The sequence below is a fragment of the Tetrao urogallus genome, assembly GCF_951394365.1.
Source record: "Tetrao urogallus genome assembly, chromosome: 3".
Lineage (NCBI taxonomy): Eukaryota > Metazoa > Chordata > Aves > Galliformes > Phasianidae > Tetrao > Tetrao urogallus.
Genome location: NC_136815.1, coordinates 90,212,652 through 90,273,599, shown reverse-complemented (window position 1 = coordinate 90,273,599; position 60,948 = coordinate 90,212,652). Strand labels below are relative to the sequence as shown.

Below are 60,948 nucleotides of genomic sequence, written 5' to 3'. Positions count from 1 at the left end.
TAGAGAATCCTGAGTGCATTAATGGAAAGAAATGCTTTGATGTGTGTATTTACCTTATGCAGAAGTATACCAGTAGATTGTCTTCAGAACAGTCTTGCATTCCAAAGAATTGAACACAGCATGATTTCCCAAGATCACTAGTGTGTCCTAGATAATTATAGTCTGACTGGTGGCTGTGAGAATTGCAGTAGAATAAGCACGTTAATTGCCTTCTTAATTTGTCTCTTCAAATTCATCACTTTTAGTACTGTCTTTCCACAGTTACCTTATTTTTTACAGAAAGGGTCAGTTCTGGGAGCCTCAGATAACACTACTACTGCGCTGCATCTTGGCCTCAGTTCAGTAGCTTCAAAGCAGAGCAGCAACTATGTGAGATGTGCTCAACTAGCATGCTTGGGTGTTTTGGAGGATTGTGACTGCAAGTAACAGAGAATCACAGAATCGCTGTTGGAAAAGACCTCTAAAATAATCTAGTCCAACCACCAACCTGCCCACCAAACCATGTTCTTCAGTACTTCAAGAGGTTCTCCTGGGCCCACTGCCCAACCCTGTCTAGCCTTTCTGGAAAACACAGGCTCATTTCCCATGGGCTGCCTCCTCCTTCCAGTCTGTCCCATCACACGACTTGCCCAGTCACTTTAAGATTTTCACCTCTTCTAAATCTGGTTGCTTTTGCCTCATTTTCCTTATCCCCAAGTTTGAACAGCTGTCCCAGCCCTGGAGCCTTTATTAGATGTCAATCAGTCTGTCTTCTCAAATGAAATGTGCCTTCTATGACAGCAGCAGTGGAGTGAAGAGGTCAACAGCCCCCACTTGCTTCATAAGGGAGTGAAGTTAGTGGGCACAGAGGGTTTGGTTGTTGATTACACCAAATCTAATCTATGGACTGCAAAGCTTTATTACAGAGATCCAAACTAAAAAATCTGGCTCCAGGTCAACCCTGTTCTCTTCATTCAAAAGTCTAATACACAGGTTGTATGTTTTACTTTATTGGGCAGTCAAGACATACCTTCATTTTATACAGCAGAAACCAGAAGATATAAGAGGATTCACTTAACAAGTACCAAATTAAGCACCAAAATTACCAAATATAAAAACTAATTCATTAGCAAGTACCAAGAGATGTGGAACTGTTGGAGTGGGTCCAGGGGAGGCCACCAAGAGGGCTGGAGCATGTCTGTTATGAAAAAAAGGCTGAGGGAGCTAGGCTAGTGCAGCCTGAAGAAGGCTCTAGCCTTTGGCTGCTTAAAAGGAGCTTACAATCAGGAGGGAATGTGACTTTTTACATGGTCAGACAGTGACAGGACAAAGGGGAACAGTTTTAAGTTTAAAGGGGAGAATTAGATTAGATGTTAGGAAGAAATGACTTACTCAGAGGCACTGGAACACGCTGCCTGGAGAAGCTGTGAATGCCCCACTCCTGGAAGTGTTCCAGGCCAGGTTGGATGGATCCCTGGGCAGCCTGATAGAGTAGGTGGGCAACTCTGCCCACAGCAGGGGATCTTTAAGGTTCCTTCCAAACCAAGCCATTCTGTTACTCTATGATTCTATCAATTAAGAGGCTGAGCTTCTTTCTTCAACTTAAAAATACTCAAGATTTTTAAAAACATTTTGGAGCTTACGTTCACTGTCTTTTAATCTCTTTCATTTTCTTCCCTCTTCCTGACCCAAGAATAACAGATAGAATAACAGATAGAATAACACTGTGATTATTTTGATCCAGATTATTTTTGAAAAAACATTTCGGCATAGAAACAATAATTTTATTGGAAATAACAAAACTGCAGGAAGATTTAGCTCACACTGCTGCACAATGTATGTTTTGTTATTAGAAAGCTGCTCTCTGGCTAGAATTCCTACAACTACAGCTGCTTTAAAGCTGCTCAGCAGTTTGTCACAAGCAGCATTTTCATTCTTCTAATATACCAGCAGTGGTACACCATGTGTGCCAGACCTGCAGCTCTGAAAGAGGAAGTGGTGAACAGGAGGTACAAAACTAATCTTTCAGTAGCTGTGACATTCGTTTTTGTGCCACTGGCACTCACAGTTTCCAAGGGAGCAACTCCTTCCACCTCATTTCAGTTTCACCGTAGGCTCACTTGGAGTTTTGCCCTCGTTTGCCTCTAATTTGTTTACCTCCTGTAACTCATCCTCCAGCTCACAGTCTGAGATCGATTCAGCGTTATCGTCAACATAATCAGCTTCATATCTGCCCAGTAAGTATTTCTGTGGTGTAATGTCATCGTCAGGAATATTCTTTGTTTTCTTCTTTTTCATTTTCTTTTGAATCTTAGACAGCTGCTGCGCCTGGCTTTGTGTCCACGGAACACTTTCTGTAATTCTTGACAGCTTCAGTTTTTTGTATTCCTTTATCTGCTTATTCAGCAGTTCATGATCAATCCCAAAAAGATTAGACCGGATAGGCGAGTCTGAAGATTGAGTTGCAGAAGAGAATGATTCGCTGTGAAAAGGTTAAAAAAACAAACAAAAAAAGTTGTCATTTTTCCTCACCTGTGTATTAATTAAGGAGCAATACTAATTGGGACAACGTGAATAACGGATACATAAACAGGAAGAAGGGATATCACTGGACCATGTGTCTGGGGACTGCCTATATTTAAGCTTGTTAGCATTTCAACAGGCCTTAAGTGGGGAAGTAAATAAAGCAACTACATTCCAGACAAAACTGCCAACAGAATGAGCACCGGACCTGGGAGGAAGTTACACAACTCCTAGGTTTTCCAAGTGAAAAAACCTGTGCTCAGAAATATTAATTAAACCAGACTGAAGTATTTCATGGGAAATATATAGGAAAGACTATCACAACAGTGATTTTTCCCCCAAGAAATTTCTGATTTGCAACTAATGCACAGCTGTGTGAGACAAAGAGGCATAAAAAGTCATTCCCACTGACAGACTACACAAGTGGAGGCTTCTGGTTTTGAGAATGTCCAGCCCACAGGATCTAATTGTTCAACATTATACCTCAAGAGCTATAAAACAATGCTACAGTAATGTTTAGTTAATTCAGGGAAATCTGTCAGTAAACTCTACTCATGTACAACCATAACTATCCAAACTTCTACCAGTATAAATGCATTGTGTTTATATTGGTAAATGTAAGGCTTTTAGAGTCATGATGAGTCCATCAGCAAGAAAGAAATATTACTGCTATGAACACTTGCAAAAAAAAGAAAAAGTAATTATTGCAAACATACTGAGTCTTAAATTCCAAGTTCCAAAATTATTGCTCTCACAAATGGTACTCATAGCAGAATAAGTACTGGGTCCCAAGTCTTGTTAATATGTTGCTCTGATTATAGATGTCAAACACAGCTGATTGTAAAGACCATGTTCTGTTATTACCTTATGGGTTAGCTGCTTCCAGAAGCATACACACTACAGCATTACAAACTGCAATTCAGCCATTTTCCACAGCTTAACACAGGTCCACTTATATATAAAAATATAGACTTTCTGTTTCTATATTTGCAAACCTGCAGGGAGATACCTGTGCACGATAACCAGAGACAAAATAGCCTATAAAAACATCTGCTCTTAAATATGAAAGTAAATCAGACATATATAAGAAGAAATATCTTCCCTCCGCTTTAATAGATGGCTGTAACATTTGCAAAGAAAGCTTAAACCACAAACTGAAATGCTACATTTAACTTCTTGGATAATTATTTCTTTTTTTGTCCCAGGTTATCCTGCAGGTTTGGTTATAAAAGGGCTCTTAGTTGGTACGGGCTTCCACACGGTATCTTTTTTTCTACTTCTTATACCCTGCTGCTATGAGACAACTTCAGTTACAAATCTAACTAAAATACACTTTGTGTCATATCAAATAATCTCCAACTTAAACTGGCCAACAGAGGTGAAAACAGACATTTGTATCCTTTTGATTCAAAAAGCCCACCTGGAATTATTTTGAGACATTTCTTCTTCTTGAGGTCCAAAATCAGCAATAGCCAATAATTCCTCAACCTGTAAATATGTAAGACAATAGATGTTAAAGGCCTTGTAAACAATACATTTAGTTCATACCTTAACAACAGACAAATATCAAATAGCATGTATACATTTTTTTCTACATTCCCAAACTGCCCTTTCAATACTGTGAAACATAGAGTCTAATTCTGCACTGCTTGTGAGATGAGTTTAAGTCACATCCGATCTTGTGAATATTTTAGTTTACAGAAATGCCAGGAACTGCTACTCTTCTTGCCTAGAAAGCTTGTTCCAAATATTGGAACTGAGCCATGGATTGCTACTCCCACAATTACCTTTTTTTGCCTTATATATTCTGAACAGCTGGTCAGGAATTGCGTGGCAGATATAATTATTTTCATTTGGTCTTAGTGCACCTTTCAAAATCCTTTTTGATAACGTTCTTACACTAGGACTTTTTTGCTTTCTGTAAGATTTTGTCTGGTAAATGCAATTTCCTACTTCCCTTTAACATCTAACTAGTAAATGCTAAATAAAATCTAGCATATCTAGGGCTTACAAAATTTTCCCCATTAGGTACAGTTTATCTCATTTAATATTTTTATTTCTACGTTTATTTATCATAGAAACAGAGAATCATAGAATGGCTTGGGTTGGAAGGAACCTTACAGATGACCTGGTTCCAAACCCCCTGACTCAGAAAGAGTTAGCAGCCACCACATCAGGCTGCCCAGCGATCCATCCATCCAGCCTTGAGCAGCTCCAGGATGGGCCATTCACAACTCTTCTGGGCAACCACTTCTCACTACCCTCTGAGTAAAGAATTGCTTCCTAACATCCAATCTAAATCTCTCCTCTTTTAGTCTAAAAACGCTCCTTCTTGTGCTGTTGCTGTCAGACTGCATAAAAAGTTGGCCTCTCTCCTATTTATAAGCTGCCCTTGAGAACCGAGGGCCCCAACGCCATCGTCGCGCAGCTTCTTCTCCTCCAGGCTGAATAACCCCAGCTCCCTCAGCCTGTCTTCATAGGAGCGGTGCCCCAGCTCTCCGAGCATCTCCATGGCCTCCTCTGCATCTTCTCCAGCAGCTCCACATCTTTCTTTTGCTGAAGGCCCCAGACCTGGCTGCAATACTGCAGGTGAGGCCTCACAAGGGAAGAGCAGAGGGAAACAAACTCCTCTCCTCCCTGCCGGCCTCTGTGCAGCCCAGGATAGAGTTGGCCTTCCAGGTTTCAAGCTCTGGCTCAGATCAAGCTTTTCATCTACCAGGACCCCAAAGTCCTTCTCTGCAGGACCATTCTCAAAGCAGTTCCAGCGCATTCATCCAGGACTGCAACATCTTGCCCTTGGTGAACCCCACGAGGTTCACAAGGGCCCACTTTTCAAAGCTTGTCCTGGACCCTATGGATGGCATCCCTTCCTCCTGTCCTGTCAACTACACCAGCTTAGTGTCGTCTACATCCCATCTAAGTCATGGTTTTCTCTTTTTAATGGGAGATAATTAGGATGGCACTTCTGTCTTGCAATAGTTAAAAATCATTTTCAGCTATGTTATTTCAAGTCCTGTTATTTGAATCTGTGGATTGCTTAAATCTCGAGTTTCAAACTATGAAAAGATCCAGCAAAGTGCTTCCCAGGGCCACTCATTGACAGAAACTATGGAGGGAAGCTTTTTGCATATCTTGAGTGCTTAACTGTCTTGGTGGTTGTGCACTGAACTTTAAGATAAGGCGAGCCTAGGGTTTTTCATCTCCAAAAAAGTGGTTGTTTAAAGAAGTTTGAGAAACAGTGACTAACAGAGCAGGTTTCATCACAACCAAGGTATCGAGCTGCAGGGATGGACAGCTGTTGCTCCAGCTGATTATGTTAATACCACAGCAACTGTAATTGCAAAGCTCTTCCAGAATCACAAGCAGACTGTATACTGTGTCAGTTAGAAGAAGCGTAAGAACAAGTATGAAGAGCTCTCAGAGGTGTTTAGTTCACTTTTATTTTTCTGCTAATGTAGGTGACAAACATTTGCACTGGGGATCTGTACATTGGCATGGAACTTTTCACTATGGAGAGTTCTAGCCATCTAGACATCTACTGAATTTCTGGAAAGTATGATGCTGTTACGTCTCCCAGTTCTGCTCACATGAGCCCACAAATGACTAACAAATAGCAAATGATGGCCACAATAGCAGCACATCTAAGAATAAGGCAATTAAAGGCACAGAAATATGAACATGCCCTCTTCAGGTAATGCTCTCTAATGCACATCAACAGCTTGGGGATGCAATTTTGCATGAAAATTCACTCACTGGTGCCATCTTTCTGCTTTAGAAATCTCACTCTGTAGTCTTAACAACAGCAAATTCCCAGAAAACATCATTCTAAAAATATTTCCACATCGCGATAGAAAACCTGGAATATTAAAGATAAGTTAAAAAGTTGGGGGGAAGCATGCAGTGTGCACAGATGTGCAATTCCAGAGAAAAACTGTAATAATTCACAGCTGTGAAAACGTTAGGCTTCAGAAGAAAGAAATAAATAAAATCACTGATTAGATTCGCTAGCATTTCAAAAACACATCATATTCAAAGTGTGGAACACAGTTCCTCAGAACTCATTTCATACATAATCATGTATGCTAGGCAAATGGCTACCATATATTCGTTAAGAATGTAATGTCATATTTTGGGGCTGCTTACTTATTAGCCTCATTATTTCTCACAAGCATCTCTGAATATTTCACTTCAGAAATGTTAACAGTAGCCTCAAAAAAAAGTTAACAGGGAAATAGCTACAAAGGTTCTTTTACACTGCATAAAAACATTAATCTTACCAAAGATTATTTTCTAAAATGCTCTGGAAGATGAAGAGGTGGGGGTGTAGGTAAGGCTGATTTTTAATGGAGCAATTAATGTTTATCTACTGAACATCAGCCCTCTCAGTATTCATACACAGTGCGTATCATAGTACTTGATCACAGAGTCAAGGATTACAGTTACCTCTTTTACAGCTGCAGCTGCTTTGTCTTTTACAAATACTACTGGGGGCATATTTCCTAGGATTCGTTGACTCATCAGAAGATACCTGGCAAAAATGCAATATCAAGCAGTGTGAATACAAGTACAGCATCTTAAGGAAAGGTAAAATGCATTAATTCCATGAATACTACAAATTTAAGGATTTTGTTTGCAAAACTTGCAGTCTGACAAATAGCCATTCTAGTTAGTGCTAAGGCACTAACTTTCATCAGTGCAGAACCCCAAATCTGAATGTGTAACACACAAAAACTACTAGCTGCAGATCACACTGGATAGAAATAGCATTAGGTTTGCATCCATTATGCACAGGCTAGCCTCGGTCTTTCCCCTTCTGATTTTCACAGAGTGTGGAAGGAGTGCCGGAGCAGGAATTACAAAACCTAGGGAAACAGGGGAAAAGGAAACAGACCTACAGCATGTTTCAATGACACCTTCCCCACGGGGTGAAATTCTGACCCTCCAACAGACAAGTTGGACTGCAGAGGGTAAGCCAAGCAAAGAGGGAGACAGAAGTCTCCATGGTACCCTGCAAACTCACCAGACCCTGCAAAAAGTGAGTAATCATATCACAGTGTATGGCAGCATACTGACATTTGTCTTTTGTCATCAGCACTGTGAAGAATTTCTGTAAGATCAGTCACCACTTCAAGATGTCCAAAGTGTCTCTAGAGACCAGATTTGCCCAGTGAACCTCTAATGTGGTTATTTGTAACTGCCAATCCTTTTGTGCAGCATCATATTCTGGCCCACTGTCACACACAGCATGTCGAGGCCACCATCACTGGGTACAATGAAGTGATGCTTTAACCAAACTCTTCTTTTCTCCTGCTCAGCCAACTCCAAACCTTTGGAAGCACAGACATGTAAAGCTAGCTGTGCTTCAGTGGGAGAATTCACAGCTGGTCTGACACAGCTACCCATCCGAAACACTAGAGCATGCAAACAGGTCAGATTTAGACTGCCAGCAATATTGAGGAATGTTGCTAATCCACGGCAAAGAACGGATGAAGCAGTCTAACTGTCCATCAGGCAGCAGTACCGGATACGTGGAGCACTTTTCCGCAGCACCCCTTCAACATAATTATCACTGGCTGTAGTAGAAGCAGGATTCCAGTACACACGACATGCTGAAAAGTTGGATGCCAGGGACACCTGCAGAAAGACAAAGGTCTCTTTAAAATTTCACATCCATATATGCACATCCACACTTCACATACAGCCAACCTCTGATCTACAAATAAACATTCAGCGATCCAAACTAAATACCTACCTTTTCAAGGGAATCTTCTCTTCCATTCTTGCTCTTAAAAGCCAAAAATACAGTGTCTTTACAGAGCTATGGTTTAACAGCAATTAAGATCTACGTTCAATATCCAAAGGAGCTTTTTTATTTCTGCAAGTTACCGTCCAGCCTCCCCTTCAATTGAAATTACACAAAGGAGAAACCTGTCAGCTCCTGTGTGTTACTGGCAGGGTACATTTAGTCAGTGTGAGGGTTCTATCATCACAACTAGCCCAGAACAGCAATTTATTCCATGCTGTTTTGGAATACAGTTATTGAAAAGGTATGTTTCTGCTAAGAAGGACTCGTGATACAGCCTGGTCTGTTGTCATCAGAAGCTTGGCTTTGATACTGACAGAAAAAAGAATGGCCTCCATATCATTTGATGGAAACCTCTTGTGGGAACCTCTGGTGTTTGAACCTCCAGCTCACTGACATAATCTTCACTGCATTATGCATGCAATTTAAAAGGCTTGGTATGCCAAAGTCCTACAATTCTGTGATCCTGTGAGATGGGCTACAGTCCTCCTGAAGAACAAGCTTTGAAAAATTAATTCAAAACTGAAAGACCTGCATAACTACCATTCGTCACATCTAGCCACGGTGAGTTACCAAACGTTCTCACTGTGACAACACGCTCAGCAAACTTCTAATAACCAACCCGGCTCAACCAAATGAAGAAGTTGAGGAGGAAGGCAGCATGAACATCTCACTGCATGGCACAGTGCAGAGGTCATGTAGTCTAGAAACCAATTCCTGAAAGATACAATCAGCAGGAAAAGTCAACTCAGAGTTCACTGCCAGGAAAGAAAACTGCATGGCAGTCAAGTCTGCAGTCAATAAGTTAAGAGTGCTGCTCCTTCCTGGGACAGAATGGGCTGTCCATTCCCAAATCGAGTCTGAAACAAGCACACAAACAAACCGACCCAACACAAGCCATTCCTTGGTCATTATGTGAGTAATGTTACGGAGTGAATAAAAACTTGGGTGTTTCAAGCCTGAAGTATGTAAACTTCAACTTTGATACTGGGAAAAAACAAGTTCTGCTGGATAGCAGAAAGCCTTCAAAAGGGTTTACTTTGATAAGAGAAGTAACAGTACCAGATCGGAATTAGCTGAGGAGTAAATCAAGTCTCAGCCACATCTTAGAGCAGCACCAACAATAAACACTGCGCCATTTCAATAAAATTTGCACTATACTTAGAAAAAAGCTGTTTCTTTCCCTCCCTTTAGGGAAAAACAAGTTGTTTTGTCTACAGCAACGTCTCCTGAAAGCAGTGCAGCTTGCCTACAACAGCCAGTATTTTTGTGCACCATCAAGGTTAGGAAAGCGATCTCCAAAGCCCCACAGAGCAAAATACTGTAGGACAGTACACATACTGACAAAAGATCACTTCACTCACGTAATTCTAATCCCTTGTCTGAAGACATTCATTCCAAACCCTTGAATTAGGAATTATTACTAATTAATTATGACAGAACTAGCTACAATCAGGTACAAATTTCCACTCTTTCTGAAACCTTGTTTGCCAGTGCCATTTTCTTAATGCTTGTATTTATTTTCTTTTTTAACCTAAGCTCACGTTGCATCTAACCCTTCTGCCAGCACAATGAAGCTGGTAAGGGACAAAGTGGGGTATTAGCTCTTGCACAGCTGCACAAAGAAAAAAACTCTGGGAAAGACAAATTTACAGTGGTAAAATCAGGCTCCTCCTTCAAGAGCAATACAGATATTAAACGTCCAACCAACAGGAAAAAAAATAAAAAATCACACCAGCAACATCATTACTCAGCTGGCCTAAGTGGCGTTGGCGTTATAGTGGCAAAGATCTACCGAACCAGCTGCAACAGTGGCACAGTTCTCCTAGCACATGAGGAAAACCAAGGCTCATCTTGCTCTGCCGTGCCACACCAGCAGCAGTGCTGCAGAACTGATGCACGTTACAACACCCAAGGACCTCCTCTGGCAGACCTTTCACCAGCCTCAAATTCTAATCACAACACCACAGGAAAAGCTGAAGCTTTTTTACTTGCCTTGCAGATTTCCAGCTTGAGATCATAAACCTCTTTATTAATCTCACAGCTACTCATCATCTCTGCCACAGCTTTATGAATAAGACCATTCAAGACTTTGCAGCGTATGGTATCTCCTCTTCTAGTTTTTGCCTGGTCAGCTTTGTTGGTTGGCTCATATATCTTTAAAGAAAACAACAAAGCAGTTAGTACAAACTCACCTCAGGAAGTTATAGACAGTTTTGTATACTTTCTAGTTTCAGAATGTGAGAGTTGCAGCTACCAACCTTCTTATTTCTTAGGCGTTTCAGTAAAGAATAGTTCTGCTCATAGTTTTGATCTTTATTTACTACAAAACACCTCTCTTTTTTTATTATTTTGTACCAACTTATGTAACTCAAATCAGCTGTCTGAAATACGGTGAGTAACAAGTGAAGAGCATCGCTTGCTTGAAAAGCAAACAAAAAAGCTTGTTTTCTGTACAGGTCTCACATATTTATGTTTTGCAATGCAGTTTATCCACACAGAGAACTATGAGCACCACTAGAACTAGAAGTAAAACAAATTCCAGCACGTAAAGAAAACAAAGGCAACAAGCTCAGAGGACTGTCATGCTGTGACTGGTAACACAACCTCCAGATTGCTAATCTGAATTTGCCTCATTCTGACAAGAACTGAAAGCAGTTCCAATCACTGATTCTCACAGCGTGAACACTATGTTCAATAGAGGAAAACCGGGCAGGAGAAAATCTCTGGGATCGTAAAATCCAGTTCCTTGCAAACACTACGGACGCCTTTTCACAGCGATGCACAGCGGAGGACGTTATCCTTCCTCCCGGCACGGACGATCGCATCCCGTGAGCGTTTCCTTACCATTCCAGGTCCCAGCATAGGGCTGTCGTACCAGAACTTCTTCCTGCCGGACAAGAACAAGGCACTCGGCGTTACCTGCCAGCGGCTCGGAACCGACAGCTTCCCACCACTCCCGCACACGCCGACACCGCACCGCCGGCAGCGCTTCCCATCCGCGGGAGAAGCGGGGCGGGGAAGGGCGGAGGAAGAGCGTAAGGCCGCGCAGCTCGAAGACGCCCGGCACGGCAGCGCCGTGACCGCGGTCCCGCAGCGCGGCCCGCCCGAGCCGGGAGCGGCGCGCAGAGGAACCCGCCCGCCTCTGGCCGGCCGCCGCGGCACCTACTTCTTTCTGCGGAGCATCTTCGCTAGCGGTCTCCCGAAACCGTGCAGCGCACGGCAACACGCCACGGCCGCGCTCCCCGCCGCCCGAGCCCCCCACATGCTCCCGGACGGCCTCGGCCCGCCGCTCTCCCCGGCGCCCCCTGGCGGCGCGGCGGCCCCGGCCGGCGGAGCCTCCGACGGAAGCAGCGGTAAGGGCGGGGCGCGCCGAGCCGAGGGCGGCCCGCAGTAGGCGGGGTCTTCCGGTGGCCGGAAGCTCGCGGCACGGGGAAGCTGTGTGCCGCGCTCGGCGCCGCGGCGCCCGGAGGACGTGACAGCTGCGATGGCGCTGGCTTGAGACTCCGGGCTGTCTCAGTTCTCTGACCGGTGACGCAAATGACAAGACGCGGCAGCTTTTCCACGCAGAGGCAGCTTTTGTATTTAACTAAAGGCATTTAAACCACAAGGGAGGAGCATCAGTTAAAGTTGCGCTTCCACATCGTATCTGTGTCGCGTACCCCCGTGAATTGCAGGGAAAGTTTCTCAGCCTCGTTTCCTCGCTCTCGGTAACCGCCAGCGGCGTTAAGGTGAAATGCAAGTCGCTTCACAGCAGTACTTCATTAGGGATGGGAAGACCCGCGAGCCCTGCCTCTATGCTTTCCGTCATGTTTTCCTTCATCAGGTGGCGCGTCTTGACGGTGGCGCTTCCGATGTGAGGAGTTACGAGAACATCCTTCATCTGTAACAGAGGGTGATCCCTGGGGACGAAAAGAAGTGCTGAGGTGAGAGTCACTCGCACAGCAGGTTTCTTCGGCGCCTGAAGGACCAGGGAAACGCTTAAAATAGTGATTACAAACAGAAATGACGCTATGACCCAAGCATACTCAAAGCTTGAAAATGAAGCCTGCCTTGCAGCTTTTTATGCAACAAATTCTCCTAGTGAGTCAGCGTGGATTTTGCTTTGCTGCTGCAGAGGGATTGGGGACATCATCACTTCAGCAACGCTAGAAACAAAATCACACAGTTTCTACCAGCTTTATCCTAGTTTGCAGCACATGCACTCACTTCTATTTAACTTAAATATATATCCAACCTTGGCAAAGGTTCAGGATAGGTCACATCCAGAGCAGCTGCCTTAATAACTTTGTTTTGGAGGGCCTCCACCAAAGCATCCTGATCAACAACCAGACCTGGGTGACAGAAAAAAGAAAAAAAAACAACTCTTATTTTCATATTGCCACACAACATCATCTTTTATGACATGGCGATCAGGCAACTTGTAGGGCTAGTAATGTTCACAAAGCAGAAGCAGCAGCAGGGGGTGGTGAACCATGAAGAGGAAGCTTGGGTATGCACATGAGAGCTGGACAGTCAGGATTCAACTTTATTAGGGCTGAGTTTCCCAGAACTACTTATACAAAATGAGATTAATAACTGCCAGGGAACCGTAATGCAGTTTTATTTATCTTGCGCCTTACCTCTGCTAATATTAATGAGAATGGCTGTGGGTTTCATCAGCTGTAGCTCCCTCTTCCCAATCAGTTTGTGTGTCTGAGGTGTCAATTTCACAGCCAGCATCACAAAATCTGCCTGCTGGAGCAAGTCATCTATCTTCTTACAGTAGGTAGCTCCAACAGCACGTTCTTCTTCCTTGTTTCTTGGGGGGCAGGGAAATAGGGAAGGGGGAGAGAACTCTAGTCGTAACCAAGAGTTTGCAGAAAAACTTTAAATCAGAGTTAGAAAAATGACTTTTTTTTTTTCCTCCTTTGCTCTTTAGTGAGAAGCAGCTAGTTAATAATATGACTGAAACTAAATGAAGAGAAACGCTAAGCTCTGCTTCTCATAGTATCAGCCCTACTATGCAATAACATGCACTACTACACCCACGGCAAGAAAGTGAAAAGTGCATATAAATGCACTGAGTAAATAAAAAGATAAATGCATCTGTGTCACAGCTTTTGGATGTAACAGAGATTCTTTTCCAACCCAAATGCAAAACTGACATTTGACACAAATTCCCTTCCTTGTGAATAGTAACTCAAAAATTGCTGAGGAAACAGAGGAGACAGAGCAGAGGATGAATCCTCAGAAACAGATGACAACAGAAGCCTGCCTGCTCCGTGAATCAGTACTGTCTCACTGGAAGCATACACTGCAAGGTCTGCCAGCATGTTCATCCCATCAGGACAGTCTGGGCTGTGCACTGTGCTGCTCACATTGGCTTCCCACAGATGTGAAAGATGCACAGCACGTGGGATGGGTCCCTGAGAGCCAGGTGCACAGAACGATACGTGTGCTTCTGTCTGAGGACAGTCAGAGGGGCTGCCGAGACTGACTCTCCTTAGGAGCAGCTAGTTCTAAAAGGAGGAGGTGTTTCTGCCTGCACTGCTGCTGTGTGTAAGTCACGGCAGTAACATCACCTTAGACTGTTTTCTCCACTCCTCAATCTACTGTAAGGTCACCAACATTACAGGGAGGTTCACAGGGAGATCAGTGAGATTGATCAGTTCTGTTCCTTTCTGACTTGGTTTTCATACAAATCATGAAACCGATGACAATCCTGAAGCCAGCTCACATATTTTGCCACTTAAAGGGAGAGTTGTGAGAGAGCTGCAATGGCAAAGCAGACTTTCTTTGCAGCTGTGACCAGTTTTACCTCTGTTTCCTGTTGTGGTATAAAATTTTCATCTCAAAGGCTTTGGCTCTCTCAGCCACTTTGTAGCCAATGGCGCCCATTCCAACGATGCCTAGAGTAGCTCCAGAAACCTCAGCACCCAGCCAGTTGGCAGGGAAATATTCAGTGTCAGGAGATATTGCCATTTGATAGCCTTGGAAGGAAAAAAAGAAAAAGTCACATCAAGAATTAAACGATTCCTGGCATCTGGTTACTTTCTGTCATAGAACAACACAGAAGGAACAGTAAAAAGCTGTTATATTTCTGGACGAGATCTGAATAGTGATGCACTAGCAACCCAATTTCTTACACTGATTTCTTTCTTAGGATATAAGCATACCCAGACCCTCTTTGGAAGAGGAGACAAGGGCAAAGAAGCAACCTCAGCAGAGCTGCTCGTTGTCTTTTTCTGTCTGCAGTGCAAATGAATTATTGCCCCACTAAAATGCAACTCTGCAACACAGCTTCCTACTCGTGGGATTCACCAGCAGGACTAATGTGACAGTGCTACAGATGGCACCTGTGCTGTGTTTGCTGAATGGTGCATCTGATGTAAGACAGGATAGGTTGTAGCATCATCAAGACTTTCAGTAAGGCCAAAGTGTGTTTCCCTGCCTTCTTGCAGGTAGAACACAACTGGCAGATAACAGAAACACAGGAAAAGATGGACAGGATTTCTTAACAGTTGATGAAAAAAGTCTTAACAGTTTGTTCACAGCAACTCAAATTTATGCCAGCTAGGCAAAGACAGGCTTTAGGGCTCCTTGCCAACATCTCTTTATTAGAACTTGAAAAGCAAGACTGCACTGGACAAGCAGAATGAGTGAGTGGCTACAAGATGAAGAAGAACCCTCAAGACTTTAGGGCTATCTGGAAAAAGAAATGTACCTACCTTACTAATACATCTGGTGGGAAACTGAATGCACTACATGCAAGTTACTACTACCAGCATGACAGAGTTATCCTTTTCCTCATCCCTGTTTTTCTTCCAGTATTTCTGCTCCTAAGCCCTTTGCATCAGCACGTGCTTTCTAATTGTGTGAAGTGCCGGCTTCTCTCTGAAAAGTCAGAAAGCCTTTCAGTTATTACCTTCCACAAGTCTCCTGGAAGATGCCAGCATCAAAGCCATCCCCAAGTCTGCAGTGTCAGTGGAAACAATCGATGGAGTGTTAGACACTTTCACACCATAGCTGGAGAGGAGATTCAGATCCAGGTGATCTACTCCCGCTCCAGAGCTTGCAACTATCTTCAGGTTAGGCAGGCTCTGCAGCAGCTCCTCATTAATAACTGGTTTGTGATACCACATATAAATAGCTCTGATCTTTTTGCCAAGAAAGCTCTTGTTTTCAAGATATTCTTTCATGGTGATGAGACAGAAACGTTCCTTTAGAAATTCAGCATGGTCTTCGTATACACCATGCTTCCCTCCGATGCAGTCAATTAGCACACAGGGCAGCTCCTGACCCTCCATGTCCTGCAAAAGCAATGAGAAACCAAAATGACATCTCCCGCTGCAAGTTTTTTGAAAACAGGAATTGATCGGCTCAGTTGCATGCTCTTTTCTCACTTGAGGATCGATCTGGTCAAAGATGTTTGCTCTCGTGAGTGGAACACGCGAGTTCACCAACCCGTCTTCAGAAGGATGCGACTGCGATTCGCAAGCACAGTCCTGGCACCAGAGCTACAGAAAAGTTCAGCGTCACACGCCGCCAACAGCAGCTGGCAAGCCTGCTTTGCTGGCTAACAAGCAGCAGCAATGCCCGCCCCAGGACCGCCGCAAAGCTGTACCGCTCTCTCGCCCCGGCTGCTCGAAACAAGCACGCACCTTCCCCGCAACGCAACGCAACGCAACGCAACGCAACGCAACGCAACGCAACGCAACGTCCCGTCCCGTCCCCCACCGGATCCCCCGCCACCGCAGCACGGCTCGGCAGACCCAGGGCGGGCTGGGACACGCCAAAAGTCCTCTCAGAAGGCGCTTGCGGACGGCACCGGAGACGGGAGCGCGCCTGAGAGACAGCCCGCCTCCGCCCGGCGGGAGCGAGCCGCCCGGCTCTCGGTGCGGGCGCACGAGCTGACGGAGCCGGGCCCCCTGCGCCGCTCACCTGCGCGCCGCTCGCCGACACGGGCCGGCAGCACGGGCTGGGAGGGGAGGAAGCGAGGGGGGAGGAGGGGCGGGAGAAAGAGGAGAGGGGGGAGGAGCCGCTCCTGGAAAAGGTGCCGGCGGCCGCGGCTGCGTCTTGGCGTGGGGGGGACCGGGGCTTGTTTGCGTGGCTTCGTGGGAAAAGGGGTAACGTGGGTTAACGAGTCGTTTTAGCTGGGTACGTATGGTAAGGTGTGAGCCGATTCTGTGCACTGAGACCTTCAGAACAGATCGGATTTTGGGGCTTGATGATCCCTGAGGTCCCTTCTGTGATTCTGAGGCGGTTCCTCTTGCTGTGTAGATGGTGAGCGAAACACTCCAGGAAGGCTCTGACCTGTGCGGTAGGAGCAGCCGAGAGCCAGAAAACCCCGCCTGAGACCAGGGACCTCTTTTCCTTCCGAGCCGAGAAGGGACCAGCACTTGTGAACTACTGCACTGTCCTGAGCTCTGCAGCACTTTGCAGTTGCACAATTGCATATAGTTCTGTCTCCTCAACTTCTACCAAACACATTTTGGTATGCTGAACATTCAGGCCATCAAGTTCAACATGAGATCCTCCCTAAAATAACTAAGAAAAAATGAAGTGTAATAGACAGTTGTAATGCAAAGTGATACATAACCATAATTTTTTATGCTGTCGGTGACTTTTGGTTATCATTTATTGACGTGAGTTTCAAATTCTCAAGGTTAGGCTTTAAACCAAAAAGCCATGAGCTAGCTAGACGGAGTTAAAGCAGTAACTGGATTCCTGGTACGAGTTCGGTTTTTGACCTTTCTTTAAGAGAAAGCAATAAACATTTAGTGCTTACACGTTTCGTGTTTCACATCAACCTCTTGTGAGTTTGCTGATAAGACGTAATGGGTGATCTTTTAACTTATGCTTATGTAACAGTGCCTGAGATTAAAGGGTGGATGTGAAGTAGAAGATGAGACATTCTACAACTAATTTTCTACCGACTTTTAGTACTGAAGGTCAACAAATCCAGCAACAAACAAAACCCTTTCAAAGATCAATGCAATAGTTATCCCACCTGTGCGTCAAATCAATAAATTTGGATTAACAGAAGATACCTTTAGGCAAAGAATAGGCGATCAAATATTCAAAGCACTGTTCTTCTTGGTAAGAATCGAGGACACATACATCAATTATCAAGAAAATGAGCTTGGTTATGTGGCTACATGGGGAGAGAATGAGACAGATTCCAAGTTGCTTTGTGTCACTTCAGCAAATTTTCAAATTTGTTTAGGAGCTGGTATTAAACAGAGCAAAATATGTGACAGAAGGGGTCAGGAAGCCACTCACACTCTGAATGCCTGAAGAGCTGTTTGAACTGCCAGAATGTCACAAATAGCTTTGCATGGGCAGCGGGCAAACAGCAGCTTGAGATACGTGCACGTTGTTGCAGGTGAGTGCTGCACGAGTCCACTGCAATATTTTAGGTACCTTGCATTGGAAAAGGAAGTATTGCTACATGCTAATATTTTATTATTGCTGAGGGAGATCTATTATACTGCCATTGTGACAAAGCTCTCTGAAATTCGTAGTTTCTATGACTACAAAGAAAGAAGTATTGCACAACTTAACTCCTAGTTTCATTGTTACATGTTGCCATTGGTCTCTGTGTACGACTGCAGGACTGGCTGACGTCTGCAGTGTCGACAAGGTGCTTGCATAATGATTGTTTCTTAAGGTAAGGTTTTGAAGTATTGCATCAACCTAAGTGCACAACTTGTGCACAACGTAATCCATTTCCTAGCTGGGATGTTTAACCTGGTTTAAGCATGAAATTGGATGGAGGCATATGATCCTTCTGTGTTTAAAGTAGTGTTATATGTGAGCAGGATGCATAGGGAAAAATAAATACATTAAACACACACACACACACAACAACCAAACACAACCAGGAGGTCCGTATTCTCATGGTTTTGCTTTTCAGGCAAGGCCAACCTAAGGAAGCAACTACCTCTCACTCACAAATTATGCCACAAGAACATTTGATGCATTTGATGTGCATTTGATTGGAAGCCATCATGAAGCACCACCACTAACCTGCCTGCTTGCTTTAGGTAAGACCTGCATCTCATTAGACTGTTGTAGCAGCAGTCTGTGCTACGTCATACAGTGTGCCTGTCCAAACGTTCCAAACAGACCTGCACTAACAGAACAAATGTCACATTTTGCATTACAGTGTCTGCTGCAGTTTTTTATTCTTCTTTTAGAGATTTTAAAACTGAACGTATTATGTCTTCCAAGTACAATCTAAGTAGAATAAGAGGAGGGAAACAGCATGGAAAGATGACCTTAACTGTATGTAAGTTAATTTGATGCTATTCAATACGTATTTAGATCGAGGAAAGGTAGGAAGTGGAGGAATATTTCTTGTGTGATTTGAAGATAAGAGGCACTTGCTTCCTGAAGACACTGTTAGCAAGCTGTACTTCATGTCATGACTCCAGTTTGTAAGGCGATGTCAAGTAGTTAGGTGTTGTATTGGAATCAAACCCATCCTTCCAAGCTGACAGCTGCCCAGCACTCCGTCTGAAGCGCTGCACTGGCAAGGAGCACTTCTCTAGAAGATCAGCTCAGACTCCTAAATATCTGCAGCAGTGGAAGTAAAAGCAAGCAAATGACAAGTGCATTCTGTTCTTTTGGGTGCTCGTGAAATGATGTTCTGTTTGCTGCTTCTGTTTCAATCTGGAGAAGTTTGTATGTGCAAACTCTTTTCTCTAGTTTGTGGATATTAATCTAATACATGGTATTTTTTTTTCATCTGTTACTGTAGATACCAGTGGCTTTGTTTTCAGCTTTGCAATTTGTCACCTTAGCCTTTTATTATGAAAGGATAGACTTACATTTGTCAGGATAATGCTGGTGAGATCAAACACATAGTGGGTGCCTGTACCTCAGGGAACAGGAGGTCTTTTGTAGAAAGAACATGGGACAGTCCTAAAATTCTTGTCAGCAAAATTGCTGCTCCTTAAAAGCTACAGTAATTTGTTTCCCCGAGCCACTACAGTTGTTATACACAGGTTCCAAAACCTAGGTATGCTAACATTCACTGTTTGGTCTCCACTAAGCAAGCATCAATGACTGCCATTTTTTCTGCGTGGAGGAATTCAGTTCCTCACCTTTGCTTCACACACACTTCCATGTCAGACATCTTTTTGTCAGACTGCACCTCTGCTGCCATCTGTCATGTGGCAACAAAATATTATGGAATGTTGGCAGGAAGGTTCAGCCTCTACTCCCATCCCACCAACATCTGCCTCTGACATGGTGGGCCAACCTAATAAAATAGTAATAAAAACCTAATGAAATAGTGACAAGCTGCTCTAAGAAACAGGAGGTGGAAATGACTCTGTAAAGATTTATAAAGGTTTATGAGACTGCAGACAGAATCCAAGCTGTGCCTATGGGCAATTTTGCTATGAATGGTACTGATGAATAATCACACTGATCATAAAACCATACTACATGATAGCATTCATGGCAGTGCCACTTGGAGTTGTGCACTGGAAGTTTGTATTTTAAGACAACAGAGTGTACGTAAGTTTTAGTGAGGTGGATGAACATTCTTCTGTTCAGAGAGAGAGTTTTCCTGTGGAAATTGAAATAATTGATTGCATTAGAGATGCTGTTTCTAGTGTGGTAAAGCCATGGTTTCTTACTATGATAATTGCAGCCTTAAAAGCAGTTTGTCAAGTTGCTGTTTCTAATCTTTGTAGTACTGGTGCTCACTGTTGTACCTCGCTTCAAATACAGATATTCCTGCAGAAGGAAATCCTACTGACTTGGGCTTCAATGGTGTTTGCTTTTTCACAACCATTTTTCGTGTTCCTTCTGAGTTACAGAGCGGTGCTGAGTCTGACAAGCATTCTTCCAAATATTTTGTGCTAACATGAATATATTCAAGGTAGACTTTGAGTAAGTTTGGTATTCCAAACATGGCAGCACGTCCATCTTGGAGACTATTTTTCATTAGTGCTGTTGTTTGCAACTACAAACTGTCAGCTCAGATCTTCTGCTTTGAGTAAATGATACTGAGCATGTTTCTGAACACTGATTTTTGTCTCAGCATTTCAGGTCTCAGGTGCTACTTTAAAAGGAGACTTCCATATAGAAGGTCACTAATATTTCTAGCAGGCAGCTTGCACTGTTTGCTTTGATATCTAATATGAATGAGGGGAGCTATATAATCTAAGCAGATATGTTCTTTAGGACTCCTATACGTTTTTTAAAGTACTGATGTAAAATTGCTGTTTTCCCCTTTGTATTACCTCTTTCCTTTAGTCAGGCATGCTACTTCCAAAGTTTTCTAAGAATAATGCAGAATGCTGAGACATTTTCTCTTGTCTCATGACTATCTGGTAGCACCCTTAAAATGATTGGTAGATAGAAAGGTTCTGTCACCCAGGAAAGCTCACTTTTGAACATATTGTTAATAAAATATAACTACATAAAAATAACTCTAAAGTGATCTGTTACAACTTGTGAAGTCCTGTTTCTCTCACAGTAGGCAAATTAAAACATCATTTCTAGGGAGCCTTTCCAAAGCTGCAAATAAGTAGGCAATCAGAAGTTATTTCTCCCAGAGCCTTTTAAAGCCTGCGTGCATTTATCCATAGGTGAAAGTGAGGAGCAGTTTGTTCCTCCACAAGGGAATTAAAACTGTGAAGGCCTCATTACATGTGAGACTCGGCCAGAGCTCTCCCTGCCCATTCTGAACAGGTGTCTCTTAATGGGGAAAAAAAAAAGAAAAAAGAAAAAAAAAAAAAGAATAAAAGCATTTAGAGCTGATTGGGAAAAGAAGAAAGATATTTAGAGCTCCTTTTGCTCTTCAGCTAGGGAGCACTTCACTAGGCATGGGAAGACCAGTAAGAGCTGCTAGTATGTTTTCAACTGCTTCCTCTGTTATCATGCGGGTGGCCTTGTCTGTTTTAATGCCAAGGTGAGGTGTTATAATTACATTCTTCAGTTTTAGTAATGGATGATCTCTGGAAGGGGAAAAAAGAGAAAGTTAAAACATAACTGTCATTTATCCAAATGAAGAGTCTTGTTTAGGCTTTCACACTGTATTTAACTATAAAGACAATTTAATATAACTTTACAAATCCCACTGACGTCTGTGGACTTTAATCCCCTGTGTTCAGATAATTCTGGGTGTTAAAAGGATGTGTTAAGTATTTACACTGTGCTCTTTTGCCCAAGCTCAGAAACACATTTTTGCCACGAGCAGCAATTTGCACGACATCAGAACAGAGGATTGAGCAGTCCCAGCATATTAACGCTACACAATGCTCTGAGCTGTAGTTATGCAACTCAGAAAATGGGCAGCAATGTCCTGGGCTCCTAGGTCCCCAAACCCCAAAAGCCAGCCACTTCAGTTGTCTCCCCAAGGAACCATTCTGGCAAATGTGCCTGTAGCCTCTGGGCCCAGGAGGTGTGCAGTACTTCAGCTCTGTACTGGAGAAACAAGCCTGTGCAGAGGGAAAATTTGGGACAGTACAGCATGTCTAAGGAGGGCTGATTCAACCAGCTTTCACACATTCAGTATGTTGCACCTTTAGATAAAACAGGGAGTGAAGCACACGTGTATCTTCAGAGGGTGATTCTGTGGTCTAATACTCCCCCAATGCACAAGCTCCCCCGTGCTGTTTCCTGCTACCCCCGCTTCCCTTCAGCCTGTTATCACTTCCAACATCTGGGCCGCATCCCTTATTCACAGCAATTTCACACAGATGTGCAGCCCAGGAGCAGAAGGAGATGCATCTCCGTGACCCCTGCCTGCCAGCCTCATGCAGTGTTTCTGAGGAATAAGGAGAAATGAGATGGAGACCTGGGCAGCGGCTCCGGGTCGGTGACATCCAAAGCTGCAGCCCTGATAGCACCAGTGCGCAGAGCTCCCACCAGTGCCTCTTGGTCCACCACTGCACCTGGGTTGGAATAACAGTAACGCTGAGCACTATTTGCAGGTAAATGGTCTCAGACAGGAAAGAGGGTGGAAAGGGGGAGTGAGGAATTTTTGCCACGCCTGCTCGTTTTCAGCACGTGCACAGCTCCACAGAACGAGCTGGCCTGTATTTGGTACTCAGGCCAGCAAATACTACACATTTTCCAAATGCTACCTCGGCTGATGTTAACGAGAGTAGCTGAGGGTTTCATCAGTTCCATCTCTCTTCTCCCAATCAGCTTGTGTGTCTGAGGTGTCAGGCTCACCACCACCATCACAAAATCTGCCTGGCAGAGCAAATCATCCATCTTCTCACAGTAAGTGGCACCAACAGCTTGCTCTTCCTGCTCCTTCCTGATGGGGAAACAAAGGATCACGCAGCATTTCAGAGCATCGATCGTGCAAATATTGTCTACCACGATGCCACTGGTGTACAAACGCAGGTCTGCCATTAATGCAGCCAACAGGTGGCAGAGTAGCATGTGTTTAGTGCCTCTGGAAGGCAGCAAGCCCTGCCTGCCTCTCAGCGTCTGCAGTGCAGGTTCGCTAACTTACTTTAAAGTCTGCAAATGGACTGAAGCTAAGCACAGGTGTGGACTCAGCCCATTCTGCAGGATCTCTGTGGGAAAAGTGCACCTCACAGGATACAACAGTCACTCAAATTGGAGTATTCAGATTTGCCAGAATTCATCCCTGGGACCTCTGAGAATGCTCATCCCATTGATAGAATCCAGCAAACTTGTCATTTGCAATGAATGGAATCAGCAAGGCAGTTCTTTGGTAATTTAGGATGGTTCCTGGCCACTCCAGGACTTTCTAAGTGTGGGTTCTTGGGACTCTCTAAGTAATAAAGCATGTAGCTACACCAAAAGATAACAAATTAAAGTGAGATTTCTAGTTTGAACTTTTCATAGTAAAAAAGGATAGCTGCCATTTCTGTTTTCTTGCCTGGATTCTGGGAACTAAAGAAGCAAACATAGGAGAATATGTTTGAAATGTTTTGCTCTTGGTTGCAAGAGAATGACTTGGAATTATCTCTACACTAAAAATAAAGAAAGAAATCACACTAGGCAGATAAGCTCAGTGGCACTTTGGACCAAGTGTCTCTAACGCATGCATTTTGTTGGCTTTGTTCAGTGTCGAGGTCGACAGACAGTGATTGAGTAAGAAACAGGCTGGAATTACAGCCAGTTTAGCAACATGCAGAGCGCGTCTTGCTTCAGCACACAAGGCAGAAATGTAAATGGACTTTAAAACAACCCATTTTTTCCACTTCTGTTGTGATGTGCCTTGCTGTTTCACGATGGCACTCTTAGATATACATTGAAGACTAAGAAATACTAAACAGAGGGAGACAGTGAAGACCAGCAAATAAATACATAAGTAAATAAATAAAAATTGTGCTTTATTTTCTTTTCTCTGTGGTTTATGAAGGAAGTCTGAAGGACTTCTTTCTAAATCCTGCAGAAGGAGGGATTGGTCTAGTATTTTTTGAACATTTCTCTCTGTATTCCTGACATAATTACATAATTTCTTGGAAAGGAAATACTGACTATATGAAAGGCAGTTTCTGCTGCAATTCGGGTCTTTACCTCCGTGTTCTGTTGTGGTACAAAATCTTCATCTCGAACGCTCTGGCTCTCAGAGCAATCTTATACCCAATGCTGCCCATGCCAACGATCCCCAGAGTAGCTCCAGTAACTTCAACTCCAAGAAAATCAGCTTCACAATACTCCACACCCGGGGAAACGGCAACGTGATAGCCTGCAAAAATAAATATCCAGGATGATGAGTGAATGAGGTCCAGCACAGGTGAACGTGGCCAAAGAATCCACGCTCAAAGTGCGGCTGCAGTGCGTTTCACAAGTGCAAACACACAGCTCTAAACAGCAGCCTTTTCTGCAGTATCCTGGGCGATTTCCTAACACAACATATTTCCCTGCCATGAGTGACATTTCCCATTTGCTCTTACCATCCCATAAAAAGCATTTTAATAAATCTCCCTAAAAATCATTATAACAAATGAGACTCGTAAGAATACTGATCTCCTCTTCATCAGTACTCAAAACCATTACTGCCAGGGACACTGTAGAGGTTGGAAAAACCACATTTAGAATACCACTAGATGTTGGTGTTGCTATTTAGAATAAAGATAGGTTTCCTGTTCATCTCTGCCACTCTTCTTTGAAAAGGAAGCGTGACTTCTTTAAAAATCACTGCTCAATTGTTTAATTGCTTATCTGTTAAACCTGCCAAATTTGGGGTAGCCACACAAACAGAAAATAAACTTGTATGCACGGCGAGACAGAGATTATTAGCCGGCTAGCAAGGAGAGAGGCTTCCGATGTTTGTGTCTTCCAATATGGCCAGCTCTTGTTAAACACAAGCAGAATATTGTGAAAGTAACAAAAAATGCCTCAGGTCATGCCAGAGGACAGCTATCAGAAATGGCACCACAGGGTAATTTCTCCCCTTTGAGTTTCTATGACTCCTCTGGTACAGGTAGCAAATCAATGGCAAGGAAATAACAGACACTGGAGCAACCTGCTTCAATGATTGCTGATGCACCTTAAATTCCTCAGTTCCAGCTTCTAAGACCAAGCTCTGTCCATAAAACAGTGTTTTATTTGAATATAAGGTGTTGCTCAAGTATTTGCCACCCATGCTGGTGAACTGTGAAAAACAAACTCTTATGATTTTATTTATACCTGGTTGAAATAGGAGCATTTCTGTAAGGTGTAGCAATTTGGATATTGAATATATATAGAACATATCGAAGTACAAAATCTTCAATTTTCCAGCCCAACACAGTTAGCTATTCACATTTTGTTGCACTGTGGATATCTTCAGAAAAGTCAAACTAGTGGCCCATAAGTTGTATCATTTCCAGAAGATACTCAAAAAACGAATCAGAGATTACCTTCTACCAGTCTTCTAGCAGATGCCAGCAGCAAAGCCATCCCAGTATCTGCTGTGCTATTGGAAACAGCACGTGGAGCATTAGCCATTTTCACACCAAAGCCAGCTACAAGTTTCAGATCCAGATGATCCATCCCTACTCCTGAATTTGCAATCACTTTCAAGTTGGGTAGGCTCTGGAGGAGGTCTTTGTCAATGACTGGTTTGTGCCACCACAAATAGATCGCTTGGACCTTTTTTCTCATATTCTTTTTGTTTTCAAGAAATTCCTTCATAGTGATGAGGCAGAAGTGCTTCTTCAGAAACTCCACGTGGTCATGCAGTATCCCATGCATTCCTCCGATTTCATTCACCAGAAGCCCAGGCAGCTCTTCTCCCTCCATCATCTGCACAAAGAAGAAAGAGAGGCATCATCAAAAGAAATACAAATATTTTTTTCCAAATATTTTAAAGAATCATCACTTTCATGCTCTTGTTCATGACAACTATGACAAGAGAGCTAATGAACTGTATATTTAGGCAGGGGGGCAAACAATTTAGCACAAGAAAGCAGCTTTTTTAAGTACGTTATCATTTTATATGAAAACAAACTAAAAACAAGCAAGCAAACAAAAAAAGCAACCCCAAACCCAACAACAATGAGGCAAAACAAACATACAAAATAAAGAAACAACAAAAACAAACACCCTAGTCTTCATATAAGGAGGTATGAACAAGTTCTGTCCCTCACAGGCTGTAAGGTCACTGTCACCAGGCGTATAACATGCAGTAATTTCTCATTAATAACTGAGTTTCAGGCCATAAATGCTCTGGTGTATAAATCTTCTGTCCTGTCCCAAAATCACAATTTACTGTGTCTAAGAATTTTAGAAAAGCACTGGAACAAATCGAACTCCTGCAAATAAATTGCACGGGTTCACCATGAACTTTGTGATACAGGTTAATTTTTCTATTCTTTATCTTTCCAGCCTCCTGTCCTGAGATGACACTAGTGACTTTTTAACTGCAGTTGCTTAGATGTGTGTTTTTAAATAAGGACTCCAGCACTCAAGTTAAAAAAGCATTACATTATTTTTCTCCAGAATTCACTGACCACTTGTTTGTGGTTTCCAGGAAATCTGTGAATAGACAGCTGTTAAAAAAAAAAAAAAAAAAAAAAAAGACATTTAATAGTTACCTTTGGTTTTCAATGGGAATCTTGTAAAGAGCTGGGGGTGAGGAGAGAGCAGGGTGCTGTTGGAGGACTGAAAATACAGGAATTCCCTACAGCAGTGCAGACTGCTGTCTTGTTAGTAGTGTTTTCACTATTTGCTTGTGAATATCTGGCTCTTTGTCTACAGTTACTGTGCTAAATGTTCATTTTACCACCCCTTCAAGAAGCCCGACTGTATTCCAGAATAAGGGAAAGTCTTCACGATTTTATAAAGGTGACAAATATTGTACTGTTTGTTTTTCTTCTCCCCCCACCCCCTATTTTTAATGTTTGCTCAAAAAGCAAAACAAACAAACAAACAAAAAAAAAACCCAAAACCATAAGAAAAAGCCTTCTGAAGAGCCTGGAAATGTCAGTCCATTGTGACACGCCAGTCACAAAATAATTCCAAACAGGTTTTAGTTATACGAAGGATGGTATGTCTCTGGTTCTGTGCCAAGACGTCTAGCTCCTCTTGCTTGTTCCTCATGCTGTTTACATTGGTGTACAAATATTTCAAATGTGCTTCATTACACTCAGCACATCATGGAGAATGCTCAAAGGTCTCATTAGCATGCACTCTCTAAAATGTTGGTGTGCTGTCCCCTGTCTTACACCTGATCAGATTGGTTTTAGCCAGTTTTCCATTCAAACCTAGCCTAGAGCACTATTGATAAGCTCTGTCAACACGTGTGCAAAAATGTTTGAAGCCCTCTGAGAAAGGTGCATCCAACGAGGGTCTGTAGACCATCCTGCAATTGAAAAACACAAAACATGTGTTTCACGTTCTGCAGTAGCTGGACTAAGTAAAAGATATAAAATATAACGCTACATTCAAAAGCATTATTGATCTGATTAGAGTGTTAATCTAGCACAACTCTCAAATATGTATCAGTTTTTATTACTGCATTGTCAGTTTGATTTGTTTCAGGGTTGACAGTTGAGAATGGACAGCAGGTTTGCTACTGCTGCTTCTGTCATCAAGTGGGTGGCGTGAATCACACAGAATCACAGCATCACAGAATTGTAGGGGTTGGAAGGGACCTCCAGAGATCATGGAGTCCAACCCCCTGCCAAAGCAGGTTCCCTACAGCAGGTCGCACAGGTTGGCATCCAGGCACGTCTTGAACATCTCCAGAGAAGGAGAATCCACAGCCTCCCTGGGCAGCCTGTTCCAGTGCTCCGTCACCTCACCTAAAGAAGTTCTTGTGCACATTGCTGCGGAACTTCCTATGCTGCAGTTTCCAGCCGTTTCCCCTTGTCCTGTCTCCACTCACCACTGAAAAGAGTCCGGCCTCGCCATTCTACCCCCACACCTTAGATACTGATAGGCCTGGATCAGGTCCCCTCTCGGTCTCCTCTTCTCAAGGCTGAACAGACCCAGTGCACTCAGCCTTTCTCCACAGGGAGATGCTCCAGGCCCCTCGCCATCTTTGTGGCCCTCCGCTGGACTCTTTCCAAGAGATCCCTGTCCTTTTTGTACTGGGGAGCCCAGAACTGGACGCAGTGCTCCAGATGAGGCCTCACCAGGGCAGAGTAGAGGGGGAGGATCACCTCCCTCGACCTGCTGCCCACGCTCTTTCTAATGCACCCCAGGATGCCATTGGCCCTCTTGGCCACAAGGGCACACTGCTGGCTCACGGCCGACCTGTCGTCCACCAGGACGCCAGGGTGAACTGTTGCAGTTCCAGTACGTGGGGTTATGATGGCGCTATTTAATTTCAACAAAGGATGATTTCTGCAAGAAACAGCAAGGACAGCGTATTACACCCGCAAGAAGCAGAAAGAACAGCATGGATATCACACGTTCAGTTAATTCTTCTGCTAGTTGCTGAGGTCAGAAGCTCAGGAAACAGCAAAGGCATTGATACAAAGGGGCCACGTACACAGGATTGGCAGAAAACGTTGGAAAATTTGCTTACCCATTTCTCCATCCTCTCTACTGGCCTTGGTGCCTTGCTTGGCACTCATGTTGTCTTGACAATGTGGAAGGCAGAATAGCTGGTCATCAGCTTAGGACTGCGCAAGATAAGAACGCCCTGAATGAAGGAAGAGGAATTGTCTTGGGCCACAGGCAAATATATGATGAAGTTGGTGGACACGGGCTAACAAGGATAATTTTCGTTGTTATCCTTTCTACGAAACCGTTTTTTCAGCAATCTTGAAACCTGGCCTCCGGTTCCTTCAGCAAAGGGAACGCAAAGCTGCTTTCCCACACTCTTCTGTGGGAATTCGGCGCATTGCAGGCATCCCTCGTTCTCCCGCTGCACAAGCTATCATCGAGCACACGCATCAAACGCTGCAGTCCGTTCGTAATGAACAAAGAAGGGGAATACGGGACACGCGCCACGAGAAAGATTATGCAAGGCTTTGCTTGCGCTGAATGTTTTGAGTCGTCACCACACAGATGCAACTGGTGTGGATCGTCATTTCGGGGCCTGCCCAGTGCTCGAGGAACGGCCAATGGTCAACGTTCGGAGCACGGCCCCGCGCTGCTGGGAAGGTCCCTGTCCGCTGATAGCTTGGGCTCGTGGATATGCTTGTGCTTCCACAGGGACTGGCCCCACGTGGGTTCCAGCACGATGTGCTCGTCCTCCTCTCAAGGCAGAAAGTAGCATCATCCCTTAGGACTGGGATTGTCTGCTTCTTACTTGCTGGCACTGCTTTGTAACGTGTGTTGCATTGCACATAACAACGTCAGTAATGGTGTGATGTAGCGGGTGATTTCCCTGTGTTGTCAATGCGGTCTCAAGAATTGGAATTCTTAGGCGTTATCTAGGTTGCTGTGTGCTTCTTTTATTTCAGTAGTGGATCGAATGTGAGTTAAACGGGATTTGATGCATCCTCATCGTGCGTTACCAGTGCTCACGTCACTTCTGCACCCTCACAAGTGTTCTGTTCCTGCAACTTTCCCATCCACCTTTAGTGATCGTTCAGAATGGGAATCCATTCCATGGGAATATGCAAAAGTTGAAGACCTTTTCCTAACCAGTTACACAGAACGGGACCCTCAGGGATTTATTTCCAGGTTGCAGCCAAACGTGTGTTGTTTTCAGTGGGCTGGCAGTGTTTCTTGTCATTATGCTGTGTTTGCCTTGCCTCCTTTCTCACGATCAGAGTACTGTCAGTCGAGGGCTCGATTGAGTTACACCCATTATTTTAGCAAGATAATTGGTGTTATTATGTTGCAGTTTGCAAATAAACAGAAGGGGGGGAACCGTGGGAAGACAAGGAGAACCGTTCGGAGCAGCAGCTGTGGAGCAAGCTAAACGGCCCGAGAACCGAGGACAGCCGAGGAAGAAGAGCGAGCGGCTGTGAGTGGATGAGCGCCCGCACGAAGGCCTGAAGGGCGTTTGCGGAACGCTCTGTTGGCGCCTAAGGGCGGCTGGGAAAGGTGTAGGGGCGGATGGCAAAGCCAGGAACAGAACAGCCGTGAAGGTACAGAAGTGACGTGAGCACTGGCAGCAGACGCTGAGGATCGGTCACACCTGAGTCCGCGCCTCAGGCGCTGCAGCCTCGGCTCCGGGCAGGGCCGCGCTCGGCCCGCGGCTCCAAAGCACGCGACCCGTCGCCGGAACGAGAGGCCGCGCCGCGCCGCGCCCTCCCCCCCGCGTCCTCGCGCCAGAGCCGCCTGGGCTGCTCCGATCCGACGCGGGGAAGCCGCGGGGCTCCGCTCCCGCGGGCCGCCACCGGGGCCCGCCCGCCCTCCGCCCTCCGCCCTCCGCCCGCCGCGTCCGAGTCCCAGGCGAAGGCGGGAGGAGTCGCGGGAGGGCGGCCAGAAGCCGTCGGCGGTTCCGGCCCGGCGTTTCGGTCCGAGGACGCGGAGCGAGCGAGGAGCGCGGGGCGAGCCCCTTCGCGCCCAGGCGAAGGCCCCGTCGGTCGCGACGCAGCGCCGGGAGGCCCGCGGAAGCGCAGAACGGCCCGGCTCGGAAGGCGCCCCGAGGATCGCGGATCTCCGCCGACCTCCCCATGTCACGGCGGAGCGGGCCGCCTCCGAGCCGGCCTCGAACGCCTCCGGGGCCGGACGGGGCCTCTGCCCGCAGCCTCTCCGGGCGGGCAGCCCGTTCCAGCAGCTCGCCGCTCTCCCGCTCAGGAGAGCCCGCTTGCCGCAGGCCCGCTCCCAGAAGGCGTCCCTGCCCGGAGCCCGCTCTGACGGCACGGCGCGGCAGCCCCTCTGTGACGCGGCCTGAGCTCACAATGGCACGGCGCGCGTCGCAGCGGTGAGCGCCGCCTCGAAGCTCGCCGACCCCCCATTTGCCAGAGAGGCCGACGAGGCTCCGGGCGCTCGCCGAGGAGCTGATCTCGCCGCCGTGCTCTGGAGGATCCGCCGTTCCGTGAGGAGCAGTAGGCAGAGAGAAGCAGGAGGGCAGGGGCGAAGGGCTGAGGAGGAGGGCCGTTTGGCCGGCCGGCCGCCCGCCCGCCGCGGTCGTTGACCTGCGGCGAGGGGGGGAAGGAAGATGGCGAACTCCCTCTTCTCGAGACCCCGCTCGACTCCGACTGCGGAGAAGATCCGCAAGTCTGGTAAGGCCTTCGGGCCCGGCGGCGCGCGTGTTGTCGGGCCGGTGACAGCTCTGAGCGCACGTGTGGAAGCCCTGCTGCTGAGGGAGGGAGGGAGGGAGGCGGGGACGGCTGAGCAGGGCGGGTTGCGGCGCGAAGGCGGCTGCCTTGGCAGCCCGGGGGCCCGAGGAGCGCTCGGGCGGGCGCGACTGCTGGCTTCTGCTCCCGGCCTGGCCCCTGCCTTCCCGGGGATCTGCGAGCAGAAGCCGCCGGCGGAACCGAATGGCTCGGAAGGCTCAGCAGCGCGCCGTTCCTGTGGCGGGAATTGGGCGTGCTGAAGGGTTTGGAGGTGGCCGCCTGGGAGCATGACGTGTCTTTCCTTTTGTTTTGCAGAGCTCGCTAAGTTTTGGTTCAGCACATCCTATTACCTCGGCCGACAGCTGGCTCTCTACCAGGTGGGACTTGCCTCCTACTCCCTTCCTCCCTCTCGCGGTTGATTCAGCCCCGAGAGCCCATTTGCCACGGAGCGCAGCTATTCTTGCCCTCCGTGGAAGCAGGACCCGCGCCCCAGAGGGGCACCGCGATGCGAGACGGGGGCCACAGGCTGGCTGCACCGTCAGCTCTGAAATGCCAGGGGCTCCAGGCCTAATGATGGAAAGAGGGCTGGGCATTTTCTGGGCCTGCGTGCTTCCTTCCTCTGCCGGCAGAGTCAGAGGGATCCTGTGGGGGTGACTGCAAGTTTGGGAGCCCCGCTTGTGTCTTTATGAGCCAGAAGACGGCGCTCTCTGGTTCTTCACGGGGAGGAGGGGCGAGAGGGAAACAGTCTTCCGTCATTCCCTGCACGACTTCTTCTGATCCGCCCTTTCTCCTCTTTCAGGCTGTGAGCATTCCTGAACTGGGCGCTTTCACCGTTGTCAGAGAGCACGTGGTCAACCAGCAGAACAGTGTGGTTCTTGTTGACAGACCCGTGTTTCATCTGGCAAAGGCTCTTGCGCAGGACCACGACCTCCGATACGACTACATAGACGCTGCAGGTAGGAAGAGTGGGGTCTGACAGAGGAGCCTGCCCTGGCACTCTGGTGGGGACAGTGTGACAGACTGCCATTGCAAATGGCGGCAGAGGGTAACAGCACACTCCTTCAGCTGCTTCAGCAGCAGGTTTCATTCCGGTCTCGTCGGCTCCGCGTCTCAGCGTCTCCACAGAGACGTACCAGTGGTTCCGCCTCCCAGTCTCAAAGACTACAGAACAGCAGTGCGTTGCCCGAGGGCCTGGAAGCTGCTGCCTTTTGAGCGTGGCCTGCCCATGGCTCCCCAGGTGCTCACGCTCCTCTCCTCTCGCTTCTCCAGGACACGACGAGTATCAGCAACTTCCTTATGATGAGATAGCCTCGGAAACCGGCATCTCTGAAGGCGCGGCGCGGCTTTGCGTGCAAAGGACCGTCTGCCAGTTCAGCGCCTGCATAGGGAAGAGGCAGAACGTTGCCTTCGTTTGGTGGGATGTTGGCATGCTGCTGATCGAAGGGAAGCGTGTCCAGATGAAGTTCTACGAGGACTTCCTGGGGAAGCTCAATGGGACTACCGAGGCGCTGCAGGCTCTTCTTGGGGTAGGTCTTGCGTTTTCCCAGCACTACCTCTGATTCTTCTGAAACGCCTTCCGGGGACGAGGGGACTGCTTTCTCCTGGCGTGCCATGCTTCTCCAGCCACCCGGGCTCCTGGCGGTGTGCGGGAAAGCGGGCTCTGGAGAGCTCTTCCTGTACGTGAGGTGGCCCGGCTCTGCGCCGGGATACGCGCCCTCAAAAGGCCTCGCTTTTTGTCAAGGGACAAACGGTGCGCGTCACTGCTCAGCCCCAGCTCAGAGCACGGAGCAGAGGCGCAGGCACAGCAAGGCTTGCTGAGGCCCGGACCCTTCCCTGTGGCGGCTCTCGTCGTGTTGGGCTGAGAGAGACTGGAGCTGCCAGCCGTTGCCAGTGTCCCCACCTCCCATCGTCTGTTTCCGTTCTGATTGCAGATGCCAGAAATGAGCAAGGCGGTCATCTCACGCAATGCCTGCGCGGCTTCCCTAACGGCTTCCGGACACGTTACTGTCTTTCCAATGTGAGTATGCTTGCTCCTGCCACCCGCGCCTGAGTGAGATGGTACTCGCCACGGTACTTTGCGGTGCTGAGAGGCCTGAAAAGTGGGCAGGGAACTCCCCGCTCGCTCTAGTTCAGTTGGGTGGCATTTGGAGGAGCGTGGCGTGGCAAAGTGACGTTTTGCGTCCGTGCCAGAGTCGAAACTGGGGGGGCATTTAGGCCAGTCTTCCTTCTGGTTTTCCCTGGGCTTCTTTTGTCCGGCAAATGAGAGTGGGTATCGCTAAGGACCCAAGGGCTGGAGGAGGAACAGATGGTTGTGCAGACGGGAGCTCGAGCGTGGTGGGCTTCCGCAGAGCTCTGTCTCGTACCGTCGCTGCTGCGCAGTGCCACCCAAAAGAGGTGCGGGCGGGGGGCGTGGAGTTGAGCCTTCAGAGCTGCGAGGACGTTAATCTGCAAGAAACTCGCAGGGCAAGAAAAGAGCAAAAAGGGCTGTTGGGTATAACTGGGTGGGGAGCAACCGGTCTGTTCTGAGCGAGAGGGGAATATTTCCTCCTCTGGAGCAGGCAGGGGAATTGGCTGGGAGCTCATCTGCTCTCACAGCAAGGACAGAAGAACACTGGCACGTACCGACGGGCCTCACCTGCCCCTCCAGGCGCTGGAGATCCTGGTACGGTTCTCCAGAATGAGCTGCTCTGGGAAGCGTGGCCTTACAGCGTCTCTGCGTTCTGTCTCTGTCGCTCCGCTATTGGGTCACGCTGCGAGGGGAAGCGTTGCCCTTCCTTCAGCCCGCTGCTTCCTCTTCCAGGTACACGCACGAGATCGAACTTGAAACGCCCGACACAGCAAAGGTGGACCTGAAGTACCACGTGAAGACCAGACGTGGGCAAGGCTGGGCAAGAGGCAGGAAAGGTGAGGGACCCGTGGGTTGCCATCGGGGGACTCTGTGTTTGCCTTCCTCCTCGTCTGGAGGCGGTTAGAGCTGACCTTACCACAGGGCGCCCGGAAGAGCATGAGACGCTTCCGGTGACTCTTTGTACCGTTATGGGAAAGCCTGAGTGATCCATTGCGAAGAGAGTTCTCGGGGCAGCCCTCCATCACAAGTGGCCACGGGGATCATCCCAGCAGAGGACACTTTCCCAGTGGCCTCCACTCGGCTGCCTGTCCTGCCAGCCCTGGAAATCCCTCCCCTCGCTTGCCTTCGTATTCTCCGATGTCTCAAAAGCAATTCCTCTGGTGTGAGCACGCCCCAGTAGCAAAGCTGTGTGCGTGGGACGTGCATCAAGAGATGAAAGAGCCAGCTCCTCTTGTGCTAAACGAGTCCCCTCCCCACGATGGCTCTTTGAGACCACCGGCAACTGCCAGGGCCTCCCCCATTTCAACACACAGACCAGATGAAGGCCTCAGGTAGCGTTCCCCAGGGAACAGCGTTGCCCCACAGCCATGAGGAGTTGGACCAAAACCGTGCCAGAAGCACAGCTGTTCTGAAGTTTTCCCCTTTCCTCTTTCCAGGGGACCTTTGCGAGACGCGCCTCCTTCATCGCGCAGCGCTTCCTCCAAAGACGTTACCGGCACTGACTGGAATGCGGGGCAGAGACCAGGCAGCCGAGGAGAAAGAGCCTCGCACCAGGTGAGACTCCTGGCCAAAGAAATGCGGGCGGTGCCACGCTCTTGCCTGCGTGGGAGCGAAGTTTCTCCCGGATCCAGAGGCTGTATGGATTCAAGCAGCTCTGCATGACCAACGCCCCGTAGCATCCCTTCTGAGCTGGGTAACTAATGGCAAGTGCTCCTCGCGAGAGCGCAGAGACTTTCTTGCTTCCCTTCAGATGGAAGCGAACCGGGCCTTTCTGTTTGCCGAGCCCGGTGCCCAAAGGGACAGGAAACGCCCCGGGAAGGGATGAGGGTGTTCCTTTCCTAGGAGCGTTTGAGCAGGAGTGAGCGTGTTTGCGGGCTGCTGTCACTGTTCCCAGGTCTCCAAGGGAAGTGGTAGAGACCAGCTCAGTCACTTGGGGGCTCTTGCAGACTTTTTTTGCTGAGGAGGCTGCTGAAACACGTTCAAGCACGCAACGCAGACCCAGCACCTCCTGCCCTCCTGTCAACTCTCCCCACCGTGTCTTTACAGGCAGCTACCGGCCATCCCGAGGAGATCCTTGCCAGAAAAGGAAGAGCAAGAGAAAGTAGTTCCTCTGGTGGGTCCCAGGATGGTGGACTTCTTTGCCATAGCGAGGGAGAAGAAGAGAATGGTACGTGGCACAGACTGCTGCAGCACATTTGTCTTAGTGAACTGTAGAAGAGCATCACTGACTCTCACAGCGCTCTTTGCTGCGCGTTCACGTGACACCTCGCTTGAAGAGAGATCAGTAGCGAGGGCGTTTGGGAATAAGCTGTTCACTGCCGTTAGCCTCCCGAAAGCCACCCCAGGAGCTGATCTGGGGATGTTCCTGACTGCTTGTCTAGAACTGCCAGCTGCCAGACTGCCTTTAGCCCTTTAGCAGTTGTTTATTTTCCTGGCTGTTGCAGAAGGGCTCTTCAGTCGAGTCCGCAGGAGCCTGGCAGCAGACCAGAAAGGCGGGAGGTAGAGGGTGAAATGGAGTCAGGAGGGGAAAGCCCTCAGCCTCCACAGAGACTAACGTTGCCTGTTGTTGCATTTAGGCCGACCTCGAAGCAGAGGCTCTAGAGACCAAGAAAGGAAAGGTGGTGAAGGGGCAGAATGTGAGGAAGGAGGAGGAGAAGGGGAAGAACGTGAGGAAGGAGAGGGAGGCGAAAAAGGTGAAGGAGGTGAAGCCGGTGAAGCCTGTGAAGCCGGTGAAGCCTGTGAAGCCGGTGAAGGAGGTGAAGCCAGTGAAGCCGGTGAAGCCTGTGAAGCCGGTGAAGCCGGTGAAGGAGGTGAAGCAGGAGAAGGAGGTGCAGGAGAAGAAATTTCCAAAAGTGACGCAGAAAAAGCAGCAGCAAATGTTGCAAGGGAAGAAAGCAGAAAAAGGCAAGCAGCAAAAGTCGCAAGAGAAGGACACGGAAGCTGAGCCGGAAGAAGTGGAGCTGCCAGCGGCCCAGGTACTTTGCATCCCTGCAAGAAAGCAGCAGCACTTTCCCATCCAGGGGAGCTGAGACTGCATGGTGCCTCTGGCACCCGGGCCAGAGCAGTAGTGTTGGTGCAGCAGCGCTGGGTGGGGGACTGCTGCCTTTTGTGAGCAAGAGGACCCAACAGGGCGCTGTAACAAAGCCCTGGTCACGCTGAGACATGGCCTCAAGAGCGTGCTGAGGTCCCTCTCCTGATTCTTTTCCTGCCCCACTGCAGTCCCCACTGGAATGGTCTTGCGGGGAGCTGCATGCTGGGAAGCAGCACCACAGCGCTGAGTGTCTTTTCCTATGCAGGAAACCTCTGTCACCGAGGAAGAATACTCAATCTCTCTGTCTGGGAGCGAGACAGAGAGTTCCAGCTCCACCCCCAGCCTGAGGGAGAGGCTGATGGGGAAGCAGGAAGAGGCCGAGGAAGAGCCGCGCGCAGTCTTCTGGGACAGCGCTGCTTTGCCTAAACGGTAAGCGTGCAGCAACTGCACCCGAGGCCAGGGGCAGGGGGGTGGTGAGTCACCTGTGCTGTGGATCAGGGAAGCCAGCTTTTGAGTCGTGGTGCCGCACGCAGCGCCCTGAGAGCTCTGAGGCCGTGGATACGGTCGTGGTTAGGGCCCGATGCCACGAGCCTCTCTGGAGCCCAAGGCAGCCCACGCGTGGAAGTCGTCCTGCGTCAGAGTGGCTGTGGGGCCAAGTGGGGCCACGCGCGGAACAGACTGGGTGAAGAAAGAGGCAGGGGCGTCACGGCTGAAGAGTGAGACGGATTTTGTGCTCGCTGTTGCAGGAAGCTTTCTTCAAGGACAGATGAGGCCCTGCGGGAGGTGGTGAAGCTCATTGTGGGGCAGGTGTCCCGCGAGCAGCAGGGCCGGAGAGACGCAGAGAAGGATCTGCAGGACCGGCTCCAGAGGTAAAGCTCTCCAGACAGGCAGCTTGCTCTCCCACACTGCCCTTCTCCCACCCCCTGCAGCACCAGGGCAAAAGAGGGGCCTTTCCTGGACGCGGGCTCTCGGCACGGCCACCTGCAGCAGTGGTGGCAGGCACCAAGCTTGGGAGCCCCAGCCAGAGGCCGGTCTCCCTGTGCTCACACTCCCTCCCGCTCTGTGCCTACAGTGAGCTTGCAGTGCTGTGGTGGAGTCGGCCATCCACACACGCGCCTGGCCTCCTCCATCTGCCAGGAGCGGAGCACAGACCTGCACCCCCTGCTGGACCAAAGCCAGAGAAGGCGTCACGCAGAGTGGTAAGTGGGCTCCCGTAAGCAGCGTGTCACAGCTAGCCGTAGCAAGCCAAGGGAAGACCCTCTTGGGCCTGTGGGAGGGAGAGCGGCTGGCGGTGGAGCTGGAGACCTCCGCACAGACACCCAGCCAGCGGGCGCTGGGGACGAAGGCTCCCAGTGCAGCTCAGGCAGCTGCAGGCGGAAGGCTCTGAGGTGTCGGCCAGTGTCTGGCGGCCCTCCGTTCTCCACCCGGAGTCCCTCCCTCTCCTCCCAGAATACAGAGCCCCGAGCACCTCGCTCCCACAGCCTGTATCTGCCCGGGCCGAAGTCTCAGCCACCGCCTGACTCAGTGCCTGGTCAGTCAGCCCCACAGCAGGCTACCCCAGATCGGGACTGGCCACAAGGGCTGCAGTTACATCACAGGGACCAGGAGCCTGCTCTCTCTAGACCTGCATTAGCAGAACCACTCTCTCGTACTGCAGAGAGACTGGCAGCGTTGCGCTGCGTGTCTCTGCGCTCACAAAACTACTGAGCTTTACACTGAACTCCTCAGGTCCGGAGAGTCGTGATCAGGCACGTCGACGAGGACCACGAGAGATCCAGCAGCAGTGAGATTCTGGAGCCAGACATCCACTAAGTGTCACCCAACAGCTCAACGAGGACCACCTTTCACTGTTGGCGACGCTCACGGTGACACTGTTAAAGGCGTCGCCACTTTCCCTATTACCCTTTCCCTATACCCAATAAACCCCAACCCCATCCCCAAACACCGTGGGTCTTTCCTTGGTCGCCGTGAAACGCGCGCTTTACAGAGGGGGCCTTGTAAAGCCAGGTGCTCCCCTCCCCAGGGTTCCCGGGCCTGCATTGGCAGGGCTACCCGGAGCTGCACGGGCACCACAGCGTGCTGCAAGGGTGCTGAAATCCAAGGCAGAAACCTTGCGTGAGGAGATGAGGAGGAAAGCCCGGTCCTCCTCCCTCCGAGCTCCATCTCGGAGTGGGAGCTGGGAGCTGGGAGCCTTCTCTAGTGTCACCAGTGTGGCTGTGCAATCTGCACGCTGACAGCTTTGCCCCCGGCTGCTTTGGCTGGCTTGAGGGCGGCCCCTTCCACATCCTGCCCCTTGCCATTGCTGGCAGATCCACGGCTGAAGCCAGGAATGCCTGTGCTCAAAAGGTGACGTGCTCAGCCAGTGGGGCTTTCTGAGCCCAGGCTTAACGGCTCAACAGCTCTCAGTCAGTTCTGAGACAGCATCCTGTCAATCCTCTTTGGGCTGCTGTTTCCCGTCTTGCGTGTGTTTTCCAGTAACTCAGACAAAAATCTCCCTCCCGCTACGGACGTATTTTAAAACACACTTTTTGATACCTGTCTCCCACAGTACGGGCCCCCTTCAACTCCAGGTGAGCTCTGCCCACGTGAATATTTCTCCTACAGAGGTGAACAGCGTGTCTGTAGTTCACTGCTGTCACCTGACCTTACTTCCATTTGCTAGACACTGATTTTCCACCCCAGCTCTAGAAGATCAAGCCAAACCCATCCCGTGCCCCGCTTCCGTGACTTCTGACAGGTTTGCTATTGCTGCTTCTGTCATCACGTGGGTGGCGTGAATCACACAGAATCACAGCATCACAGAATTGTAGGGGTTGGAAGGGACCTCCAGAGATCATGGAGTCCAACCCCCTGCCAAAGCAGGTTCCCTACAGCAGGTCGCACAGGTTGGCATCCAGGCAGGTCTTGAACATCTCCAGAGAAGGAGAATCCACAGCCTCCCTGGGCAGCCTGTTCCAGCGCTCCGTCACCTCACCTAAAGAAGTTCTTGTGCACATTGCTGCGGAACTTCCTATGCTGCAGTTTCCGGCCGTTTCCCCTTGTCCTGTCTCCACTCACCACTGAAAAGAGTCCGGCCTCGCCATTCTACCCCCACACCTTAGATACTGATAGGCCTGGATCAGGTCCCCTCTCGGTCTCCTCTTCTCAAGGCTGAACAGACCCAGTGCACTCAGCCTTTCTCCACAGGGAGATGCTCCAGGCCCCTCGCCATCTTTGTGGCCCTCCGCTGGACTCTTTCCAAGAGATCCCTGTCCTTTTTGTACTGGGGAGCCCAGAACTGGACGCAGTGCTCCAGATGAGGCCTCACCAGGGCAGAGTAGAGGGGGAGGATCACCTCCCTCGACCTGCTGCCCACGCTCTTTCTAATGCACCCCAGGATGCCATTGGCCCTCTTGGCCACAAGGGCACACTGCTGGCTCACGGCCGACCTGTCGTCCACCAGGACGCCAGGGTGAACTGTTGCAGTTCCAGTACGTGGGGTTATGATGGCGCTATTTAATTTCAACAAAGGATGATTTCTGCAAGAAACAGCAAGGACAGCGTATTACACCCGCAAGAAGCAGAAAGAACAGCATGGATATCACACGTTCAGTTAATTCTTCTGCTAGTTGCTGAGGTCAGAAGCTCAGGAAACAGCAAAGGCACTGATACGAAGGGGCCACGTACACAGGATTGGCAGAAAACGTTGGAAAATTTGCTTACCCATTTCTCCATCCTCTCTACTGGCCTTGGTGCCTTGCTTGGCACTCATGTTGTCTTGACAATGTGGAAGGCAGAATAGCTGGTCATCAGCTTAGGACTGCGCAAGATAAGAACGCCCTGAATGAAGGAAGAGGAATTGTCTTGGGCCACAGGCAAATATATGATGAAGTTGGTGGACACGGGCTAACAAGGATAATTTTCGTTGTTATCCTTTCTACGAAACCGTTTTTTCAGCAATCTTGAAACCTGGCCCCCAGTTCCTTCAGCAAAGGGAACGCAAAGCTGCTTTCCCACACTCTTCTGTGGGAATTCGGCGCATTGCAGGCATCCCTCGTTCTCCCGCTGCACAAGCTATCATCGAGCACACGCATCAAACGCTGCAGTCCGTTCGTAATGAACAAAGAAGGGGAATACGGGACACGCGCCACGAGAAAGATTATGCAAGGCTTTGCTTGCGCTGAATGTTTTGAGTCGTCACCACACAGATGCAACTGGTGTGGATCGTCATTTCGGGGCCTGCCCAGTGCTCGAGGAACGGCCAATGGTCAACGTTCGGAGCACGGCCCCGCGCTGCTGGGAAGGTCCCTGTCCGCTGATAGCTTGGGCTCGTGGATATGCTTGTGCTTCCACAGGGACTGGCCCCACGTGGGTTCCAGCACGATGTGCTCGTCCTCCTCTCAAGGCAGAAAGTAGCATCATCCCTTAGGACTGGGATTGTCTGCTTCTTACTTGCTGGCACTGCTTTGTAACGTGTGTTGCATTGCACATAACAACGTCAGTAATGGTGTGATGTAGCGGGTGATTTCCCTGTGTTGTCAATGCGGTCTCAAGAATTGGAATTCTTAGGCGTTATCTAGGTTGCTGTGTGCTTCTTTTATTTCAGTAGTGGATCGAATGTGAGTTAAACGGGATTTGATGCATCCTCATCGTGCGTTACCAGTGCTCACGTCACTTCTGCACCCTCACAAGTGTTCTGTTCCTGCAACTTTCCCATCCACCTTTAGTGATCGTTCAGAATGGGAATCCATTCCATGGGAATATGCAAAAGTTGAAGACCTTTTCCTAACCAGTTACACAGAACGGGACCCTCAGGGATTTATTTCCAGGTTGCAGCCAAACGTGTGTTGTTTTCAGTGGGCTGGCAGTGTTTCTTGTCATTATGCTGTGTTTGCCTTGCCTCCTTTCTCACGATCAGAGTACTGTCAGTCGAGGGCTCGATTGAGTTACACCCATTATTTTAGCAAGATAATTGGTGTTATTATGTTGCAGTTTGCAAATAAACAGAAGGGGGGGAACCGTGGGAAGACAAGGAGAACCGTTCGGAGCAGCAGCTGTGGAGCAAGCTAAACGGCCCGAGAACCGAGGACAGCCGAGGAAGAAGAGCGAGCGGCTGTGAGTGGATGAGCGCCCGCACGAAGGCCTGAAGGGCGTTTGCGGAACGCTCTGTTGGCGCCTAAGGGCGGCTGGGAAAGGTGTAGGGGCGGATGGCAAAGCCAGGAACAGAACAGCCGTGAAGGTACAGAAGTGACGTGAGCACTGGCAGCAGACGCTGAGGATCGGTCACACCTGAGTCCGCGCCTCAGGCGCTGCAGCCTCGGCTCCGGGCAGGGCCGCGCTCGGCCCGCGGCTCCAAAGCACGCGACCCGTCGCCGGAACGAGAGGCCGCGCCGCGCCGCGCCCTCCCCCCCGCGTCCTCGCGCCAGAGCCGCCTGGGCTGCTCCGATCCGACGCGGGGAAGCCGCGGGGCTCCGCTCCCGCGGGCCGCCACCGGGGCCCGCCCGCCCTCCGCCCTCCGCCCTCCGCCCGCCGCGTCCGAGTCCCAGGCGAAGGCGGGAGGAGTCGCGGGAGGGCGGCCAGAAGCCGTCGGCGGTTCCGGCCCGGCGTTTCGGTCCGAGGACGCGGAGCGAGCGAGGAGCGCGGGGCGAGCCCCTTCGCGCCCAGGCGAAGGCCCCGTCGGTCGCGACGCAGCGCCGGGAGGCCCGCGGAAGCGCAGAACGGCCCGGCTCGGAAGGCGCCCCGAGGATCGCGGATCTCCGCCGACCTCCCCATGTCACGGCGGAGCGGGCCGCCTCCGAGCCGGCCTCGAACGCCTCCGGGGCCGGACGGGGCCTCTGCCCGCAGCCTCTCCGGGCGGGCAGCCCGTTCCAGCAGCTCGCCGCTCTCCCGCTCAGGAGAGCCCGCTTGCCGCAGGCCCGCTCCCAGAAGGCGTCCCTGCCCGGAGCCCGCTCTGACGGCACGGCGCGGCAGCCCCTCTGTGACGCGGCCTGAGCTCACAATGGCACGGCGCGCGTCGCAGCGGTGAGCGCCGCCTCGAAGCTCGCCGACCCCCCATTTGCCAGAGAGGCCGACGAGGCTCCGGGCGCTCGCCGAGGAGCTGATCTCGCCGCCGTGCTCTGGAGGATCCGCCGTTCCGTGAGGAGCAGTAGGCAGAGAGAAGCAGGAGGGCAGGGGCGAAGGGCTGAGGAGGAGGGCCGTTTGGCCGGCCGGCCGCCCGCCCGCCGCGGTCGTTGACCTGCGGCGAGGGGGGGAAGGAAGATGGCGAACTCCCTCTTCTCGAGACCCCGCTCGACTCCGACTGCGGAGAAGATCCGCAAGTCTGGTAAGGCCTTCGGGCCCGGCGGCGCGCGTGTTGTCGGGCCGGTGACAGCTCTGAGCGCACGTGTGGAAGCCCTGCTGCTGAGGGAGGGAGGGAGGGAGGCGGGGACGGCTGAGCAGGGCGGGTTGCGGCGCGAAGGCGGCTGCCTTGGCAGCCCGGGGGCCCGAGGAGCGCTCGGGCGGGCGCGACTGCTGGCTTCTGCTCCCGGCCTGGCCCCTGCCTTCCCGGGGATCTGCGAGCAGAAGCCGCCGGCGGAACCGAATGGCTCGGAAGGCTCAGCAGCGCGCCGTTCCTGTGGCGGGAATTGGGCGTGCTGAAGGGTTTGGAGGTGGCCGCCTGGGAGCATGACGTGTCTTTCCTTTTGTTTTGCAGAGCTCGCTAAGTTTTGGTTCAGCACATCCTATTACCTCGGCCGACAGCTGGCTCTCTACCAGGTGGGACTTGCCTCCTACTCCCTTCCTCCCTCTCGCGGTTGATTCAGCCCCGAGAGCCCATTTGCCACGGAGCGCAGCTATTCTTGCCCTCCGTGGAAGCAGGACCCGCGCCCCAGAGGGGCACCGCGATGCGAGACGGGGGCCGCAGGCTGGCTGCACCGTCAGCTCTGAAATGCCAGGGGCTCCAGGCCTAATGATGGAAAGAGGGCTGGGCATTTTCTGGGCCTGCGTGCTTCCTTCCTCTGCCGGCAGAGTCAGAGGGATCCTGTGGGGGTGACTGCAAGTTTGGGAGCCCCGCTTGTGTCTTTATGAGCCAGAAGACGGCGCTCTCTGGTTCTTCACGGGGAGGAGGGGCGAGAGGGAAACAGTCTTCCGTCATTCCCTGCACGACTTCTTCTGATCCGCCCTTTCTCCTCTTTCAGGCTGTGAGCATTCCTGAACTGGGCGCTTTCACCGTTGTCAGAGAGCACGTGGTCAACCAGCAGAACAGTGTGGTTCTTGTTGACAGACCCGTGTTTCATCTGGCAAAGGCTCTTGCGCAGGACCACGACCTCCGATACGACTACATAGACGCTGCAGGTAGGAAGAGTGGGGTCTGACAGAGGAGCCTGCCCTGGCACTCTGGTGGGGACAGTGTGACAGACTGCCATTGCAAATGGCGGCAGAGGGTAACAGCACACTCCTTCAGCTGCTTCAGCAGCAGGTTTCATTCCGGTCTCGTCGGCTCCGCGTCTCAGCGTCTCCACAGAGACGTACCAGTGGTTCCGCCTCCCAGTCTCAAAGACTACAGAACAGCAGTGCGTTGCCCGAGGGCCTGGAAGCTGCTGCCTTTTGAGCGTGGCCTGCCCATGGCTCCCCAGGTGCTCACGCTCCTCTCCTCTCGCTTCTCCAGGACACGACGAGTATCAGCAACTTCCTTATGATGAGATAGCCTCGGAAACCGGCATCTCTGAAGGCGCGGCGCGGCTTTGCGTGCAAAGGACCGTCTGCCAGTTCAGCGCCTGCATAGGGAAGAGGCAGAACGTTGCCTTCGTTTGGTGGGATGTTGGCATGCTGCTGATCGAAGGGAAGCGTGTCCAGATGAAGTTCTACGAGGACTTCCTGGGGAAGCTCAATGGGACTACCGAGGCGCTGCAGGCTCTTCTTGGGGTAGGTCTTGCGTTTTCCCAGCACTACCTCTGATTCTTCTGAAACGCCTTCCGGGGACGAGGGGACTGCTTTCTCCTGGCGTGCCATGCTTCTCCAGCCACCCGGGCTCCTGGCGGTGTGCGGGAAAGCGGGCTCTGGAGAGCTCTTCCTGTACGTGAGGTGGCCCGGCTCTGCGCCGGGATACGCGCCCTCAAAAGGCCTCGCTTTTTGTCAAGGGACAAACGGTGCGCGTCACTGCTCAGCCCCAGCTCAGAGCACGGAGCAGAGGCGCAGGCACAGCAAGGCTTGCTGAGGCCCGGACCCTTCCCTGTGGCGGCTCTCGTCGTGTTGGGCTGAGAGAGACTGGAGCTGCCAGCCGTTGCCAGTGTCCCCACCTCCCATCGTCTGTTTCCGTTCTGATTGCAGATGCCAGAAATGAGCAAGGCGGTCATCTCACGCAATGCCTGCGCGGCTTCCCTAACGGCTTCCGGACACGTTACTGTCTTTCCAATGTGAGTATGCTTGCTCCTGCCACCCGCGCCTGAGTGAGATGGTACTCGCCACGGTACTTTGCGGTGCTGAGAGGCCTGAAAAGTGGGCAGGGAACTCCCCGCTCGCTCTAGTTCAGTTGGGTGGCATTTGGAGGAGCGTGGCGTGGCAAAGTGACGTTTTGCGTCCGTGCCAGAGTCGAAACTGGGGGGGCATTTAGGCCAGTCTTCCTTCTGGTTTTCCCTGGGCTTCTTTTGTCCGGCAAATGAGAGTGGGTATCGCTAAGGACCCAAGGGCTGGAGGAGGAACAGATGGTTGTGCAGACGGGAGCTCGAGCGTGGTGGGCTTCCGCAGAGCTCTGTCTCGTACCGTCGCTGCTGCGCAGTGCCACCCAAAAGAGGTGCGGGCGGGGGGCGTGGAGTTGAGCCTTCAGAGCTGCGAGGACGTTAATCTGCAAGAAACTCGCAGGGCAAGAAAAGAGCAAAAAGGGCTGTTGGGTATAACTGGGTGGGGAGCAACCGGTCTGTTCTGAGCGAGAGGGGAATATTTCCTCCTCTGGAGCAGGCAGGGGAATTGGCTGGGAGCTCATCTGCTCTCACAGCAAGGACAGAAGAACACTGGCACGTACCGACGGGCCTCACCTGCCCCTCCAGGCGCTGGAGATCCTGGTACGGTTCTCCAGAATGAGCTGCTCTGGGAAGCGTGGCCTTACAGCGTCTCTGCGTTCTGTCTCTGTCGCTCCGCTATTGGGTCACGCTGCGAGGGGAAGCGTTGCCCTTCCTTCAGCCCGCTGCTTCCTCTTCCAGGTACACGCACGAGATCGAACTTGAAACGCCCGACACAGCAAAGGTGGACCTGAAGTACCACGTGAAGACCAGACGTGGGCAAGGCTGGGCAAGAGGCAGGAAAGGTGAGGGACCCGTGGGTTGCCATCGGGGGACTCTGTGTTTGCCTTCCTCCTCGTCTGGAGGCGGTTAGAGCTGACCTTACCACAGGGCGCCCGGAAGAGCATGAGACGCTTCCGGTGACTCTTTGTACCGTTATGGGAAAGCCTGAGTGATCCATTGCGAAGAGAGTTCTCGGGGCAGCCCTCCATCACAAGTGGCCACGGGGATCATCCCAGCAGAGGACACTTTCCCAGTGGCCTCCACTCGGCTGCCTGTCCTGCCAGCCCTGGAAATCCCTCCCCTCGCTTGCCTTCGTATTCTCCGATGTCTCAAAAGCAATTCCTCTGGTGTGAGCACGCCCCAGTAGCAAAGCTGTGTGCGTGGGACGTGCATCAAGAGATGAAAGAGCCAGCTCCTCTTGTGCTAAACGAGTCCCCTCCCCACGATGGCTCTTTGAGACCACCGGCAACTGCCAGGGCCTCCCCCATTTCAACACACAGACCAGATGAAGGCCTCAGGTAGCGTTCCCCAGGGAACAGCGTTGCCCCACAGCCATGAGGAGTTGGACCAAAACCGTGCCAGAAGCACAGCTGTTCTGAAGTTTTCCCCTTTCCTCTTTCCAGGGGACCTTTGCGAGACGCGCCTCCTTCATCGCGCAGCGCTTCCTCCAAAGACGTTACCGGCACTGACTGGAATGCGGGGCAGAGACCAGGCAGCCGAGGAGAAAGAGCCTCGCACCAGGTGAGACTCCTGGCCAAAGAAATGCGGGCGGTGCCACGCTCTTGCCTGCGTGGGAGCGAAGTTTCTCCCGGATCCAGAGGCTGTATGGATTCAAGCAGCTCTGCATGACCAACGCCCCGTAGCATCCCTTCTGAGCTGGGTAACTAATGGCAAGTGCTCCTCGCGAGAGCGCAGAGACTTTCTTGCTTCCCTTCAGATGGAAGCGAACCGGGCCTTTCTGTTTGCCGAGCCCGGTGCCCAAAGGGACAGGAAACGCCCCGGGAAGGGATGAGGGTGTTCCTTTCCTAGGAGCGTTTGAGCAGGAGTGAGCGTGTTTGCGGGCTGCTGTCACTGTTCCCAGGTCTCCAAGGGAAGTGGTAGAGACCAGCTCAGTCACTTGGGGGCTCTTGCAGACTTTTTTTGCTGAGGAGGCTGCTGAAACACGTTCAAGCACGCAACGCAGACCCAGCACCTCCTGCCCTCCTGTCAACTCTCCCCACCGTGTCTTTACAGGCAGCTACCGGCCATCCCGAGGAGATCCTTGCCAGAAAAGGAAGAGCAAGAGAAAGTAGTTCCTCTGGTGGGTCCCAGGATGGTGGACTTCTTTGCCATAGCGAGGGAGAAGAAGAGAATGGTACGTGGCACAGACTGCTGCAGCACATTTGTCTTAGTGAACTGTAGAAGAGCATCACTGACTCTCACAGCGCTCTTTGCTGCGCGTTCACGTGACACCTCGCTTGAAGAGAGATCAGTAGCGAGGGCGTTTGGGAATAAGCTGTTCACTGCCGTTAGCCTCCCGAAAGCCACCCCAGGAGCTGATCTGGGGATGTTCCTGACTGCTTGTCTAGAACTGCCAGCTGCCAGACTGCCTTTAGCCCTTTAGCAGTTGTTTATTTTCCTGGCTGTTGCAGAAGGGCTCTTCAGTCGAGTCCGCAGGAGCCTGGCAGCAGACCAGAAAGGCGGGAGGTAGAGGGTGAAATGGAGTCAGGAGGGGAAAGCCCTCAGCCTCCACAGAGACTAACGTTGCCTGTTGTTGCATTTAGGCCGACCTCGAAGCAGAGGCTCTAGAGACCAAGAAAGGAAAGGTGGTGAAGGGGCAGAATGTGAGGAAGGAGGAGGAGAAGGGGAAGAACGTGAGGAAGGAGAGGGAGGCGAAAAAGGTGAAGGAGGTGAAGCCGGTGAAGCCTGTGAAGCCGGTGAAGCCTGTGAAGCCGGTGAAGGAGGTGAAGCCAGTGAAGCCGGTGAAGCCTGTGAAGCCGGTGAAGCCGGTGAAGGAGGTGAAGCAGGAGAAGGAGGTGCAGGAGAAGAAATTTCCAAAAGTGACGCAGAAAAAGCAGCAGCAAATGTTGCAAGGGAAGAAAGCAGAAAAAGGCAAGCAGCAAAAGTCGCAAGAGAAGGACACGGAAGCTGAGCCGGAAGAAGTGGAGCTGCCAGCGGCCCAGGTACTTTGCATCCCTGCAAGAAAGCAGCAGCACTTTCCCATCCAGGGGAGCTGAGACTGCATGGTGCCTCTGGCACCCGGGCCAGAGCAGTAGTGTTGGTGCAGCAGCGCTGGGTGGGGGACTGCTGCCTTTTGTGAGCAAGAGGACCCAACAGGGCGCTGTAACAAAGCCCTGGTCACGCTGAGACATGGCCTCAAGAGCGTGCTGAGGTCCCTCTCCTGATTCTTTTCCTGCCCCACTGCAGTCCCCACTGGAATGGTCTTGCGGGGAGCTGCATGCTGGGAAGCAGCACCACAGCGCTGAGTGTCTTTTCCTATGCAGGAAACCTCTGTCACCGAGGAAGAATACTCAATCTCTCTGTCTGGGAGCGAGACAGAGAGTTCCAGCTCCACCCCCAGCCTGAGGGAGAGGCTGATGGGGAAGCAGGAAGAGGCCGAGGAAGAGCCGCGCGCAGTCTTCTGGGACAGCGCTGCTTTGCCTAAACGGTAAGCGTGCAGCAACTGCACCCGAGGCCAGGGGCAGGGGGGTGGTGAGTCACCTGTGCTGTGGATCAGGGAAGCCAGCTTTTGAGTCGTGGTGCCGCACGCAGCGCCCTGAGAGCTCTGAGGCCGTGGATACGGTCGTGGTTAGGGCCCGATGCCACGAGCCTCTCTGGAGCCCAAGGCAGCCCACGCGTGGAAGTCGTCCTGCGTCAGAGTGGCTGTGGGGCCAAGTGGGGCCACGCGCGGAACAGACTGGGTGAAGAAAGAGGCAGGGGCGTCACGGCTGAAGAGTGAGACGGATTTTGTGCTCGCTGTTGCAGGAAGCTTTCTTCAAGGACAGATGAGGCCCTGCGGGAGGTGGTGAAGCTCATTGTGGGGCAGGTGTCCCGCGAGCAGCAGGGCCGGAGAGACGCAGAGAAGGATCTGCAGGACCGGCTCCAGAGGTAAAGCTCTCCAGACAGGCAGCTTGCTCTCCCACACTGCCCTTCTCCCACCCCCTGCAGCACCAGGGCAAAAGAGGGGCCTTTCCTGGACGCGGGCTCTCGGCACGGCCACCTGCAGCAGTGGTGGCAGGCACCAAGCTTGGGAGCCCCAGCCAGAGGCCGGTCTCCCTGTGCTCACACTCCCTCCCGCTCTGTGCCTACAGTGAGCTTGCAGTGCTGTGGTGGAGTCGGCCATCCACACACGCGCCTGGCCTCCTCCATCTGCCAGGAGCGGAGCACAGACCTGCACCCCCTGCTGGACCAAAGCCAGAGAAGGCGTCACGCAGAGTGGTAAGTGGGCTCCCGTAAGCAGCGTGTCACAGCTAGCCGTAGCAAGCCAAGGGAAGACCCTCTTGGGCCTGTGGGAGGGAGAGCGGCTGGCGGTGGAGCTGGAGACCTCCGCACAGACACCCAGCCAGCGGGCGCTGGGGACGAAGGCTCCCAGTGCAGCTCAGGCAGCTGCAGGCGGAAGGCTCTGAGGTGTCGGCCAGTGTCTGGCGGCCCTCCGTTCTCCACCCGGAGTCCCTCCCTCTCCTCCCAGAATACAGAGCCCCGAGCACCTCGCTCCCACAGCCTGTATCTGCCCGGGCCGAAGTCTCAGCCACCGCCTGACTCAGTGCCTGGTCAGTCAGCCCCACAGCAGGCTACCCCAGATCGGGACTGGCCACAAGGGCTGCAGTTACATCACAGGGACCAGGAGCCTGCTCTCTCTAGACCTGCATTAGCAGAACCACTCTCTCGTACTGCAGAGAGACTGGCAGCGTTGCGCTGCGTGTCTCTGCGCTCACAAAACTACTGAGCTTTACACTGAACTCCTCAGGTCCGGAGAGTCGTGATCAGGCACGTCGACGAGGACCACGAGAGATCCAGCAGCAGTGAGATTCTGGAGCCAGACATCCACTAAGTGTCACCCAACAGCTCAACGAGGACCACCTTTCACTGTTGGCGACGCTCACGGTGACACTGTTAAAGGCGTCGCCACTTTCCCTATTACCCTTTCCCTATACCCAATAAACCCCAACCCCATCCCCAAACACCGTGGGTCTTTCCTTGGTCGCCGTGAAACGCGCGCTTTACAGAGGGGGCCTTGTAAAGCCAGGTGCTCCCCTCCCCAGGGTTCCCGGGCCTGCATTGGCAGGGCTACCCGGAGCTGCACGGGCACCACAGCGTGCTGCGAGGGTGCTGAAATCCAAGGCAGAAACCTTGCGTGAGGAGATGAGGAGGAAAGCCCGGTCCTCCTCCCTCCGAGCTCCATCTCGGAGTGGGAGCTGGGAGCTGGGAGCCTTCTCTGGTGTCACCAGTGTGGCTGTGCAATCTGCACGCTGACAGCTTTGCCCCCGGCTGCTTTGGCTGGCTTGAGGGCGGCCCCTTCCACATCCTGCCCCTTGCCATTGCTGGCAGATCCACGGCTGAAGCCAGGAATGCCTGTGCTCAAAAGGTGACGTGCTCAGCCAGTGGGGCTTTCTGAGCCCAGGCTTAACGGCTCAACAGCTCTCAGTCAGTTCTGAGACAGCATCCTGTCAATCCTCTTTGGGCTGCTGTTTCCCGTCTTGCGTGTGTTTTCCAGTAACTCAGACAAAAATCTCCCTCCCGCTACGGACGTATTTTAAAACACACTTTTTGATACCTGTCTCCCACAGTACGGGCCCCCTTCAACTCCAGGTGAGCTCTGCCCACGTGAATATTTCTCCTACAGAGGTGAACAGCGTGTCTGTAGTTCACTGCTGTCACCTGACCTTACTTCCATTTGCTAGACACTGATTTTCCACCCCAGCTCTAGAAGATCAAGCCAAACCCATCCCGTGCCCCGCTTCCGTGACTTCTGACAGGTTTGCTATTGCTGCTTCTGTCATCACGTGGGTGGCGTGAATCACACAGAATCACAGCATCACAGAATTGTAGGGGTTGGAAGGGACCTCCAGAGATCATGGAGTCCAACCCCCTGCCAAAGCAGGTTCCCTACAGCAGGTCGCACAGGTTGGCATCCAGGCAGGTCTTGAACATCTCCAGAGAAGGAGAATCCACAGCCTCCCTGGGCAGCCTGTTCCAGCGCTCCGTCACCTCACCTAAAGAAGTTCTTGTGCACATTGCTGCGGAACTTCCTATGCTGCAGTTTCCGGCCGTTTCCCCTTGTCCTGTCTCCACTCACCACTGAAAAGAGTCCGGCCTCGCCATTCTACCCCCACACCTTAGATACTGATAGGCCTGGATCAGGTCCCCTCTCGGTCTCCTCTTCTCAAGGCTGAACAGACCCAGTGCACTCAGCCTTTCTCCACAGGGAGATGCTCCAGGCCCCTCGCCATCTTTGTGGCCCTCCGCTGGACTCTTTCCAAGAGATCCCTGTCCTTTTTGTACTGGGGAGCCCAGAACTGGACGCAGTGCTCCAGATGAGGCCTCACCAGGGCAGAGTAGAGGGGGAGGATCACCTCCCTCGACCTGCTGCCCACGCTCTTTCTAATGCACCCCAGGATGCCATTGGCCCTCTTGGCCACAAGGGCACACTGCTGGCTCACGGCCGACCTGTCGTCCACCAGGACGCCAGGGTGAACTGTTGCAGTTCCAGTACGTGGGGTTATGATGGCGCTATTTAATTTCAACAAAGGATGATTTCTGCAAGAAACAGCAAGGACAGCGTATTACACCCGCAAGAAGCAGAAAGAACAGCATGGATATCACACGTTCAGTTAATTCTTCTGCTAGTTGCTGAGGTCAGAAGCTCAGGAAACAGCAAAGGCACTGATACGAAGGGGCCACGTACACAGGATTGGCAGAAAACGTTGGAAAATTTGCTTACCCATTTCTCCATCCTCTCTACTGGCCTTGGTGCCTTGCTTGGCACTCATGTTGTCTTGACAATGTGGAAGGCAGAATAGCTGGTCATCAGCTTAGGACTGCGCAAGATAAGAACGCCCTGAATGAAGGAAGAGGAATTGTCTTGGGCCACAGGCAAATATATGATGAAGTTGGTGGACACGGGCTAACAAGGATAATTTTCGTTGTTATCCTTTCTACGAAACCGTTTTTTCAGCAATCTTGAAACCTGGCCCCCAGTTCCTTCAGCAAAGGGAACGCAAAGCTGCTTTCCCACACTCTTCTGTGGGAATTCGGCGCATTGCAGGCATCCCTCGTTCTCCCGCTGCACAAGCTATCATCGAGCACACGCATCAAACGCTGCAGTCCGTTCGTAATGAACAAAGAAGGGGAATACGGGACACGCGCCACGAGAAAGATTATGCAAGGCTTTGCTTGCGCTGAATGTTTTGAGTCGTCACCACACAGATGCAACTGGTGTGGATCGTCATTTCGGGGCCTGCCCAGTGCTCGAGGAACGGCCAATGGTCAACGTTCGGAGCACGGCCCCGCGCTGCTGGGAAGGTCCCTGTCCGCTGATAGCTTGGGCTCGTGGATATGCTTGTGCTTCCACAGGGACTGGCCCCACGTGGGTTCCAGCACGATGTGCTCGTCCTCCTCTCAAGGCAGAAAGTAGCATCATCCCTTAGGACTGGGATTGTCTGCTTCTTACTTGCTGGCACTGCTTTGTAACGTGTGTTGCATTGCACATAACAACGTCAGTAATGGTGTGATGTAGCGGGTGATTTCCCTGTGTTGTCAATGCGGTCTCAAGAATTGGAATTCTTAGGCGTTATCTAGGTTGCTGTGTGCTTCTTTTATTTCAGTAGTGGATCGAATGTGAGTTAAACGGGATTTGATGCATCCTCATCGTGCGTTACCAGTGCTCACGTCACTTCTGCACCCTCACAAGTGTTCTGTTCCTGCAACTTTCCCATCCACCTTTAGTGATCGTTCAGAATGGGAATCCATTCCATGGGAATATGCAAAAGTTGAAGACCTTTTCCTAACCAGTTACACAGAACGGGACCCTCAGGGATTTATTTCCAGGTTGCAGCCAAACGTGTGTTGTTTTCAGTGGGCTGGCAGTGTTTCTTGTCATTATGCTGTGTTTGCCTTGCCTCCTTTCTCACGATCAGAGTACTGTCAGTCGAGGGCTCGATTGAGTTACACCCATTATTTTAGCAAGATAATTGGTGTTATTATGTTGCAGTTTGCAAATAAACAGAAGGGGGGGAACCGTGGGAAGACAAGGAGAACCGTTCGGAGCAGCAGCTGTGGAGCAAGCTAAACGGCCCGAGAACCGAGGACAGCCGAGGAAGAAGAGCGAGCGGCTGTGAGTGGATGAGCGCCCGCACGAAGGCCTGAAGGGCGTTTGCGGAACGCTCTGTTGGCGCCTAAGGGCGGCTGGAAAGGTGTAGGGGCGGATGGCAAAGCCAGGAACAGAACAGCCGTGAAGGTACAGAAGTGACGTGAGCACTGGCAGCAGACGCTGAGGATCGGTCACACCTGAGTCCGCGCCTCAGGCGCTGCAGCCTCGGCTCCGGGCAGGGCCGCGCTCGGCCCGCGGCTCCAAAGCACGCGACCCGTCGCCGGAACGAGAGGCCGCGCCGCGCCGCGCCCTCCCCCCCGCGTCCTCGCGCCAGAGCCGCCTGGGCTGCTCCGATCCGACGCGGGGAAGCCGCGGGGCTCCGCTCCCGCGGGCCGCCACCGGGGCCCGCCCGCCCTCCGCCCTCCGCCCTCCGCCCGCCGCGTCCGAGTCCCAGGCGAAGGCGGGAGGAGTCGCGGGAGGGCGGCCAGAAGCCGTCGGCGGTTCCGGCCCGGCGTTTCGGTCCGAGGACGCGGAGCGAGCGAGGAGCGCGGGGCGAGCCCCTTCGCGCCCAGGCGAAGGCCCCGTCGGTCGCGACGCAGCGCCGGGAGGCCCGCGGAAGCGCAGAACGGCCCGGCTCGGAAGGCGCCCCGAGGATCGCGGATCTCCGCCGACCTCCCCATGTCACGGCGGAGCGGGCCGCCTCCGAGCCGGCCTCGAACGCCTCCGGGGCCGGACGGGGCCTCTGCCCGCAGCCTCTCCGGGCGGGCAGCCCGTTCCAGCAGCTCGCCGCTCTCCCGCTCAGGAGAGCCCGCTTGCCGCAGGCCCGCTCCCAGAAGGCGTCCCTGCCCGGAGCCCGCTCTGACGGCACGGCGCGGCAGCCCCTCTGTGACGCGGCCTGAGCTCACAATGGCACGGCGCGCGTCGCAGCGGTGAGCGCCGCCTCGAAGCTCGCCGACCCCCCATTTGCCAGAGAGGCCGACGAGGCTCCGGGCGCTCGCCGAGGAGCTGATCTCGCCGCCGTGCTCTGGAGGATCCGCCGTTCCGTGAGGAGCAGTAGGCAGAGAGAAGCAGGAGGGCAGGGGCGAAGGGCTGAGGAGGAGGGCCGTTTGGCCGGCCGGCCGCCCGCCCGCCGCGGTCGTTGACCTGCGGCGAGGGGGGGAAGGAAGATGGCGAACTCCCTCTTCTCGAGACCCCGCTCGACTCCGACTGCGGAGAAGATCCGCAAGTCTGGTAAGGCCTTCGGGCCCGGCGGCGCGCGTGTTGTCGGGCCGGTGACAGCTCTGAGCGCACGTGTGGAAGCCCTGCTGCTGAGGGAGGGAGGGAGGGAGGCGGGGACGGCTGAGCAGGGCGGGTTGCGGCGCGAAGGCGGCTGCCTTGGCAGCCCGGGGGCCCGAGGAGCGCTCGGGCGGGCGCGACTGCTGGCTTCTGCTCCCGGCCTGGCCCCTGCCTTCCCGGGGATCTGCGAGCAGAAGCCGCCGGCGGAACCGAATGGCTCGGAAGGCTCAGCAGCGCGCCGTTCCTGTGGCGGGAATTGGGCGTGCTGAAGGGTTTGGAGGTGGCCGCCTGGGAGCATGACGTGTCTTTCCTTTTGTTTTGCAGAGCTCGCTAAGTTTTGGTTCAGCACATCCTATTACCTCGGCCGACAGCTGGCTCTCTACCAGGTGGGACTTGCCTCCTACTCCCTTCCTCCCTCTCGCGGTTGATTCAGCCCCGAGAGCCCATTTGCCACGGAGCGCAGCTATTCTTGCCCTCCGTGGAAGCAGGACCCGCGCCCCAGAGGGGCACCGCGATGCGAGACGGGGGCCGCAGGCTGGCTGCACCGTCAGCTCTGAAATGCCAGGGGCTCCAGGCCTAATGATGGAAAGAGGGCTGGGCATTTTCTGGGCCTGCGTGCTTCCTTCCTCTGCCGGCAGAGTCAGAGGGATCCTGTGGGGGTGACTGCAAGTTTGGGAGCCCCGCTTGTGTCTTTATGAGCCAGAAGACGGCGCTCTCTGGTTCTTCACGGGGAGGAGGGGCGAGAGGGAAACAGTCTTCCGTCATTCCCTGCACGACTTCTTCTGATCCGCCCTTTCTCCTCTTTCAGGCTGTGAGCATTCCTGAACTGGGCGCTTTCACCGTTGTCAGAGAGCACGTGGTCAACCAGCAGAACAGTGTGGTTCTTGTTGACAGACCCGTGTTTCATCTGGCAAAGGCTCTTGCGCAGGACCACGACCTCCGATACGACTACATAGACGCTGCAGGTAGGAAGAGTGGGGTCTGACAGAGGAGCCTGCCCTGGCACTCTGGTGGGGACAGTGTGACAGACTGCCATTGCAAATGGCGGCAGAGGGTAACAGCACACTCCTTCAGCTGCTTCAGCAGCAGGTTTCATTCCGGTCTCGTCGGCTCCGCGTCTCAGCGTCTCCACAGAGACGTACCAGTGGTTCCGCCTCCCAGTCTCAAAGACTACAGAACAGCAGTGCGTTGCCCGAGGGCCTGGAAGCTGCTGCCTTTTGAGCGTGGCCTGCCCATGGCTCCCCAGGTGCTCACGCTCCTCTCCTCTCGCTTCTCCAGGACACGACGAGTATCAGCAACTTCCTTATGATGAGATAGCCTCGGAAACCGGCATCTCTGAAGGCGCGGCGCGGCTTTGCGTGCAAAGGACCGTCTGCCAGTTCAGCGCCTGCATAGGGAAGAGGCAGAACGTTGCCTTCGTTTGGTGGGATGTTGGCATGCTGCTGATCGAAGGGAAGCGTGTCCAGATGAAGTTCTACGAGGACTTCCTGGGGAAGCTCAATGGGACTACCGAGGCGCTGCAGGCTCTTCTTGGGGTAGGTCTTGCGTTTTCCCAGCACTACCTCTGATTCTTCTGAAACGCCTTCCGGGGACGAGGGGACTGCTTTCTCCTGGCGTGCCATGCTTCTCCAGCCACCCGGGCTCCTGGCGGTGTGCGGGAAAGCGGGCTCTGGAGAGCTCTTCCTGTACGTGAGGTGGCCCGGCTCTGCGCCGGGATACGCGCCCTCAAAAGGCCTCGCTTTTTGTCAAGGGACAAACGGTGCGCGTCACTGCTCAGCCCCAGCTCAGAGCACGGAGCAGAGGCGCAGGCACAGCAAGGCTTGCTGAGGCCCGGACCCTTCCCTGTGGCGGCTCTCGTCGTGTTGGGCTGAGAGAGACTGGAGCTGCCAGCCGTTGCCAGTGTCCCCACCTCCCATCGTCTGTTTCCGTTCTGATTGCAGATGCCAGAAATGAGCAAGGCGGTCATCTCACGCAATGCCTGCGCGGCTTCCCTAACGGCTTCCGGACACGTTACTGTCTTTCCAATGTGAGTATGCTTGCTCCTGCCACCCGCGCCTGAGTGAGATGGTACTCGCCACGGTACTTTGCGGTGCTGAGAGGCCTGAAAAGTGGGCAGGGAACTCCCCGCTCGCTCTAGTTCAGTTGGGTGGCATTTGGAGGAGCGTGGCGTGGCAAAGTGACGTTTTGCGTCCGTGCCAGAGTCGAAACTGGGGGGGCATTTAGGCCAGTCTTCCTTCTGGTTTTCCCTGGGCTTCTTTTGTCCGGCAAATGAGAGTGGGTATCGCTAAGGACCCAAGGGCTGGAGGAGGAACAGATGGTTGTGCAGACGGGAGCTCGAGCGTGGTGGGCTTCCGCAGAGCTCTGTCTCGTACCGTCGCTGCTGCGCAGTGCCACCCAAAAGAGGTGCGGGCGGGGGGCGTGGAGTTGAGCCTTCAGAGCTGCGAGGACGTTAATCTGCAAGAAACTCGCAGGGCAAGAAAAGAGCAAAAAGGGCTGTTGGGTATAACTGGGTGGGGAGCAACCGGTCTGTTCTGAGCGAGAGGGGAATATTTCCTCCTCTGGAGCAGGCAGGGGAATTGGCTGGGAGCTCATCTGCTCTCACAGCAAGGACAGAAGAACACTGGCACGTACCGACGGGCCTCACCTGCCCCTCCAGGCGCTGGAGATCCTGGTACGGTTCTCCAGAATGAGCTGCTCTGGGAAGCGTGGCCTTACAGCGTCTCTGCGTTCTGTCTCTGTCGCTCCGCTATTGGGTCACGCTGCGAGGGGAAGCGTTGCCCTTCCTTCAGCCCGCTGCTTCCTCTTCCAGGTACACGCACGAGATCGAACTTGAAACGCCCGACACAGCAAAGGTGGACCTGAAGTACCACGTGAAGACCAGACGTGGGCAAGGCTGGGCAAGAGGCAGGAAAGGTGAGGGACCCGTGGGTTGCCATCGGGGGACTCTGTGTTTGCCTTCCTCCTCATCTGGAGGCGGTTAGAGCTGACCTTACCACAGGGCGCCCGGAAGAGCATGAGACGCTTCCGGTGACTCTTTGTACCGTTATGGGAAAGCCTGAGTGATCCATTGCGAAGAGAGTTCTCGGGGCAGCCCTCCATCACAAGTGGCCACGGGGATCATCCCAGCAGAGGACACTTTCCCAGTGGCCTCCACTCGGCTGCCTGTCCTGCCAGCCCTGGAAATCCCTCCCCTCGCTTGCCTTCGTATTCTCCGATGTCTCAAAAGCAATTCCTCTGGTGTGAGCACGCCCCAGTAGCAAAGCTGTGTGCGTGGGACGTGCATCAAGAGATGAAAGAGCCAGCTCCTCTTGTGCTAAACGAGTCCCCTCCCCACGATGGCTCTTTGAGACCACCGGCAACTGCCAGGGCCTCCCCCATTTCAACACACAGACCAGATGAAGGCCTCAGGTAGCGTTCCCCAGGGAACAGCGTTGCCCCACAGCCATGAGGAGTCGGACCAAAACCGTGCCAGAAGCACAGCTGTTCTGAAGTTTTCCCCTTTCCTCTTTCCAGGGGACCTTTGCGAGACGCGCCTCCTTCATCGCGCAGCGCTTCCTCCAAAGACGTTACCGGCACTGACTGGAATGCGGGGCAGAGACCAGGCAGCCGAGGAGAAAGAGCCTCGCACCAGGTGAGACTCCTGGCCAAAGAAATGCGGGCGGTGCCACGCTCTTGCCTGCGTGGGAGCGAAGTTTCTCCCGGATCCAGAGGCTGTATGGATTCAAGCAGCTCTGCATGACCAACGCCCCGTAGCATCCCTTCTGAGCTGGGTAACTAATGGCAAGTGCTCCTCGCGAGAGCGCAGAGACTTTCTTGCTTCCCTTCAGATGGAAGCGAACCGGGCCTTTCTGTTTGCCGAGCCCGGTGCCCAAAGGGACAGGAAACGCCCCGGGAAGGGATGAGGGTGTTCCTTTCCTAGGAGCGTTTGAGCAGGAGTGAGCGTGTTTGCGGGCTGCTGTCACTGTTCCCAGGTCTCCAAGGGAAGTGGTAGAGACCAGCTCAGTCATTTGGGGGCTCTTGCAGACTTTTTTTGCTGAGGAGGCTGCTGAAACACGTTCAAGCACGCAACGCAGACCCAGCACCTCCTGCCCTCCTGTCAACTCTCCCCACCGTGTCTTTACAGGCAGCTACCGGCCATCCCGAGGAGATCCTTGCCAGAAAAGGAAGAGCAAGAGAAAGTAGTTCCTCTGGTGGGTCCCAGGATGGTGGACTTCTTTGCCATAGCGAGGGAGAAGAAGAGAATGGTACGTGGCACAGACTGCTGCAGCACATTTGTCTTAGTGAACTGTAGAAGAGCATCACTGACTCTCACAGCGCTCTTTGCTGCGCGTTCACGTGACACCTCGCTTGAAGAGAGATCAGTAGCGAGGGCGTTTGGGAATAAGCTGTTCACTGCCGTTAGCCTCCCGAAAGCCACCCCAGGAGCTGATCTGGGGATGTTCCTGACTGCTTGTCTAGAACTGCCAGCTGCCAGACTGCCTTTAGCCCTTTAGCGGTTGTTTATTTTCCTGGCTGTTGCAGAAGGGCTCTTCAGTCGAGTCCGCAGGAGCCTGGCAGCAGACCAGAAAGGCGGGAGGTAGAGGGTGAAATGGAGTCAGGAGGGGAAAGCCCTCAGCCTCCACAGAGACTAACGTTGCCTGTTGTTGCATTTAGGCCGACCTCGAAGCAGAGGCTCTAGAGACCAAGAAAGGAAAGGTGGTGAAGGGGCAGAATGTGAGGAAGGAGGAGGAGAAGGGGAAGAACGTGAGGAAGGAGAGGGAGGCGAAAAAGGTGAAGGAGGTGAAGCCGGTGAAGGAGGTGAAGCCGGTGAAGGAGGTGAAGGAGGTGAAGCCTGTGAAGCCGGTGAAGCCTGTGAAGCCGGTGAAGCCGGTGAAGGAGGTGAAGCCGGTGAAGGAGGTGAAGCCGGTGAAGCCTGTGAAGCCGGTGAAGCCTGTGAAGCCGGTGAAGCCGGTGAAGCCTGTGAAGCCGGTGAAGGAGGTGAAGCCAGTGAAGCCGGTGAAGCCTGTGAAGCCGGTGAAGCCGGTGAAGGAGGTGAAGCAGGAGAAGGAGGTGCAGGAGAAGAAATTTCCAAAAGTGACGCAGAAAAAGCAGCAGCAAATGTTGCAAGGGAAGAAAGCAGAAAAAGGCAAGCAGCAAAAGTCGCAAGAGAAGGACACGGAAGCTGAGCCGGAAGAAGTGGAGCTGCCAGCGGCCCAGGTACTTTGCATCCCTGCAAGAAAGCAGCAGCACTTTCCCATCCAGGGGAGCTGAGACTGCATGGTGCCTCTGGCACCCGGGCCAGAGCAGTAGTGTTGGTGCAGCAGCGCTGGGTGGGGGACTGCTGCCTTTTGTGAGCAAGAGGACCCAACAGGGCGCTGTAACAAAGCCCTGGTCACGCTGAGACATGGCCTCAAGAGCGTGCTGAGGTCCCTCTCCTGATTCTTTTCCTGCCCCACTGCAGTCCCCACTGGAATGGTCTTGCGGGGAGCTGCATGCTGGGAAGCAGCACCACAGCGCTGAGTGTCTTTTCCTATGCAGGAAACCTCTGTCACCGAGGAAGAATACTCAATCTCTCTGTCTGGGAGCGAGACAGAGAGTTCCAGCTCCACCCCCAGCCTGAGGGAGAGGCTGATGGGGAAGCAGGAAGAGGCCGAGGAAGAGCCGCGCGCAGTCTTCTGGGACAGCGCTGCTTTGCCTAAACGGTAAGCGTGCAGCAACTGCACCCGAGGCCAGGGGCAGGGGGGTGGTGAGTCACCTGTGCTGTGGATCAGGGAAGCCAGCTTTTGAGTCGTGGTGCCGCACGCAGCGCCCTGAGAGCTCTGAGGCCGTGGATACGGTCGTGGTTAGGGCCCGATGCCACGAGCCTCTCTGGAGCCCAAGGCAGCCCACGCGTGGAAGTCGTCCTGCGTCAGAGTGGCTGTGGGGCCAAGTGGGGCCACGCGCGGAACAGACTGGGTGAAGAAAGAGGCAGGGGCGTCACGGCTGAAGAGTGAGACGGATTTTGTGCTCGCTGTTGCAGGAAGCTTTCTTCAAGGACAGATGAGGCCCTGCGGGAGGTGGTGAAGCTCATTGTGGGGCAGGTGTCCCGCGAGCAGCAGGGCCGGAGAGACGCAGAGAAGGATCTGCAGGACCGGCTCCAGAGGTAAAGCTCTCCAGACAGGCAGCTTGCTCTCCCACACTGCCCTTCTCCCACCCCCTGCAGCACCAGGGCAAAAGAGGGGCCTTTCCTGGACGCGGGCTCTCGGCACGGCCACCTGCAGCAGTGGTGGCAGGCACCAAGCTTGGGAGCCCCAGCCAGAGGCCGGTCTCCCTGTGCTCACACTCCCTCCCGCTCTGTGCCTACAGTGAGCTTGCAGTGCTGTGGTGGAGTCGGCCATCCACACACGCGCCTGGCCTCCTCCATCTGCCAGGAGCGGAGCACAGACCTGCACCCCCTGCTGGACCAAAGCCAGAGAAGGCGTCACGCAGAGTGGTAAGTGGGCTCCCGTAAGCAGCGTGTCACAGCTAGCCGTAGCAAGCCAAGGGAAGACCCTCTTGGGCCTGTGGGAGGGAGAGCGGCTGGCGGTGGAGCTGGAGACCTCCGCACAGACACCCAGCCAGCGGGCGCTGGGGACGAAGGCTCCCAGTGCAGCTCAGGCAGCTGCAGGCGGAAGGCTCTGAGGTGTCGGCCAGTGTCTGGCGGCCCTCCGTTCTCCACCCGGAGTCCCTCCCTCTCCTCCCAGAATACAGAGCCCCGAGCACCTCGCTCCCACAGCCTGTATCTGCCCGGGCCGAAGTCTCAGCCACCGCCTGACTCAGTGCCTGGTCAGTCAGCCCCACAGCAGGCTACCCCAGATCGGGACTGGCCACAAGGGCTGCAGTTACATCACAGGGACCAGGAGCCTGCTCTCTCTAGACCTGCATTAGCAGAACCACTCTCTCGTACTGCAGAGAGACTGGCAGCGTTGCGCTGCGTGTCTCTGCGCTCACAAAACTACTGAGCTTTACACTGAACTCCTCAGGTCCGGAGAGTCGTGATCAGGCACGTCGACGAGGACCACGAGAGATCCAGCAGCAGTGAGATTCTGGAGCCAGACATCCACTAAGTGTCACCCAACAGCTCAACGAGGACCACCTTTCACTGTTGGCGACGCTCACGGTGACACTGTTAAAGGCGTCGCCACTTTCC

General features: G+C 52.2%; 3 protein-coding genes across 3 annotated transcripts; all 3 read right to left on the bottom strand.

The window, feature by feature from the left end:
• Window positions 1–2,073: 2,073 nt before the first annotated feature.
• RBFA (ribosome binding factor A) lies at window positions 2,074–10,942 on the bottom strand (the record flags this gene model as incomplete). Its single annotated transcript, XM_079533920.1, has 6 exons — window positions 2,074–2,461; window positions 3,923–3,990; window positions 6,946–7,030; window positions 8,024–8,136; window positions 10,301–10,462; window positions 10,913–10,942. 6 exons carry the CDS (start codon window positions 10,940–10,942, stop codon window positions 2,074–2,076), a joined length of 846 nt encoding a protein of 281 aa, XP_079390046.1.
• A 1,111-nt stretch (window positions 10,943–12,053) lies between these two features.
• Window positions 12,054–15,594, bottom strand: LOC306945230 (putative 2-ketogluconate reductase; the record flags this gene model as incomplete). Its single annotated transcript, XM_079533938.1, has 5 exons — window positions 12,054–12,207; window positions 12,543–12,639; window positions 12,928–13,106; window positions 14,106–14,277; window positions 15,213–15,594. 5 exons carry the CDS (start codon window positions 15,592–15,594, stop codon window positions 12,054–12,056), a joined length of 984 nt encoding a protein of 327 aa, XP_079390064.1.
• A 5,510-nt stretch (window positions 15,595–21,104) lies between these two features.
• LOC306945228 (putative 2-ketogluconate reductase) lies at window positions 21,105–25,519 on the bottom strand (the record flags this gene model as incomplete). Its single annotated transcript, XM_079533936.1, has 5 exons — window positions 21,105–21,261; window positions 22,104–22,200; window positions 22,393–22,571; window positions 23,810–23,981; window positions 25,138–25,519. The coding sequence occupies 5 exons, from the start codon at window positions 25,517–25,519 to the stop codon at window positions 21,105–21,107; spliced, it is 987 nt and encodes a 328-aa protein (XP_079390062.1).
• Window positions 25,520–60,948: the final 35,429 nt, after the last annotated feature.